Source organism: Notothenia rossii (genome assembly GCF_949606895.1).
Source record: "Notothenia rossii genome assembly, chromosome: 4".
In the NCBI taxonomy this organism is placed as follows: Eukaryota; Metazoa; Chordata; class Actinopteri; order Perciformes; family Nototheniidae; genus Notothenia; species Notothenia rossii.
In genome coordinates this window covers 39542894-39614688 of record NC_136902.1, presented here as the reverse complement: position 1 = coordinate 39614688, position 71795 = coordinate 39542894, and the positions used below count along the sequence as shown (strand labels likewise).

General features: G+C 41.6%; 6 protein-coding genes and 1 long non-coding RNA gene across 7 annotated transcripts in view; 5 read left to right on the top strand and 2 right to left on the bottom strand.

The window, feature by feature from the left end:
* Positions 1-3740, bottom strand: part of LOC307035128 (1-phosphatidylinositol 4,5-bisphosphate phosphodiesterase eta-2-like) — a 414967-nt gene extending 411227 nt beyond the window's left edge. The window contains exon 1 of the mRNA XM_079674157.1: positions 3632-3740. The gene's annotated coding sequence lies outside the window, so the exon portion shown is untranslated. The remainder of the gene's footprint in view (positions 1-3631) is intronic.
* Positions 3741-4981: 1241 nt separating this feature from the next.
* pex10 (peroxisomal biogenesis factor 10) lies at positions 4982-20983 on the top strand. The gene is made up of 6 exons (XM_079674144.1): positions 4982-5264; positions 12209-12289; positions 12617-13014; positions 14120-14286; positions 16138-16276; positions 20374-20983. The coding sequence occupies exons 1-6, from the start codon at positions 5153-5155 to the stop codon at positions 20440-20442; spliced, it is 966 nt and encodes a 321-aa protein (XP_079530270.1). The 5' UTR covers positions 4982-5152; the 3' UTR covers positions 20443-20983.
* Positions 20984-27877: 6894 nt separating this feature from the next.
* LOC307034801 (homeodomain-interacting protein kinase 1-like) lies at positions 27878-31870 on the top strand (the record flags this gene model as incomplete). Its single annotated transcript, XM_079673706.1, has 4 exons — positions 27878-28022; positions 28100-28192; positions 28283-28458; positions 31804-31870. Exons 1-4 carry the CDS (start codon positions 27891-27893, stop codon positions 31868-31870), a joined length of 468 nt encoding a protein of 155 aa, XP_079529832.1. The 5' UTR covers positions 27878-27890.
* A 6659-nt stretch (positions 31871-38529) lies between these two features.
* On the top strand, positions 38530-49303 carry renbp (renin binding protein). Its single transcript, XM_079677214.1, has 11 exons — positions 38530-38661; positions 40251-40356; positions 40460-40535; positions 40833-40908; positions 41985-42166; positions 43179-43406; positions 44795-44876; positions 44991-45166; positions 47121-47252; positions 47673-47760; positions 48295-49303. The coding sequence occupies exons 2-11, from the start codon at positions 40256-40258 to the stop codon at positions 48366-48368; spliced, it is 1215 nt and encodes a 404-aa protein (XP_079533340.1). The 5' UTR covers positions 38530-38661; positions 40251-40255; the 3' UTR covers positions 48369-49303.
* Positions 49304-57368: 8065 nt separating this feature from the next.
* On the top strand, positions 57369-59218 carry LOC307034800 (general transcription factor II-I repeat domain-containing protein 2B-like; the record flags this gene model as incomplete). Its single annotated transcript, XM_079673705.1, has 2 exons — positions 57369-58206; positions 58461-59218. The coding sequence occupies 2 exons, from the start codon at positions 57369-57371 to the stop codon at positions 59216-59218; spliced, it is 1596 nt and encodes a 531-aa protein (XP_079529831.1).
* Positions 59219-66940: 7722 nt separating this feature from the next.
* LOC307036790 lies at positions 66941-68335 on the bottom strand. Its single transcript, XR_013807455.1, has 2 exons — positions 67680-68335; positions 66941-67463 (listed from the first exon to the last, which is right to left on the bottom strand). It is a non-coding gene; the product is annotated as an uncharacterized lncRNA (long non-coding RNA).
* An 808-nt stretch (positions 68336-69143) lies between these two features.
* The window catches only part of lrif1 (ligand dependent nuclear receptor interacting factor 1), a 9727-nt gene continuing 7075 nt past the window's right edge, over positions 69144-71795 (top strand). The window contains exon 1 of the mRNA XM_079674255.1: positions 69144-69595. Coding sequence (XP_079530381.1) covers positions 69558-69595 — 38 coding nt within the window. The 5' untranslated portion in view covers positions 69144-69557. The remainder of the gene's footprint in view (positions 69596-71795) is intronic.

The following is a 71795-nucleotide window of genomic DNA, read 5'->3' as shown; positions in this document are numbered from 1 at the left end:
ACAAGTTGGCCAGGGGCGGCCCTGCGCACCAGTGCTACGGTGAAACAATACTCACTAGAACACAAACTAGATTAATCCACCACTGAAAATAGTGCCAGAGATCTGCACTATTTCCTCCTGTTAAACTAACCTGATTCAAACTATAGCAGGCAGCTATATATTTCAACTACTTGGGAGCTATTTGTGAAGATTCACCTGAGGGCTTGGAGCTCAGTGACAAAGGCAGTGCAGGGAAGAAAGTCCTCTCCTATTAAAAGTTGCTCCAGAACATAAAATATGTTAATGAGTCCCTGCAGGGAGTCAGAGTTACACTTCCATAACGTTGTGGAACTTGCCAGAGACAGATTAAAAAAGAAGCAGCAACATCTTTAACAAGTTTTATCGTGACTCAATAATGGGTTGAGCTGGACCCTAAACTTCCCACAGTGCACCTCAGAAGTGTTAGATCCTCACTGCCTGGTAAGGGTTCAAATATTTTCAAACTCCACGCCTCCTATTTGTAAAGCAGGTTTTAAAAGTTGTGGTCTCCAATTTAAATGTTGTTACAGACTGTTCACCCTATGAAGTGTAAATTGACTTTGACATGTACATTCTGAAAGGTATATGATTCAGAACAGTTTTTTAAATGCAGCATTCAGCACTTAGAGTCAGTGTGCAGAGTCCTGTCACCACCAACAAAGCCCAGTTTGTTTTACCTGATGACCTCATAAAAAGCTGAATATGTGTGTGGTAGAATGTGGTTCCTCTCAAGTCCCTCTGACAGAATGCAAGGTGAGGATATCTTGATATTATACTAGATAGATTACAACCATGCCATGTTCTAACATTTGTTAAGAATAATAAATGTGCCTGCATTCATACTCTACTACACGTACTGTGCTTCAAATTATCTACACATTTTGTCCAACCAAATCCAAAGGAAAAAATGATTTTATCTGTTACAAGTAGTTATAAAAGAAAAAATTGGTTCATGTTGCAACTAACTTATATACTGTAAAGGACCTGATCAGGGTTTAGATAGCTACTCGCTAGTTGAGGTTTGGAATCAATCGTGGTGATTGTCAAAAGAACAGCAGCAGTCACATGCTGCATCATCCCATCCATCACCCTGACCTCCTCTCTGCAGAGTCAAGCTGTAACTCACATATCTCGCAGGGCCCCTTTGTCAGTTATTATGTAAAGAAGTGACTTTCTGATGTTTTCCGAAACAGAACAATTTGTGATGGATTATATAAATAACTTTGCACACTTTCCAGGTTTCACACTTCTCTTTGCTTAATTGCAGGGAACAGTTTTAAAACACATCATTGCATTTCATATTAGAAGGTGGTGTAGCCATCACTCACCGCTTGAAGAGAACTAAACTGTCTCGTTCTTTTGGAAAGCTATGAATAATACGCTTTTTGTATCATCATTAAAAGAAAGAGTGGCTATAATTACTTGAGAATTGCCATTTTATGTTACTGCTATTACAATTTTGATTCAACAAATATTGTAATATACTAACTACTTTGCAGGTTAATATTATAAATACAAAAAATTAAAGGATATTAATTATGACGGCTTATTATTATGGATTAAGATACCTGGCAGTTTAAAATGTCATTAAAGGTATCCCCACCTTTAACAGCTGCTACATTTAAATTGTGTTTACATGAATTGATCTTTTATTAGAATCCAGCAATATAAAAAATAATCAGAAAATAGCCATTCTGCAAAATGAGTGCTTTTAGTTTTGGTACTTTAATTATATATTATTTTTATTTTCATACTTTTTTTACTAAAGTAATATTTTGAATGCAAGACCTTTACTTGTAACAAAGTAATGATATGCTGTTGTGTTGTTATATGTCACGGTTAGGATCCTCCTGCACCTGCAGTGTCCCCGCAGGTCCACAAACCCTGAACGCATCTGAGCCAGCCAACACGCAGGATACCACACGCCTGTGTCTGCCAGAGGAAACAGCTGTGTGTAGTTCACTGTGAATCACATTCTCGACATGTGTCTGATTCTACAGCCGAAACAAATGTTGCCTGAGGTAATTATGGCTAGGTGTCGCCTCCGTTTATCTGCTTCTTTCCTCTTCGTGTGTGTGTGTGTGTGTGTGTGTGTGTGTGTGTGTGTGTGTGTGTGTGTGTGTGTGTGGCCTAGCATTACGATCCTTGTGGGGACCTAAATATGTTTACACAGCCACGTGTGGGGACTCGCCTCCCTTATGGGGACATAATGGAGGTCCCCATGAGGGGAATCATTCATTTTAGGGTGAAGACTTTGTCTTGGTTAGGGTAAGGTTAAGGGTTAGGCATGTGTTAGTTATGGTTATGGTTAGGATAAGTCTACAGGAAATGCATATAAGTCAATGTAATGTCCCCTGAAGTGATGTATACATGATATAAGTGTGTGTGTGTGTGTGTGTGTGTGTGTGTGTGTGTGTGTGTGTGTGTGTGTGTGTGTGTGTGTGTGTGTGTGTGTGTGGGGGGGGGGGGGGGTCATCTAAGGATGTCTCTTTACAAACATCCTGACACCTACACACTCTACAACAGCTCCTGTGTATTGCTATGTTCAATATACTTCACTAGCACAGGTTAACCTATGAGTACTATAATATAAGCAACAGAAAATGATACTGGTCTCGGCCTCTTATAAAAATGTAGATTTGAACTGCTGTCAACTACTGATACAAGTGTGAATAGGCCTTTATTTAAAAATTCTAAATTCAGATATGCTGACTGACATATTCCCAGGTTATTTGTTTAGATTTCGTAAATGAGAAAATACCAATTTCACACGAAATACCCATATTTAGTAATATCGCAAAGAGACTCTGTGTCACTTGTGATACATTGATATGAATCGCTCATACAATATTATAAAAACATGTGAATCTGACAAAAAATGTCATACAACAAAGTCTTGCTTTCAAAATCATGTGATCAAATGAGACAATTTTACATATTAAAGACTAATTGATTTATAGACATGTTACATGTGACATTACACATCTGAATACAATAACTTAGCAACTAATATCTCCTTTAAAAACAACATTTGTATACATTCAGATTATATGTATTCTGTTCTGTTCAAATATCTCACAATGTCGGGATGTCCATAGTTTCAACACTCAAATTCCAATACTATTCTCCCAAAACCACTGCATACCACTTCAAACTATTTCAAATGGAGATTATACATTTGATTGTTCCTGTTTTCATCTCCCTGCTAACTAAAATATCTTACTTTTCCAACACTGTTCCTAACAAGACTATATACTGTGATACAGCAGCACAGCCGGTGTGTGTACATGTGATGTCATATACTTTGGTGATAACTCCACACCATGGTGATGTTTATCTTTTTCATGATCCTCACTAACTTATTTTGGCCTTTTAGATCACACCTGCTCTGCTCTAATGGTTAACTGAGATGAATCCATTAACAATAGTAGTATCAAGGAAGAGATCTCTAATCAGAATCCATTAAGGGGACTTTATAGCAACAAAAACACAACATGTGATCACTAAAGCATTACCAGCCTTCTAACTCCTCTAACACTGATGCCTATAAACCAGCTTAACCATAACATTCTATATTTTGATGTTGAACGTGACACAGTGCATGCAGTCTTACCTGTCCCGATGCCAGGCTCTCCCTGTGTGCTGGTTAGTGGTTTAGTCCAGGCAGCAAAATGCTTCCCACCCCTTACTTCTGTCTGAAACAAGCAGTTCCCAACTTAAAAGGGAGGAGGAAAAGAAAAAGGCCAGCCCCTCCCCTCACTGAGAGCAAAGTTCAGCTTCCTGGTGTGCACAATGCTGGGACACACTGCTGATACAGTGCAGATAAAAGTCACTGTAAAAGGATAGCAGTGGGATCATAATGGGATGTCCTCCGTAGTGGTTATAGTACACCTGGCTGGCTCAGGGAGCAGCAGTGAGGAGACAAAGGAACTGGTTATGCAGCTTAGAGGGCAGATAGCAGCAGACCTGCTCTAAACCACTGGATGAATGAACTTAACCCGTGCACGTTCACAGGAAGCAGAGCTTGTTGCAACCTGCACAGTGGGTCATTGCAGCTGCTCTGTAAACTCTGTGTGCGAAGCAACAATTGCAACATGCACATTTAAGAGGTGCAGTCAAGCTTTATAGCTCTATTACAATGGTTTCATCATCTTTCTGCAGTTTTCGAGGCCATTGGAGTACCTCAATATAAGATGCGATTAAATAAATAGAAGAGAAAAACAATAACAATACATTTTTTGACTTAAGTTTCTAATGTAAGACAACAGAACAATGTGACGTGAGAAAAGAAGAAACGTATAAGAAGATTTGTATAGAAAAGGATCTTATTGAAAAGCTGACTGTCATGAAGCATATTCAGGCAGTAGCCTACCCACCAACACTGAAACACATGAGCACAAAAATACAGTTTAAAAAAGCAGAAAGAAAATCTGAGCTGACAGAAAATGCTCCGTTTTAGTTTAATACACACAGTTAAGCTCACGCACTATTTTACGAACATATAGGTTCACCTGCTGAATTAAAACAGAACAAATGAATCAAAGAAAGAGAAAACCATAAAGCAGATTCGGCAGTAGGCGTATAGATTCACACTTAAAGTATTAGCCTACAGAACAGTACAGCTCACAGAGAAGAGACAACATCTGATCCTTTTTTTACAACTAACACTCTTTTTAGTTTTTACCAACACTGTAATCGTGCCAGTAATCCCCAATGTTAAATAATGTAACAGTAATCTAAATAATATTTTTTTATGTAACTGTAAGGAAATAAAGTAACTTTTTTTGTATCCTGATTATGTAATCCCGTTACATGTAATCCGTTACCCCCCAAACCTGTTGTCTTGTCAGCCAAACTCACCTCATAGCTGTGAGTGCGCGTGTAGTTCCTCCCCCGGCCAGAGAGTGGCGCTGTGAGTGATGGCTCGGGTTATCGGACTGTGTTCTGTATCTCAACTTCCGTTTTATTTCCTCTTTCAACGGTACTGACTTTAGCTCCATGAAATTGTGACACTTTTATGAAATATTAATGCATATTCCGACAATGCACAACATGGGGACCAGGCTTGTGTTTCACCGGACGGTCCGCCTGCTGTCACAACGATATTAGCTCTCTGGTCGGCTGTGAGCTCACCATGCCGCTCGCTCCGGCTAACCAGTCCCACCTGATCCGCTCCAGTCAGAAGGACGAGTACTACCAGAGCTCCCTGAGGAACACCGCCAACGAAGCCTTCCAGACTCTGGCTGGTGAGAGGGTTTAATAAAGGCTTCTCTTCACTAGGTGAACAGTTTCAAATGTGTTCAGGCTCCTGCTGTCAACCTTGTGTTTGTTGAAATAATGGGCCAACATATATATATTGTTATAAAAGCTTCTTGTTCTGGGTCGATTAAGAGTCTGAATCTGATTATATCATGCACCGAGTTTCATGCAAAAGGTAGAGTTGGAAGAAGTAAAAGTAGTAAAACCACACTTTAGAAATATGTTACAAGTAAAAGACTTTCATTAACAATGTTACTTAAATAAAATTGCACAATTATAAGCAAGTAAAATATTCTTAAGTACTGAATCAGAACGTATATTTATCATCCAAAGTGCCTTATTTTTGGAATAATATATTACATCAGTAGATCATAATAAGTGAAGCATTTATGTGTTAATTTAGCAATTTGTAAAGAATGAGATAACTTTTTATACTGCCAGATACAGTGTGGCAAAAAAGTATTTAGTCAGCCACCAATTGTGCAAGTTCTCCCACTTAAAAAGATGACAGAGGCCTGTAATTTTCATCCTAGGTATACCTCAACTATGAGAGGCAAAATGAGAAAAAGAAAATCACATTTACCCTTTTTAAAGAATTTATTTGCAACTTATGGTGGAAAATAAGTATTTGGTCAATAACAAAAGTTCATCTCAATACTTTGTTATATACCCTTTGTTGGCAATGACAGAGGTCAAACGTTTTCTGTAAGTCTTCACAAGTTTTTCACACACTGTTGCTGGTATTTTTGGCCCATTCCTCCATGCAGATCTCCTCTAGAGCAAGGGTTCCCAAACTTTTTAGCCCTCGTCCCCCAAAATAACAGTGCCAGAGACTGGCGACCCCCCACTATCACGTGGTGACTGGAAGAAGAAAAAAAACGAGTGCACAGGACGCACGCACTAATAGGCGTATCCAAACACGCGCATAACGACAACACACAATAACAGAACAGCCTGAGCAATTTAATATAAGATAACAGCAGAACTCGTAAGTCAAAGTAATCTCCATGTGAATTAGGAGTGAACATTGTTGCGGTGCAAACTTTAAAAGACATAAACTGTTGTAAACATATGAACATTGTTGCGGTGCAAACTGTAAAAATACATAAAGGTAATAAACATATGAACATTGTTGCTGTGCAAACTTTAACGACATAAAAGGTAATAATAACTAATAAACATATGAATATTGTTGCGGTGCATATTTACATTGGGGAATACGCTATTTTTCAGCGTTAATCTCACCTAATGAGACGGGTGGGCAATATGCATGGCACACAGCAAATCCATCCTGGGCTTAATTTTGGAGACGGCCACTTGGAGATCATCCTCCACGTTTAGACGAGATCTGTATTTGTTTTTTATGTATGTCAGTGCCGAGAAAGTATGTGGAGCCAAACGGCGTCAGAACGTCCATTGCGGCCTTGGAAAGCTGTGGGTATTCCCTCTCAACTGAAATCCAGAACTCAGCAAGCGTCTTCGCATTAAAAGCTGTCTTTAATGTGCGGTCACTTGACAGTTCAGTCAGTGCGTCCTCCATGTCGGATGACAGATGACTTGCGGTAAATGGCTATCTTATCCAGTCATATTTTTCCGGAGCTGCTTCCTCTGGGAAATACTTAAAGTGTTCCAGGAGGGCTTGCAGGTGGGTAGTGATAGACTTCTTCACAGAGTTAACACTAAGATCATTTCCCTCTGAATTCCTCCAGCTCAGGAAACATGTCAATCCTGCCCATTTCAACTCGCGCAGTCCAGCGATCCACTTTCCTCTTGAATGCGCAGATTTTATAATTCAAGGACATGATGCTTGTGTTTTCACCTTGCAATGACAGGTTAAGTCCTTTCAGTCTGTCAAATATGCAAGTCAAATATGCCAGCCTTGTTAACCAGTCACTTCAGGGTCAGGTGGTCAGCGAGCTGGGACCCATGCTCCGTGAGAAATAAGCGCACCTCGTCCCGCAGTTCATACAGGCGGCTGAGAACATTTCCCCTTGAAAGCCACCTGACTTCTGTGTGGAACAGCAGGCCCTGATGCTCCGATCGCAGTTCGTTGCAGAGATACAGCCTGGTATTGAGTGGACGGGATTTTATGTAGTTGACCATTTTTATCGCCGTCTCAAGAACACTTTTAAGCTCTGGGTCAAGCGTTTTACTCGCTAGAGCTTCTCTGTGGATAATACAGTCCGTCAGTTGCGGCTGGTGGAAAATATTTTTGGTGGGGCTATGGAAATGGTGACAAAACCATACTAGGGTATTTCAAATCAGGAGACTAAATACGAACTGTGTGTGTGTGTGTGTGTGTGTGTGTGTGTGTGTGTGTGTGTGTGTGTGTGTGTGTGTGTGTGTGTGTGTGTGTGTGTGTGTGTGTGTGTGTGTGTGTGTGTGTGTGTGTGTGTGTGTGTGTGTGTGTGTGTGTGTGTGTGTGTGTGTGTGTGTGTGTGTGTGTGTGTGTGTGAGATACTTGCCAACCCTCCCGATTTTCGCCGGAGAAACCCGCATTTCTCCCGATTTCTGACAAAATCAGATTTACTCACGACTGTTTCCACTCGGACTTTAATACAGGTACACCATTGTTTGGTTTCCATGGTAGCGCGTCTCTTTAGCAGCGCGCGCAACTCAAAGTCTGAGAGGGTGAGGAAGATGAAAACTGGACAATCAAACATGTGGGAAGAGGGGGGGCGGTGCCCCTAGCGCCCCCTATGGACCGGCCGCCACTGCAGTGCGTAAAGATAACGTGGGGCGCCACTTGTAAGACTCTTGCTTTTAGTCCTCTCTTTTTCCCCAGCATTGCTCCAGCACCATCTGTACACACACCGATGCACTCATACCAAGACAGTCCCTCTTCTTTTATTTTGTTGTCAAGTTTTGTGAAAATGTCCTCGCCTGTGCACTTTAGCTCCAGCGGGGTGCAAAACAGCATGTCCTCATCAAGTTTTCCATCAAAACTGTATCTGGCGAAAACAAGCAGTTGGGCAGAGTTTGACATATCTGTGGATTCGTCTAACTGCAAAGCATATTTCCCTTTCTTCAATCTGTCAATCAGCTGACACCTGATATCCTGGGCCATGTCCGTGATGCGCCGGGATATGGTCCCGTCAGACAGCGGCACTGCTTCCAGCTCCCATGCCTGTTTATCCCCATGCATTGCCCTACTCATAGCGATAGCAGCAGGTTTAATTAAGGTTTCCCCGATTGTGTGTGGCTTTTTTGCCTGTGCAATTAAATATGCCACCTCATATGATGCCTTTTGAGCCTTGGTAGGGATTGTTGCTTGTTTAGCTACAACTTTCTTTTGGCCTTGCAATTCTCTCTGCTTTCGGCGGAAAAAATCTGCTGGTTTAGTAGCAAGGCAGGGGTGCTTCGTGTTTAAATGTCTGAGCATTTTTACGGGCTTTAAGCTCTCATGTGCAAGAACCTCAGTGCACACTACACATTGGGGATGTTGTGCTTCATTGATAATGAGGCAAGTGATGTGAATCCGTACTGGATGTATTCCTCTCGATACTTGCGACACTTGGATGAAGGCTGGTCTGACTGCCTTACGGTTGTCGTCTCCTCCTCCTCCTCCTCTTCCCGCGCAAGAAGTCGACGGCCTTTGTGATGGCGGCTCTCCGCTCTCCTCCGCTGCCTTCTCCGCTGGCTCTGGCCTGTCTGCCTTCTCACTAGTTGGTATTAACCAACGTTTCATTTTGAAAAATGTATTAAAGAGCTGTTCAGAATAGATATACTAGTATAGTTGATGTGTGTTTTACGTCTCTGATATTTACTGTGGTGCTGTAAAGTGACCTTTGAGCTGCAAATGATACTGTCGTAAATCTGTCAGAATCAAAATTCCTTTATTTGTCCCGCTTACCTATTAAACAGACTTACATAATACAAAATGTCTATGCACACGTTATCATTATTAATAATAATACAAATAATAATAATTTAAAAATATATTTAAATGTTTTTTTTTTTTTTTTTTAAACACCTCAGGGGTAACATCAAGAGGATTCTGAAATCATCGGGGCGCGACCCCCACTTTGGGAGCCCCTGCTCTAGAGCAGTGATGTTTTGGGGCTGTCGCTAGGCAACGCAGACTTTCAACACCCTCCAAAGATTTTCTATGGGGTTGAGATCTGGAGACTGGCTAGGCCACTTCAGGACCTTGAAATGCTTCTTATGAAGCCACTCCTTCGTTGCCCGGGCGGTGTGTTTGGGATCATTGTCATGCTGAAAGACCCAGCCAAATTTCATCTTCAATGCCCTTGCTTATGGAAGCAGGTTGTCACTCAAAATCTCACGATACATGGCCCCATTCATTCTTTCTTTTACACGGATCAGTCGTCCTGGTCCCTTTGCAGAAAAACAGCCCCAAAGCACCCCCATGTTTCACAGTAGGTATGGTGTTCTTTGGATCCTCCAAACACGTCTAGTTGAGTTTTTACCAAAAAGTTATATTTTGGTTTCATCTGACCATATGACATTCTCCCAATCCTCTTCTGGATCATCTAAATGCTCTCTAGCAAACTTCAGACGGGCCTGGACATGTACTGGCTTAAGCAAGGGGACACGTCTGGCACTGCAGGATTTGAGTCCCTGGCGGCGTAGTGTGTTACTGATGGTAGCCTTTGTTACTTTGGTCCCAGCTCTCTGCAGGTCATTGACTAGGTCCCCCCGTGTGGTTCTGGGATTTTTGCTCACCGTTCTTGTGATCATTTTGACCCCACGGGGTGAGATCTTGCGTGGAGCCCCAGATCGAGGGAGATTATCAGTGGTCTTGTATGTCTTCCATTTTCTAATAATTGCTCCCACAGTTGATTTCTTCACATCAAGCTGCTTACCTATTGCAGATTCAGTCTTCCCAGCCTGGTGCAGGTCTACAATGTTGTTTCTGGTGTCCTTTGACAGCTCTTTGGTCTTGGCCATAGTGGAGTTTGAAGTGTGACTGTTTGAGGTTGTGGACAGGTGTCTTTTATACTGATAACGAGTTCAAACAGGTGCCATTAATACAGTTAACAAGTGGAGGACAGAGGAGGCTCTTAAAGAACAAGCTACAGGTCTGTGAGAGCCAGAAATCTTGTTTGTTTGTAGGTGACCAAATACTTATTTTCCACCATAATTTGCAAATAAATTCTTTAAAAATCAGACAATGTGATTTTCTGGATTTTTCTTTTTCTCCTTCTGTCTTTCATAGTTGAGGTATACCTAGGATGAAAATTACAGGCCTCTCTCATCTTTTTAAGTGGGAGAACTTGCACAATTGGTGGTTGACTAAATACTTTTTTGCCCCACTGTATCTCCACTCATAATAGTACATCAAATGTCATTAGTCAATTTAAATGTTCTATTCATAATATGAACCTGCAAAAGTAACAACTAACTCATCTTTTCAAATACATGTAGTCGAGAGTTTTAGCTAGTTTACTTCACTTTATCATGTAGAGAAAACTTCTGTCTCGTTCATACTAATACAATCCTAAGTGGTACACAGCCCCTCGTATATTCTATAATGCTCCGGGATAAGGTAAGGTTGAAAGTGTCACATTGGTTGAGGCTGGCAGGGCTCCTGCGGTCCACCTTGAACTTATTCATTTAAGGGTGAAGAGTAAAATCTGATATGTATTATGCGCTCTGTCTAACAGGTCAAGCACAGTAATATATAACATGTTCTGTTCAGTTTGTTTGAACATACTACATCAGTGTGTGAGAGACCTGACACTTTCTGCTTAGTCTGACGCTTATAACAAATATCAACTGGTTGAATCAAACGTGTTGATTAAGCAAGTGTTTGTTTAAATGTCTATTAGGCATGGGCGGTATCATTTTTTTCATACCGTCATACCTTGCTGACATCATACCGTGGTATACGGTATATGACGGTATCAGTCCCAATTTAAGGGGTAATTTCTCCCCCCAACATTTTTTTTACTCACTATATCAACAGCCCCACCAAAAATATTTTCCACCAGCCGCCACTGACGGTATGACTTGGGTCGACTTGAGTGAGGTGGCGTTCGGCGGCAAATAAATGTTTCGAACGGTATATTATATGTTCGGTGTAAAATGCAGCCCGAGTCGGTAGACGCTCGCAAAGTGCCGCGACGTGCGCGCAAGTGCAAAACAAGGGCTGCATACATGACACATTGTGCAAATGGCACATTTTGAGATCGGATACAGGACGCGTTTGTAGATGTCCGACGTTGTTTCCATAGTGAGCTAAGTTAACAATATATCATCATACATAAACATTTTCCGGGAGTAAATACTTGACTTATTGAATAAAGTTTGCTATATTCACTAACTAGTTTGGCAATATTACTCCGTGCATGTGTTAAAAACCTTATTTCCATTTGATTCATTGGATTACTCGCGTGAATGTTTAGCACGTAAATGCTTTCGTTTTTAAAACCGTCCGACCTCGACTACAAAACCATCAACCAGTTGCATAGGATTAAAAGATGTCAACACTCACTCACCCCGTCTTAAACATTCCCAAAGAAGTGCCTCTGTCTCTCGTTGTGCTGGATGAAGTCACTGGCGACGAGTAAACCCAAAATAGTCCCAAACAGGCGCAGAGGCATTTTTCTTTTTTACTATTTGTCCGAGTTCGGGGCCGGCAAATGCTGCCGCCATCTTGCTCAGCTCAGCTCTGTGCTGAGCTCTGAGAGCGGGAAAGACGGACTGCCCTCCCCTGCCCTCTGCTGGCGCGTGCTGTGCATTACAACCAATGTCGTCCCTGTCAAAACTCCGTGTCAGTGTAATAGAATGAAACGCATCTGTGATTTGGCGCACAGTCTGTGACGTCACGGTATTGAAAATCATACCGACGGTATTTCGAAATACCCTGGTATACCGTCATACCGCCCAAGCCTAATGTCTATCTGTGTAGCTTTACTTTCAGCACTTCAGGATGGTCTCGGGGTTAAAGTGTGTTCACTTCCTGTAGGATCCAAGCGATGGCTGGACTGGAGGAGAGAGATCGAGCTGCTGTCAGACCTGGCATACTACGGTTTAACCACATTGTCAGGTCACTAAGAAATCTCACTTTACTATGTTCAACAAATCTGTTATTGTAACTAATCTGTAATAACTGCTATCACACTGCTTTATACATGCTTCACTTATTTTAAATACTGCTACTGGTACTCGTTGTGGTCCCCCTGGATATGTATTTTTGTAAATTATTTTAATTTTAAATGTTTTCTTCTATTTTATGCATGCCTCTTAATGAATATGTTTGCAGTATTTGGCTCTTTTGCTGTAACAATGCCATTTCCCCTCTGTGGGACGATTAGAGGTTTTCTGATTCTGATAGTTAGTCTTCTTGTGATTAACTCATGTCCTTCTCCCCCAGGTTACCAGACCCTGGGCGAGGAGTATGTCCACATGGTCCAGGTGGCCCCCACTAAACACCGGGTCCCCTCCCGGGCCAGGCGGAGCCTCTTTGTCCTCCTCCACTCCTTCTTCCCTTACCTACTGGAGAAGGTGCTGGTGAACCTGGAAAACGAGCTGGAAGGCGGGGGGGCGAGGCAGCGGCAGGCCGCGTCCCGGTCGTGGAGCCTGGAGGCCTGGCTGAGGAGGGGGGTGCAGAGGGTGGTGGGGCTACTGCCGGAGCCCCAGAGGAGGGCCTGCCTCCCGGCTGTGTCTGTCCTCCGGCAGGCTCTCACCCTGCTGCAGCACCTCCATGTGGCTCTGTTCTACCTCAGCGGATCCTTCTACCACCTGTCCAAGAGGGCGGCTGCCATCAGATATGTACGTCATGTAGATTTCTTTACATGTCATTTATATCACATATTAGACCAAGTAGAAACATATTTTTTTATTTTGTAAAATTCTGATACAAGAGAAGGCTGCATTCATACTCTCACTCTCTCAACCAAACATCCAGTGCTGGAATGTAATTAAGTACATGTACTGAACGTTTTAGGTATTATACAATACTTTATACTTCTACTATATTACATTTTGGAATCAAAATTGTACTTAATACCACTACATTTATCTGACAACATGTGTTACTGCTTAGACAACATATACATCAACCAATGAATTATGATGTACTTATGTGGATTAAGATCTCCTTTAAAAAGTCACTAAAAGTAATTTAGCTCAATTCTTATTAACTGCAAAATTTAAATAATGAACACATGAATATATCACTAATTATAATCCAGTAATGTTTCCAAAAATGAGCGTTCTGCTTAGTTCTAAAACTTTTGTAAGTTTACTTAAGTAAAGTAATGAATGCAGGTCTTTTTTTCTTGTGAGTATTTCTACATTGTAGTATTATTCATTTTAATTTTGTAAAAGATCCAAGTTATTCTTCTGCCTCTGTACTAAGTAAACATTTGAGGTACTTGTACTTCAGTTGAGTATGTTTTGAATTATCCTACTTTATACCAATATTGTACTTTCTAATCCACTAATTTATCTTACAAGATCGCATATTGAGGATATTAATACACATTGTAAATCCACTAAGGTTATATCATTCTATTATATAATGTATTATCTACCCAACAGTATTTTTATTAGAATGAGCTCCACCTTTACCAGGTTCACATTGAAGTGACACATTATTGCATCAATAATTGTAATACAATAATAAAACATAATACTGAAATTGGTCATACTACATAAGAAGCTCTTTTAATCTATGCTTTGAGTATATATTTGAGTAAAAGATCTGAGTACTTCGAATATCAGAGGTCATGTTTGCTACCGCCATTATGTGTTCATTAGTAATTACGATCAACAGTCAAAAGGGGCTGGATTGTAAATGTTTTTTTGATTGTTTGGGCTTTTGAGTTAAGTGCATGATGAGGTCACCACTAAGGATGTGTTTGTGTGTGTATAGCTGCGTGTGTCGGGGCTCCAGGGCGATGACAGCACCATCAGGAGCAGCTACAGGCTCCTGGGGGCTCTGTCCCTGCTGCAGCTCCTCATCACTGTTAGTCTGCAGCTCAACAACTACAGGAAGAAGCAGAGAGCCCGGCAGGAGTGGCAGCTCCACAGGAACCTCAGGTACACACTGCCAGAGAACACACACTCTCTAAACCTGCATTCAAACTACTCATCCTTCATCTGAAGGCTCATCTTTCAGTGAGATATGTTGTTGCTTACTGAAGTCGTTAGAGTTCTTCTTCAAATCAATCAAACCTGGCCAATAGTTGTTCATATTTCCTGCAGCACAGTTCTGGCAATTGTTTCTTTTTTCTTATAAACAATATATTTATTGACTTTCCTTAATTTCTACAAACTCTGTAATGACACAACCAACACATGACCAATACATATCTGAGATTTTTCAAGGGAACTAACTCAAATATGACGTTTAAAGTGAACATATTCTGTTCAGCTTCATATTAGTATGTATGTAGTGTCTCTACTTTAAAGAGTCCTCTCCTGCTGATGTTCAGGTGTATATCAGTATGTAGTGTCTCTACTTTAAAGAGTCCTCTCCTGCTGATGTTCAGGTGTATATCAGTATGTAGTGTCTCTACTTTAAAGAGTCCTCTCCTGCTGATGTTCAGGTGTATATCAGTATGTAGTGTCTCTTCTTTAAAGAGTCCTCTCCTGCTGATGTTCAGGTGTATATCAGTATGTAGTGTCTCTACTTTAAAGAGTCCTCTCCTGCTGATGTTCAGGTGTATATCAGTATGTAGTGTCTCTACTTTAAAGAGTCCTCTCCTGCTGATGTTCAGGTGTATATCAGTATGTAGTGTCTCTACTTTAAAGAGTCCTCTCCTGCTGATGTTCAGGTTTATATCAGTATGTAGTGTCTCTACTGTGACAAGTCTCCATGCTTTAATGTTCAAAAAGCTCTTTATTTCTCTCATACTGCCTGTGCTGCAGCACCTCTTTTCACCCTCTGTCTGAAACCAGAGCCCAGTCTGCTCTGATTGGTTAGCTGGCCGGCTCTATTGTGAAAGGAAAGGGAAAGCCCCAAAGAGCATAATAGGGTAGTAATATATTACATCATATAATGTGCTGCTGTGGCTCAGTGGATGGTGTGCTGGTCTTCGGATCAGTTGAGCACTGGTTCAATCCCTGCTGCAGTCAGCATGTCGTTGTGTCCCTGGGCAAGACATTTCACCCCACTTTGCTCCTGTGGGGATTGCCCAAAGTGTGTGTAAGTCACCTGAGACTTACACACACATGTGTTGTAATGACATGTCATGTAATATCATAATTTACTAGTAGCAGTCGTTAGATTTCTACTTAGCAAACCTAAAATCAAAGACATGCCATATCTAAATGTCGGTGAAAAATGTCCCCCATTTGATCTAATATTTTAGACGAGTATTGTGCAGTTTACAGGTGATGAGTCAACCATGTCAAACTTTGGTTCTACATGGTTGACATAAAGGGGACAGTGAGGAGCTGAAACAGTGCCTGATTAGGGGATATTTGTATCCCGTCTTTTATTCTAAACTGGATTGCTTTGGATTTGGCACATATGGATATATTCTTGTCATAATTCCACATATCTTCCCATGTCAACTAATTGATAGTATGGTAACATTTAGTTGAAAGAATTTAGTTACACAATTTCTTTAGGTCTTAAGTGAACTATTAACACAATTGAGAATGCTGATTGTACTCCCTTAGAATCACCATGTGTATATCAGTGTCTCACCCAGGCAAAGACAAAACACAAAACTTTTATGGTGAACAAAATAAAGGGAAAAAAAGGCATGCCCGTGGAGGTATTGGAGAAAAACTAACTTTTTCTTCAAGAATTCATTGGATGAGTTATTGATTTATAAAAATATCTGGGGGGTGAAGTATTTCTTTTAGAATTGAACTTTATTTAGAAGTGTTGTGCTGCAGTGAAAATTGTAAAAAGTCTGATGCTGAACTTTTTGTCTGCAGTCCTCAGCACACACACAGCGGGGGGGGGGCCCAGGGGGCCAGCTGTATGCTCTGCCTGGAGGAGCGCAGACACTCCACCTCCACGCCCTGCGGACACCTCTTCTGCTGGGAGTGCATTACAGAGTGGTGCAACACCAAGGTTAGCTGCAGCTCACCCACGATACTCTCAAGCATATCTCACTCTGTATTGTCTCAAATCAGAATCAGAATAGAAGTTTATTACCAAGTAGGTTCACACACCAGAAAGTTGCTTTGCTGTAAATGATGCATACAAAGACAAAAATAGAAGAATATGGTTTATTTTTTTAAAGACAGGAGCAAAATAAAGTACTATTATAAAAGCTATTTCAAAGACTATTGTAACTATTTGAAAATGAAGGACCATATTTACACAAAATATAAATATGTAAGGAACCTCTGAGTACAGTCAAATGAAATAGGACAAATACAAAATAGAAAGCGATGCAAGTTTAAAAAGAGTTAGTGTGGAGGAGAAATGTGCAACTTGTTAAAAGGGTTGTGCAGGATTCAGTATTCAGTACTCGCAGTATGATGTTCCCATGATGTGCATTAGTGTAATGTTATTCTGGGCTGGACAGTAGTCGGTGCGGGGGGCCGGGCCTGGTTGATGAGGCCGGTAGCAGAGGGGAAGAAAGTGTTCAGGTGGAGAGAGGTTTTGGTCCTGATGGAGCGCAGCCTCCTGCCATGAATGGAAAGACAAGAGTGTTATTTAAAGAGCTTTCTCTCTTAAATATTCTGCCCCAAAAAAATGTATCACAAGGTACGCAGAGGTTTTCATGTTTCATCTTGTTATCAGAGTGCACTGACAAGTGTGAGAAGCACAAAACAAGCACATTACTTTTAAAGGGATCACATTTCAAGCTTTCTTGACGATGCATTGAACGCTAACTTTTTTTGACTCACTTCAATTAGCTGACACGTTGATCCAAAATCAATTAAGATGATCATTTTCAACATGCCTAAAAGCTAAGTGCTTCATACTGAAGTGAGATTTGTGTTTCTCGGCCAAGGTGCAGTCGAAACAGCTGGCTTTTCAGTTTGCGACGGAGGATTTGTAGACTTTCTGTTACCCTGGTAACAATGGGTAGCTCGTTCTACCATTTTGGAGTCAAGATAGTAGACAGGTGTGTTTTATAGCTGAGGGGCTCGATTGGCTGTTGCAGAGTGAAGTGCACGTGCTGGAGTGTTTGGTTTAACCATGTCCTGGATGAAGGAAGACTGGATCCCCTCACAGCACGGTAGACCAGCACCAGGGCCTTGAAGTGGGTTCAGGCAGCGGAGGAGGGGAGTAGTGTGGGAGGATTCTGGGAAGGCTTCAAACCGGTCGGGCTCCTGCATTCTGAATTAGCTGCAGAGGTGGGATGCAGGAAGTCCAGAGATGTGACAGTGAGATGGAGCCTGGACCAAAACATACAGTAGGTCTCCTTCTCAGTCAGTAGATGTATCCTCCTGATGTTGTAGAGTGGGTTGTAGCAGTGATGTTAGAAGTTAAGTTAAGCTGGTCGTCCAGGGTCACACCCAGAATCCTTTGCAGTCTGACTCTACAGAGGTGCTGATGAAAGGTCATGGATGGAAGGGTCCTTACCTGGAGGAAGAGCAGCTCTGTCTTGTTTAGGTTGGATAAGCAGAGCTTCCTATTTTATGTATTGTTGAGATTCCTTTTGTGGCTGCTAATGAAGTGAAATGAGGACACCACACTTTATCACCCTGCGTGGCCACACCCCCTCTGGTCAGGGTAACACTGAAACTGCCGGGCAGCAGCAGAAAGTTCCAAACTTCCCCCTTTAATCATTGACATTAAGTGGTCTATAAATGCCCCCGAAAGCCAGAGGCTATCAAAAGCACTTCCTCTCTTAGTTTAAAATAATAACTAAATGTAATCCAAAAACACATTAAGACAGGAAGCCTCAAACAGAAGAGCCATTAAAACCCTAACATATTTAACAGTGCTTTCTAGAAGTTAAAAGGAACATCTGTCTTTCTTCAAACCAGAGCACAGAGCCATGTTGAAAACATAACATCATTCTTATTTTCTGTCATTCTTCAGCCAACACTCGCTAAGATAAACATCACCAGCAGCACATTACCTCTGAATTAGCAAGTGGCCAAACTTTCAAATGAAATATGTCTGTTTTCTGGTTAATGTGCTCTCCACAAGATGCTGTTTGTGTTCAGCCAAATAAGAAACAATGATCTAGCCCATCGTGATATCAAAATCTTACAATACAACATGTTATGCTTCTCATAACAATGCTTTAGGTTACTGACATGTGGCACAGTCAAAATGACTCAGAGCTTCATTGCACCCTAAATCATTCTACCTTTGTTTTTCTTCAGATAATTAAAGATAAAACCTTAAGTGAAATAAATGTCAGTTTATTATACAAAATACAAATAGGGGGGGGGAAATGGCGGGTTGACTTGGCATTGATTAAAACTACACCAAATATATGAAGGTTAAAAAACTAACTTGTGATGTGTCTTGCGCAGGAAGTGGGAGTGGTGGAGGGTTGCCGGGGCTCTGGTAGGGTCATCTGATGTACTGATGGGGGTCACACCATCCACTGATTAAAGCTTTTCATTTCTAACTATCAGGCAAATGTGCTGATACTTTCTGCTCTTTATTCTAGAGCAGGGGTGGGCAAACCTTTTGGCTCGGGGGCCACTATCAGTTTTAAATTTGGCAGACGGGCCGGGCCAGTAGCAGATCGATGAAAACATATTTAGCTGTCCACTCCTCATTATGCACTTTGCACTCAATGTTGACTTTTCTTTTCTTTGGTCCACTCATTGTTGCAGGTTCAGAGGTGAATCATTGCATCATTGCATCATCGTTTGCGTCATGACGTAACCGTTTACGTGCCTTCTTATGACCCACACAGCGTTTTACGTGGCTGATTTTCTCCGCAACACCGCTCACAACAACATCAATAGAGGACTGCGTCGGGTAGTTTTTAATTATACGAAGCCAGATTAAATTAAAGAACTACTTCTCCAACCTTGTAGCTTTCTCCAGAGTGCCGTGGTGCATTGTTTATTAATGTGGTTCAGCTGCATTACTGCCCGCTGCAGTGCTGCTCGTCTACCGGAGTTTATTCTCCCGTTAACTCGCGGCAGCGGCCGCTGTAAAGTTTTCATTGTCTGACTTTCACACAAGCAGCTGATAAATATCCCCCATCCCCATAAGTGAATGTGTTTTAGTCTGAAAGCTGTTTGGCATCACAACGCTGTTATGAGCGTTTCTCTGGCATTCTACAGGTGATGTTAGCTAATCTGACTATCTTGGCTACTTGTTGCTATCATATTGTGGCATAAGCCGTTTTCTACACGCATATTTTACCGGCGTAGTTTTCATTATGATTTTACTTGTGATGGCCACATGTAGCCCATGTATTGATTCCATCCGATAGTTGCAATAATACAAAACAAAAGGAAAACGTCTGCCTCTCATAATGGTCAATAACAGTGAACGGATGGTTATTAAAGTAAGATCAAATAAACAGAATCACACTAAGCCTGGTTAGTGTTGCCTGACTTTAAGTTTTTTTTATAAGTGTGTGGTCGCCTTCTAGTCACTTTGCTCAGCGCTACTGCTTGTTACAACTTGTATTCGCCGTACTCGCCATGAACTGTTATTGCTCAGGTTAATCTCGCCCCCTCCAATGTAAGCGTGAAATATTTGGTTCTTTGATCTTGCCGGGTTGCCGAGTGGGGCCAGACTCCAGCAAAGGTAAATTGTGTCTCGAGTGCGCCATCTAGTGGGATCAACTGAAATGCCGGGTATTGCAGGAAAAAGGCAAAATGAATGCAGTCTTTACTCTAATTTGGAAAATGTTGTACCAATATTCGGCGGGCCGGATTTAAAAGCCCAACGGGCCGTATGTGGTCCGTGGGCCTTAGTTTGCCCATGCCTGTTCTAGAGACTGCCACTACCACTGTGTACACATGTTGTATCATCGTCATTAAACAGCTTCAGGTCGGCTATGTTTGCGAGCAGACAGCTGCTAATGAAGCTCTGTTTAAGGGACTACATTATGTGCAGTCATATCAATCCACAGAAAGAAGTCAATTTAACATCATCTGCGGATAACAAACATCAGTTTTCTGTCCCTCTCTACACACTGTCCCTCTCTGCACACTTTCCCTCTCTGCACACTGTCCCTCTCTGCACACTGTCCCTCTCTACACACTGAGTGTTGTTTCTCCCTCCCACAGGCGGAGTGCCCCCTGTGTCGGGAGAAGTTCCAGCCCCACAGACTGGTTTACCTGAGGAACTGCAGCTAGCACACAGACTGGTGTACCTTTGGAACTGCAGCTAGCACACAGACTGGTGTACGTGAGGAACTGCAGCTAGCACACAGACTGGTGTACTGATGCGTGTTAACCCTCTCAGGAACACGTGGAGACACAACAGAACTTTGTGCCAACATTCTGCAGTTCTTGAAGTATAAACCTTTAGCCTCTTATTATTTAAAAAAAAAATTATGAACTGTCTCTTTTGTTTATTTTCAACAGAAGTCGCTGATTGAGAATAACATTATTGATTGTATCAGTCGAAATTGTGTAAATATAACCTTTTAATTCATTAAAAACCTTTGATTGGAATAAAATATGGGTCAAATATGTTGCTATTGCTCACGAGGTTTTTAATCAGGGTAAGACGGACATGTTTTTTATTTAAGATTTATTTGCCCTACGGTTTTTATTATCTTAACATTCACAGGTGTGTTTAGTCTTCTTATTTTGCTATAAAAGCTTGACTTGTATAATACAAGCCGTGTCGAAAGATGTCACACAACTACAGATGCATAAAGATCAGAATGCAGGTCAACTGAGATGATGGCTTTTATTGTTACCAAACAAATCTGCTTAATGCTGTGGCCCATTGTATCATTTAGAAATACATATAACAAAATCTTTACCCTTTGAAATTAATTTAAAAAATACAATTATATAATGAACAAATATTGTGTGGTGCCTTAATTTTGCAGTTTAATTTATTACACTTGTAACTTGCGTATTATGAAATGTGGGCAGGAGCAGGAGCTCCAACAAGCCGTTTAGGACAGAGTGAATACACATACTATACAGAGATGCTGTATGAGAAACCAATGTGGGTTTGGAAAATTGCGCAATATAAATCTATTCTAGTAGACCTAAAAAATTGAATTATGATCAGTAGAAATGGCCATGACATGGGCCCTTTAAAAGAGGCTAAGGCGGTTTTCGATACATTCTGTACGGTAGCAGTTAAAAAAAATCTGTCTGTTTTTCAGTCATAAAACCAACAGAGCCTGGGGAGGAAAGCTGGGTTAACAAAGACTGATGATAACAACCGTTCAGGTAAGAGTTATCTGGTGAGGCTTTTGGTTTTTATCGTCAGCTAAAGGAAATAAACCCTGGCCCTGAATTTGCTTTGTAGTTCAGCATCAGGTGTCACAAAAAAGTCCAATTTTTTAAAAAGATTTGTCTTCAAATATCTCTGGAGACCGTTGCACACCTCCCTAAACTCACATTCAGCAACAACTTGTCTTGTTCTGTTGTGTTTTATAATGTCAGTGTTAGGACCTCTGTCTCTCACACTTTACATGTTCATAAGAACTCTTAGGTCATGAGATGGAAAAGAAGATAAGGTCAAAGAACTCCAACCCAACGGATGATCATCTTAAGAGTGCTAAGTCTCAATAAATGACAAGTGTTCAAACCTCTGCAGTCTTACACAGGCAGAGAGCAATTACTTCAAAAACAAGGTAAAGGCTTTGTAGTTAATACCTAATAACCCGGAGCCGGCTTCAGGTGATTCAATTGTACTTAAATGGTGCAAAATGTCCCCCAAAACATAGTTCGAGCTGCATTCAATAACTATTTTTCACTTTTTGCCACTAGAACAATCTGAAACAGCTGACATAATCTGACTCTCCACATGAAGAAATTCCAAAGATGCACCACTGTATCTGCATTTTGCTGTGCAGCCTTGTGTTACAGAATAACAATACATGATCCTTTAACACTTAAATATGTTATTGTTTCTACATTGTCCATTTGTTATAGCTATGAAATGTGATTGTATACAGTCAAATGTGTTTATGTTAAATACAGTATTGTATCTGCAGATATTAGTCTGAGATATTAGTCTGAGTTAGTAGTGTCGTGAAAAACGGTACATTTAGTAAAGAAAGAAATGTGACCACCCTGTATCGTACAAAACACAAATTCAGTATAATAATACATATACACCGTTACAGTAAAGCAGAGACAATGTAAAGAACACAGTAAAGCTGCTTTACTGTTAAACATCTTACAGTACTGCCAATGACTAACCACAAACACAATACAACCTCTAACAGTGCACAGACCAGAGGCCCAAGTATCAATCGGACCCTTGTTTGTGCTGCTCTGGTGATTTACGGTGATGTTAGGAACATTTCAGAGTCTACAATCATAGCCTTTTAAAAACGTCCCATAACACAATAGGCTGCTGTCTGTGAAGCCATGTGTCTCCAGCCTGCCCCCCCAGGCATCTGAAAACAAACCTTGTATTTGGCATGACTCTTAGACAGTGCTAAGGTAAGTGTGATATGGAGAGAATGGGATGTGTGCAGACAGGTTCAGGCTCTGTTTGTTGTGGATGCTTAGTGATAGACATAGTCATATCTAATCTCACACACAGTCTTAACTTCTCCTGCAGCGAGACGACCTGAGAGGATGCTGTCACTCAGCTGAAGTCTATTAACCTGCTGTTCTCCAGTTCATTTTTAAATGTACAATGATGCGTAAGGTTCATCATTTCATAAAGAGAGACAGGGTACATATCATTGGATTTTTTTGTGTTATATTGAGACAACATATTTATGAAGCAACATTAGAATTTGGAGTGTGTTTGAGTCCGCTTTACCAAAGTACTTGTGATGGAAATATCTGTCTTGTATCCACAAAAGTTGTGTGTGTGTGTGTGTGTGTGTGTGTGTGTGTGTGTGTGTGTGTGTGTGTGTGTGTGTGTGTGTGTGTGTGTGTGTGTGTGTGTGTGTGTGTGTGTGTGTGTGTGTGTGTGTGTGTGTGTGTGTGTGTGTGTGTGTGTGTGTGTGTGTGTGTGTGTGTGTGTGTGTGTGTGTGTGTGTGTGTGTGTGTGTGTGTGTACACAGCAAATATTATTAATATTCAGTTCATTTAGGGTTACAGGGTTAACCCTTGGTTGTGCAGCCTGGTGGCTACAGGCACAAAGGACTGTCCGGGGCGCTTAGTGCTGTGCTGAGCAGGTGCGTTTCAAAAGAACATTAGCAGCTAAACCCGACATTAATGATTTTCTGAACTTTTCCCATAGCTGAGGCTAGCTGCCAGCCCTAAAGAGTGTTAACACCCAACATCCAGGCCTCACACACCCTGGTGGCTCCTCTGTGATGACACCCAGCCAGGTCCCTCTCTCTGCTGACACCCCCCCCATGCAGAGTGTGACCGGCAGTGGGAGCAGATGCTACCTGGCCAGCTCCGATCCCTGGCTAATTACACCCTGAAACAGAACCTTCTCTCTGCTTCGCCAGTGTCTTCAGGGAGATAACAGGGGCAGGCTGTGGATAATAAATGTATAATCTGCAGGATGATCTCCACTGGAAGAGACGCTGACTGTGAGATACTGCTCCTCCATTTATGAGTTTTGCTGTTTGTAGTGGTGCAAATACAAATTAAATAATTAAGTTGGTACATCCAGTTTTACAAACTTACCAGAGAAAACAAAAGACATTATTCTGCTTTTTGGGTTTTCCCCCTCCTGTAGTGTTCTATAGGTTTCTGTGCATGTAAATGGTCTGCAAAGGCTAAAATCCCCGTGTTCCCTCCAGAGGGAGTTTCTTATAAATACCTTTTTGAATATTACGCATTTAAACATGTCACATTTGAGGCAAAAAATACAAGCATTAACCTGAACATTTGCATAATATGACCTCCTTAACTCATATTCTACACATCAACTAAAATACGATTTACACTAAAAGTAAATGACACGTACTTTGCAGAGGAATAGATCAATAGAACAAATCGAATTCACTTGATAAATGATAACGTGTTATTATAGGTTAAGCTAGTATAAGTAATTCAAATGAGCTTCACCAGATGCAACATTAAAGTGGTGAAAACATGAAGATATCAATAATTATAATACAATAGTTTAATATGATTCTGAAATTAGCAAAACTGCATAGTGTGTTTTTTAAATTTTGTAACTTTATTACAATTTATTGTAATTTTATTGTAATTATTGTAATTATTTTTGTAACCTATGGTGTCTGTTTGTGGTCATCGGGCGCCCCTTGCTGGGTTCTAGGATAAACTGCTCTGGGATGTTGCTAAGTTATAATCACAGGACAAAGAAATACTCACATCTTTTACTTACGTAAAAGTATTATTTCCACAGTGTATAAATACTCTGTTTCTTGTAATATACCACATTATTTTACTTAAAATAAAATTGCAAAGATATTATATATTACGTGACTAACGTAACGTGATTACGTTATGATTATTGACGCATTCATTTGTTAAAGACTTTAGTTGGAGCTAACTTTAATGACTCTTTATACTGCCAGGTATCTTCATACATGAATATACATAATCATTTATTAATAATGTCGAGTAAGAAATACAATATTTGCTTCGAATTGTAGTGGAGTAAAAGTCTGAAGTCATACAGTATTAAATCCTATACAATTTTACTGTATTCGTCTGAAAGCTTTAGTTACTTTACAGTTTAAGATTTATGCTAAGACAAAATATAAACCATTAATAAATCAACAGGGTCATATAATTATAGGGTTCAATATCCAGCAGCAGAATACAACATTTTATACAATGAGCTCTTTTTTCAGCTGTGATGGACACATTATAATGCATCAATAATCATAATGAACTCATTTAATATATTTGATATATGAGGGGCCATTTATAACAAGTATGTTTTGTTTTTGTACTTATAGTAGGCTACTATAGCAGTATATGGTGATGTTTAGACTGTTGTACCGTTACTGAAGTAAGATTTTGTATGTCTTGTAACTGAGTATTTCAAATGTTTGGTATAGGTACCGGTACTTTTACTTAAGTACTTCTTCCATCACTGCCTTTAAAGCCCCCCCCCCCCCCCCATTTTTTTTAAATGTCTGTTAAACTTGTTCCTTCAACATACAGTACCATCACACTGTGGTGCTGATATGATGTGTGAAAAGTCTCTCAATATTCTGCAACATCTAACAAAGTGCATGTGAACATTTTTCCCGTGCAGCAGGATTAGAAGTCTTATATTAATGTTTGAATAAAACATGTTTTTCAGCATGCAACTGTTGCTTTTTAGGTTGAGTTCTAAAAAAGGGTAGAATGGAGTAGTTTGTTATACTTTGTGAAAGATGCCTGTCCGTGGAAACCCTGAAATGAGAAGGTTTTTTGGAAAATGACACTGTGGTCGAGCTCAGATCCCTCCGGTGCATCAGGTAAGAAAGACCCAACACAAACCAAATGAAACAGGAAGCTGAATACATCTGCTTTGAGACACACTGTTTATATCAAAGTGTTTCCAGCAAACAGATCTAAAACTGAACGTTCAATGCAAAACAATTCATTAACATTGTTGAACATTTAGCATACCAGTGTCTGTTAGCTGAGGCCAATATAATTACCGTATCTCACCACTCTTAAATCCGTTTTCCTTTTAAAATAAATAAATAATTGTAAAATATGTGTGTTCACAGTAACACTGACAGCCCTGGTTACTCTGTTCTGGAGTTCATCGGTGAAGGCTGCTTTGGAAGGGTGGCCAGGTGCCGAAATCGGGCAACCCAAGAGACCGTGGCTGTGAAGATCCTAAAGAAGGACACAGATTACCTTCAGGACACTGAGAGAGAGGTAGACTTTGGGACTCCTTTTGATTATTTGAAGACAGTTTCCCTTGCTATGACTGGGTCTTCTCCAACATAGTCTATATTATGAACCCTCTTTTCTCTCCAGGTGGCCATGATGGAGGTCACCAGTGTCCTGAATCCAGACCACAGTAACATGGTGAAGTTCTTTGAGCAGTTTGAACATTTGGGACAGACCTGCCTAGCGTTTGAGATGCTCGACAAGTGTCTCTATCAGATGATGCTAGGGCGATACTGGATCCCACTGTCTCTGAACAAGATCCTCACCATCGCAGAGCAGGTACGTTCAGTTTTAATGTAGGACCAATGATGTATTGTTCTACATCCACATTGGGCATTAGTGAAGGAAACCTTACATAGTAGTCTAGTTGCCATCTGAGTCCTATTGTGAATCCGGAAAGGCTGAGAACCCCAAAGTTTAATTTTAGAAATGTATAGTTCAGGTCCCCAGCACATAGAAACTGCTTGATGCTAACTTGCATATGTTGGGCATTTTGCACAATTAGCATAATGTACGTGAATTACCATTATTTACCATTATAGCTTATGTGGAAAGTAGTTCAATGGCTTGGACGGTTTGGACCATTTTGAGGCGGTTTTGGTGGTCATTGGGTATGCTGAGTCCATTTCTGACATTTTCAGGATCAAAATTGGCAGGTTAAAGCATAAAATTCCAAATATGTGTACTCTGTGGACTGATCTTGATTAATTTTTGGATTCGATTTGGAAGATTTACGGGACTCTGGATCATTTGGATCGGACGGATTGCATATTTAACTAAGAAAGAATTGTCCACAGTAGAGATATAATTTTCATCTTGTGCTGTCTATATCCAATTGTGGCAACACTGCTCATTGTAGTGAAAATCAGCCAACAGAAAGTACAAATAATGCCACTTTCTGGTTAGATCTGCCATTTCTGATCCTAAAACAAATTCTAAAATGGACTCATTATAGCCTGGACATAGGCTATTATGCCATTCATGCTAATTAGTTTAGTTTATTGGTTTAGTTATCAGGGACCAACTACAAAAAGAACATCAATCTCAAAGAAACAAGATGCTTTGTACAAGATTATAGCAGTCTGCTAATTTCCATCTGCAGTCCCTGGGCATTAACGCAGCATATGCCCAACATATGCAACTTACCATCCGGCATTTTCTATGTGCTGGGACCCAAACTACACATTTCTATCATAAAACTTGGGTGTACTCAACATTCTGGGTGCACACTGCTGGCAACGAGACTATAGTCCAACACAGCAGCAGACTGAACACCAAACTTCTGTTTCCTGTTTGTCCGAGCAGCTGTTGGTGGCTTTGGATGCACTGAAGGGTCTTGGTGTCCTGCATACGGATATCAAACCCGACAACGTAATGTGTGTCAACCAGCTGGACCAGCCCTTTAGAGTGAAGTTAATAGACTTTGGTGAAGCTATGACATCCTCTGAAGTCCAGACTGGTATGGATCTTCAGCCAGCAGGGTACAGGTGGGTTCCTCCAACCATGTTGCTCTCTTGGTCCTCTGCACCTGCCGACAAAGATCTAATCTTTGGGCTTCCTCTTCAGATCTCCAGAGATTGCCCTGGGCCTCCCGTTCGCCGAGGCTATCGATGTGTGGGGGGTGGGCTGCATCCTGGCCTTCCTCTATCTGGCTGAAAACCTCTTCCCTGTTGACTGTGAATATCAGATGGTGGGTTGTCTAACTCAGACGAATTTCCGCAGAGACTTTGATGCAGAATGTCAGCTGTAACTCTGTCTATCTCTCTTATTCGGTAACTGCTATGCCTCCTGAATTTCCCTACGGGATCAATAAAGGTCCATTTTTGTAGCTCATGTTATCTTGTCTGCAGATGAAGTGCATGGTTGAGGTTCTGGGTCAGCCGGAGGACCACATGCTTCGCGCTGGCATACATACAAATTACTTCTTCATTGAGGAAGTTCACCATCCAACCTGGAGGCTGATGGTGGAGTACCTATGTTGGTTAAATCAGTGGATGTTAACTGTTTTAGAAAGATTCTAATGTGTATTGTGTTCCTTTAGACGCCTTGTGAATTTACAGATGTCAACAACATCCAGGCAGAAGAGCAACACAGCTTAATTGACCTCCCAGGCTCTTTGGATGATCTTGTCAATGTACGTACTCTTTGTCTGTTTTGCATAAGACTGAAACAGTACCAGTCTTGAGAGTTGGGGCTGCATCAACTGAGCTTAATCTGTTTTCAGATCCAGATCCATCCAGAAGAGGAGGCTGCTGAGATTGAGGACAGGATGGCTTTTGTGGACCTCCTCAAACGGCTTCTGCATGTTGACGGGGATCAGAGAATCTCTCCCCAGCATGCTCTGCAGCACTCCTTCATCACAAAGTGGCACCTGACCGAGCCCTTTGACAGCAGAGCCCCGTAAGTTACTGTTCACACTAGCAGGAGATAACCTCTGAGGTTGGTAGGCTGTTTACTTTATGGATTGGCTGAATGATTCACCTCCAGTCTGCACCTCCAGAACCACGACGAGCATCTGCTCAGTGGGGGCCTCAGGAGACAACACATCAGCCACTTTGATATTTGATGGAAGCAATGAGCCCTCCATACTGTCACCCAGGGGCGGACTGGGACTAAAATTCAGCCCTGGAAACTGACCCAGCCCGGCCACATGAAATGTCAAATGTTAGAAATCCGCTGTTTATTATTTAAAGTTTTACGTCCGATTCGCTCCTTTTTTCTTCTCTGTACACAGCTCCAGTGTGGGCATTGGCCTGTCATCAGATTTCATTTTTAGTTGCTGCTGTAGCGGAAGTTTAGTAACATTATTTTTGATGAAATACTCCAAATCTCCACCCTCCATGTACTTGCTTCAGTTGCTTGCTACTTTTTAATGGCGGTGATGACAGTTACAGTACAAACTGAAGTTGATGCGATTTGATTGGATTGTGAGGCATGACGTGAGCCTCATCTGATTGGTCAATCCCTAAAAAAAAATTCACCAAGGGAAGCTAATTTTGGCTAGCCTCCTCTCGCAACAGAGAGTGCAATCTACTGTTTCACCATAACATCTAGAGGGGCGCTGTTTCACTCTTTGTAAAATACTCAATGAGAATGGGGGAGAGATGGGCCGGCAGAATAATTACCGAAACTAAACGAAGTGTTTTTATTTATTTATTAAAATTATAACTACAATCCAAAAAAACAGGGCTTGGCCTCCAGGAGAAAATGCCACTGAGTTCAAGGGATAATTCTCACCCACCTCTTGCTCTTGCCCTGCATTTGTATGTGCCAGTTGAGCTGGTTCTTCCAGCAGCTCAACTCTGTCCCTCATCATGAACGCAAGCGGCTGGCTGTATATCTGAACTCGCGCCCTCATCATTCTCTTCATCATCTTGCACTTGTTCTAAGCTGCTGATAGTGCTTGTAGCAGCGCTGCTGCCAAAAAGGTCTGTCAATTTGCGACATTTATATGCTTCACCTGCGAGTGACTTCACCTTTTTTTTTCTTGCCTTCTCGTCCCCACCTTTATCTTTTCGTTTTCTTTGATTTTTATCCATGTTTTTTCATTCTCCCTGTCTGCCACGGCGTCTAATCCCTTCTCTTCGTGTGGCCGGTGTCAGTACACGATCGGCTCGGGTACACGATCGGCTCGGGTACACGATCGGCTCGGGTGCATATCCGTCGCATCCGTCATCCATCATATGACGTCATATCCAAAAAGCGACTTACAATAAGTGCATTCGACTTTTATCCAAAAGCGACTTACAATATATATTGTCTTTAACTCATTCCCCAACAATATAAATCCAATATATGATTAGTTTTTGAAAATACCCTTTGCTCGATCAAATTTAACAATGGAAGTGTCCATCGTTTTTTGTGATACAAATGTAATTTATGTTCACAAAAATACATTGTAATAAAAACTAGGTTAACATTTTGCTCATGCTTTTCTAGGAAAAATGTAAATGAAACATTTTTTCGTTAATGTTTATTATTTTTAATCTGTCATATAATAATCAAAGCCCTGAAGGAAATAAAGCAATTTAGCAGCAATTGAAACACAAGAACCACACATCCAAAAGTATTTGGCTGTGAAATATAGAGAGAATGAAACATCCATATAAATTACATAGAACAGATATAAACACAAAGCAAATAAAAAGAATTACGAGTCACTATCCATGAAATACAGTATATCCGAAAAATATATTGATGAAGTGAGGCTGCAGAACATCATGTGAGTCAACGGGCAAGTCTGTTTAGGAAACACATGATGTACAGAACTTCTTCGTGTGTATAGCACATATGTACTTGTTGCAGTTGCTGCATGTAGTCTGTGTCTTGGAGTCCTTTGAGGGTCCACAGACCTCACAGCTGGCTGTGGGGTCTTCCAAAAGCTGACTGTGGGAGTCTTCTTGCGGCTGGCTGTGGGGGTCTTCCAAGTTGCTGTCAAATTCTGAGTTTACCTCCACATTATCCTCATCTTCAGAAATGTCTACCTGTTCCACTTAACCGTGTTCTTCTAATGCATTCCACTCACTCTCATCCATTATTAGCTCCAAGGCTCTCTGAGCAGAATATCTTTTGGCCATTTTGTTGGTAGATAATTGAAGTTCTGCACTACACTGTTACTACACTGAGGTTATGTCCCTGTTTAGTCCCTCCTCCGGCGTGCAGGTGGAAGATCTGAAATGTTTATAATGTTCTAGGATAGTTTTGTGTACACAATACAAAACAAAACAGGATCAGACAGCTTCTCTATGCATATAAGAGACAGACTGCTGTGGAGCATACAGTACAAAGTGTGTGTGTGTGTGTGTGTGTGTGTGTGTGTGTGTGTGTGTGTGTGTGTGTGTGTGTGTGTGTGTGTGTGTGTGTGTGTGTGTGTGTGTGTGTGTGTGTGTGTGTGTGTGTGTGTGTGTGTGTGTGTGTGTGTGTGTGTGTGTGTGTGTGTGTGTGTGTGTGTGTGTGTGTGTGTGTGTGTGTGTGTGTGTGTGCGTGCGTGCGTGCGTGCGTGCGTGCGTGCGTGTGTGACAAACATTCAGTATTAACCTTACTGTTTTTTACTAACAGTAACCAACTAATAATTTTCATATTGCAGAGATCAAATGTTTCCTTGTCTGAAAGGAGAAACCTGATTTTAAAACAACATTTTCAGTGTGTGACTTGAAAGATAAGTTCTGATCAATAATAAAACCTAGATATGTGTATGTAGTGACCCTTTCAATGTCATTCCCTTGAACAGTGCAAATGTTGGGGAGAAAAGAAGTTAACTTTTTGCCATTTCAGAATATCATGACTTTGGAGTTGTCTGCATTTAATACTAACTTGAGTTGAGATAAATGGGATGGAAGAACATCAAAGGCAGACTTGGCGCACACCCTTTCAAATCAAATCAATCAAATCAACTGTTATTTATATAGCACATTTATAAACGATTTTTTGTTGAGCCAAAGTGCTGTCCAAATAATAAAAATACCCTACAGTAAAGACATTTTACAGCTAATACAACAGCAGTTTGTTCAGAATATCAGTCATTTCTATAGCACATTTATAAACGATTTTTGGTTGAGCCAAAGTGCTGTACAAATAATAAAAAATACCCTACAGTAAAGACATATTCAGCTGTCGCCATCTGTTGGCCGTCAGTCGGCCGTCAGCGCAACTTAAATGATGACGTTAAACTATATATATACTTTTTTAAAAGGGCCGGCCGGCCTTCAACGGCCCTTGACGACCGGCCGTTCTGTGGTTCTCCAGATTCTACAAATGGCCAGTCCGCCCGTGCTGTCACCTGATGGAGATGCAGCCACTCACTCGAACATAGATTTGGCTGGCTGGTCTTCTGAGGGAGAGATACTTCCAGGCTCCTCTAAAGAAGATCAAGATGCCTGGCTTTCTGAGGGAGAAATATCTCCATTCTCAAATGAAGAATATTCAGTTTCCTGGTTTTCCGAGGGAGAATGACCTTCATGCTCCAATGAAAAAGAACCAGACGCCTTGTCTTCTGATGGAGCAAACCCAGCCGAGCTCACCGCTGGTCAGACTCAAATAAATTATGATTAGCTTTCGCAGATTCCTCGGTCGGATCCGAGCTATCGTCTGTTGCTGCTGAATGCATTTGTATTACCTTTTTACTTTTTTAATTGTTTTGTGTTTAATACTTTGTAACAGTCTCTTTATAAAATGTATTGTCTTTTGTAACTGCAACCAAATGCCTCATGCTGCCTCATTCCTTACAAGTCAGGAAACAGTTGAATTCTTTAAACAAACACTGTTCCAACACTCTCTAATACTCAGTATAGTTTACTGTATTGATTAAAAGCACCCACTGCATGTGCTTTGTAATTTATAGTTCATTATTAAAACATGTATTGTAACCAGAGGTGGGAGAAGTACTCAGATCTTGTACTTGAGTAAAGTACAAGTACCAGATTGTAGGAATACTCTGTTACAAGTAAAAGTCATGCTTTCAAAATGTAACTTAAGTAAAAGTAGAAAAGTATTAGCATAAAATGATACTTAAAGTACCAAAAGTAAAATTAGTCATTGTGCAGATTGGACCATTTCAGAATAATATATATGATATGTTTTATAATGATTGATAATTAAAGTGTTCTCAAAGCTGGTAAAGGTGCAGCTAGTTTGAATGACTTTGTATACTGCAGGGTAGCTTGTGAATTTACTCCAGGTGGAACTAAAGTCTGATTTAACACTTGATTATATTTCACATCATTCATCCACATCTGTAAAGTAACTAAAGGTATTAAATAAATGTAGTGGAGTAAAAGTACACCATTTACCTCTCATGTGTAGTGGGGTCGAAGTAGAAAGTAGCATAACTTGGAAATACTCAAGTAAAGTACAAGTACCTCAACATTTTACTTAAGTACAGTACTTGAGTAAATGTACTTAGTTACATTATACCTCTGATTGTAACATTGTAATCATGCTGGTAATCCCATTTTTTACAAATGTAAAAGTAATCTGATTGCATATCTTTTGCATTGTTTCCTGATTACTTAATCCCTTAAAACGTAATCCGTTACTGCCAAAACCTGGTGTTTAATCATGTGCTTTATGTTCTGATGCCTTACAGAAATTAATCATAAACACATGTATTTTTTGTTAATGTGCACATTTATTTGCACATTTTCCCCGGCAGTTCCTGACCTTTAGCCCTCAAACTCTGAAAAACAGTGCAATGATTTAGGCTTTTTGGCAAATGTGCAAAAACAGCAGTTTAATAGCAACCCTTTAACAGCCAGCGCCACCATTTGGTAGAGCACATTTTGTGTCTTGATATGTTGTTGGAAAAAAGTTGAACTCCATCTGATTCAGCCAGCTCTACCCTTTGGTTGACATGTTATGCACAAAATAACCTCTAGATGTCACTGTGGTTTGAACAGAAAGCCCTTCAGCTAGCTTCCACTGAGGAAGTTGGCATGCTAAAAATTACTGCTGACGAAATCACTCTTTTTGGTCAACTTTTGTAAGGTAACCATATCCTTTTGGACATACTTTAGTGGCAGGGCACTGACTGAACATAATTAGATAACTTGACGGACAAAAAAAGTTTTAACAAGGGTGTAATTATTTTTTGAAAATATGCTCAACCAACCGGTCGAATTGGCTTTTTATGGTAAACGAGCAATATGACTTTTTCAGAGTTTCAGAGATTTTCCAATTAAATTATGATAAATAAATGGCTAGATTCATGTTGATATTACTACATCTAGTACTGCCTTATGAGTCTCAGAGTGAAAGAGTAATAATAATTTATATAGTGTAGAGCCGGTGAATGGGAGTCGGAGGCGGTGTCTTCAGTATGGAACTCCACACTTTATTAACACAAAACATTCAGACAGGTAAGACATTAGCTTGTTGCTGTATGTAAAGCTAGCATGAATGAACAACAACCCCGGTGCCCTCACTAACGGGTCCGGGTTGCAACACACACAAACACACCGTGTCCTATCACGTGGCACCAAACAAGCCCCCCCAGAATTTACATGTAAACAAAATCAGCGTGGTGGGGAGGAACGACACGCCGACCCCTACGACTCCTGCGCACGGGAGTCGGAAAAGCGGCGTCTGTCTGTGCGGCCCCCGGAAGAGTTGGGACCGGAACCGTAGGCCCTGATTCCGAGACAGGGGTCGAGGCCGGGGGGCGGCCCCGTCACGGAGGTCGAGCCAGCACCACTGGCTGGTCTAAGTCCAGGCGAGCAGCCTTCACCCGGTCCACCGAGACGTGCAGGTCGACCACAAGGTGTTTGTCCCCGTGCTCCAGAACCCGGAATGGCACATCGTAAGGGGGCTGTAGGGGTCCCTTGTGCGCGTGGTGCCGGATAAACACATGCCCCCGCTGAGCGGCGCTCCACGAGTACCGTGCCGAGCAGTGGGGATCGGAGCAAAGGCCTCAGTGGCGTCCTGCAGGAAAGCCCGCTGGGCCGTCGCTGACCAGGGAGCCGATGCATTGGGGAGGAAATCCCCCGGAACCCTCAGTGGCTGACCGTACACCAACTTTGCCGTGGAGCACTGCAAATCCTCCTTAGGCGCGGTCCTCAGGCCCAGCATCACCCAAGGCAGCTTATCGACCCAATTACCGTCCGTAAGGCCGGCCTTGAGGGCCGCCTTCATGGAGCGATGGAACCGCTCACAGAGGCCATTAGCCTGAGGGTGGTAAGCGGTAGTTCTGTGCAGCTTAACCCCCAAACCACTCGCTACGGCGTTCCAGAGCTCGGACGTGAACTGTGAGCTCCTGTCCGTGGAAATGTCTGACGGGGTGCCAAAACGACACACCCACGTCGCAATGAAAGCTTGGGCAATGTCTGCGGCTGATGTTGACACGAGAGGAACCGCCTCCGGCAAACGGGCCGTCCTGTCCACCATGGTGAGGAGGTAGGAAAAACCTTGAGAGGAGGGCAATGGACCAACCAGGTCGATGTTGACGTTGACAAACCTCCTCTCAGGCACCAGGAAAACGCTCCAAAGCGGCCTTCATGTGGCGGTGCACCTTAGCGCGCTGACAAGCCACGCACTCACCAGCCCAAGTCCTCACGTCCTTTTTCAGCCCATGCCAGACGAACTTCGCAGCCACCAAGCGCACCGAATGCTTAACGCCGGGGTGTGACAGGCCTTGCACTGCCTCGAACACAGAGCACCTCCAGCTGGCGGGAACGATTGGCCGTGACAGGCCTGTGGAAACGTCACACAGGAGGGTAACGCCCGCGTCGCGAACACCACGTCCTCCAAGCGCAGCCCCGCGCCCTCCACCTTCAGAGGCTGGACGCCGGCGTCTGTGACATGGTCCGCCGCCATGCGAGTATAGTCCAGGCCCAACTGGACGGCTCCGATGACGACTCTGGAGAGGCAATCTGCCACCAGGTTCGACTTGCCAGCCACGTGCTTAATGTCTGTGGTGAACTCTGAGATGTAGGAAAGCTGCCGCTGCTGACGTGCCGACCAAGGCTCTGCCACTTTAGACATGGCGAACTTGATCGTGCGGCTTGTGGTCGACAAACGCCGTAAACTCACGGCCTTCCAGCAAAAAACGGAAGTGCTGCACAGCCAAATAAAGTCCAAGGAGCTCTCGGTCAAAAGCGCTTTACTTACGTTCTCTGGGCGTCAGCTGGCGACTGAAAAAGGCGAGTGGCTGCCAAGCGCCCTCCAACCACTGTTGGTGCACTGCATCAACGGCGTAGTCCGATGCGTCTGTGGTAATGGAGATGGGAGCCGTGGATGATGGGTGCGCCAACGGTGCGCCAACAGGGCCGCCTGAGCCAACGCAGTCTTGACCTCCGTGAAAGCAGACTCAGCTTCTGCCGTCCAGTCGATCGCCTGGACGGGGTTCGTACCCTTCAAAGCCTCATACAGCGGCCGCATAATGTGAGCGGCCCGGGCGATGAAACGGTGGTAGAAAGTCACCATCCCCAGAAACTCACGGAGCGACCGGGCTGTGAGCGGGCGAGGAAAAGCCGCAACAGCCTCCACCTTCGCCGGCAGGGGTGCTGCACCGCCCTTGGTGACGCGGTGTCCGAGGAAGTCAATATCAAACACCCCGAACTGGCACTTTGCAGGATTGATGATCAACCCGTGTTGGCTGAGCCTGGTGAAAAGGGCTCGGAGTTGTGACAGGTGCTCTTCCACTGAAGCGCTGGCGACGAGTATGTCGTCCAGGTAGACAAACACGAACGGCAGGTCCCGCAGCACCGAATCCATCAGGCGTTGGAACGTTTGGGCGGCATTATTGAGCCCAAAAGGCATCCGCAGGAACTCGAAGAGTCCAAAAGGCATTATCACTGCTGTCTTAGGGACGTCCAGGGGATGCATGGGCACCTGGTGGTAACCACGCACCAGGTCCACTTTCAAAAACACCGACGTACCGGCCAGATGTGCCAAAAAGTCTTGAATGTGCGGCACTGGGTAACGTTTAGGTGTCGTGGCGTCGTTAAGGTGGCGGTAATCCCCACACGGGCGCCAACCGCCGTTCGGCTTGGGAACGACGTGTAGAGCCGAGGCCCAAGGATTGTCAGAACGACGGACGGTACCCAGGCGTTCCATGGTTGAAAACTCCGCCCTCGCTACTGCAAGCTTAGAAGGGTTCAACCGCCGGGGTCTGGCGTAGACTGGGGGACCTTCGGTGGTGACGTGATGCTCCACCCCATGCTTGGTGGTGAGCGCGGAGAAGGTGGGCAGCGTCATGTCCAGAAAGTCAGCCAACAGCCTGAGAAAAATGCCTGCTCCCGACGGCGAGCCAGACAGCCCGTCGTAAGCTGCCTTGCCAAGTGTACAAACAAGGGAGGAAAACGTCAAGGCATCAACTAAGCGTTTACTTTTAACGTCCACAAGGAGTCCGTGAGCACATAAAAAATCCGCCCAGAGGAGGGGAAAAGAAATGTCTGCCGTCACAAAATCCCAGTTGAAGCGTTGTCCTCCGATGCACAAACACATAGGCCTCACGCCGTATGTGCGAATGGGGCCGCCATTAGCCGTCGTCAACCGCGGTCCATGTCCCCCACGAGCGACATCTTCCCTCGAAGCAGGAACTACACTCCGTTGAGCTCCCGTGTCACACAAAAACAAACTTCCCGAGACTCTGTCGCTGACGAAGAGAAGCCTGCTCGTCCCGCCAACGCTCAGGGCCACTACCGAGCGCTGGCTCCTCCGTTTCCCGGAGGCTTGTAGCTGCAGGGTGCGACACACTTCTTCGTGCCGGTCCCGAACCGCGCGTGGTAAAAACACTCTCCTGTGTCTCCACGCCGGCTTGCTGCTGTCGTGTCCAGTCTCCCCCAAGCCTTCTTGACTGTTGTGGGGGCGCTGAGTGTCACAGCCAGCGCCTCTGCACCGGGTTGCTGGGTAGCCAAGAAAAAAAGGTTGGCTTCTTCAGCCAATGCACGGGGCTCTGTAATGGACATGTTGGCTAGCGCCGTCTGGACACGGGAAGGCAAGTGGCGTAGGAATGTCTCCATGAATAAAATCTGGGGATCTTCCCCTCCTAGCAGATTTAGCATCTTCTCCATGAGCTGAGATGGCTTGCTATCCTCTAGGCCTTGAATTTCAAGAATCTGGTGGGCCCTCTCCTTAGCAGATAAGCTAAATGTTTTAAGGAGAAGGGCCTTAATCGCCTCATATTTGCCACCAACCTGGATGACGTGGAGCTTCCCAGCGCTGCTACTACATGGTAGTATTTCAAATCCCCATCACGGACTTGTCGGCAGGCAAAGTGCGCCTCCACGTGTGCAAACCACGCCGCAGCGGCATGCTCCCAAAACTCCGGCAGCTTTACAAAAATATCGCTACTAGCCATGTTCATTGAGTCTTCGGAAACTTTCTCGAAAACGTCGGGGTCACCAGTGTAGAGCCGATGAATGGGAGTCGGAGGCGGTGTGTTCAGTATGGAACTCCACACTTTATTAACACGAAACATTCAGACAGGTAAGACATTAGCTTGTAGCTTTATGGAAAGCTAGCATGAATGAACAACAACCCCGGTGCCGTCACTAACGGGTCTGGGTTGCAACACACACAAACACACACCTTTCATGCATGGCATTCAGCCCAGTTTCTTGTCAGGCCGATTCAGAATATACAGTAAGATGAACACGTCTTTTTTTTATTATGAAAAACACTTAACATTACTTTTTTCCATTTTATTTTTTTTGCAATTATAATTTATTATGTTTTATGAATATATCTGGTTTTATATATTGCTAATTTTCCATAAAAGAAACCAATGTTTTTCAGTTTGTGTTTTATTTGAGTTTGTTGTATACAAATACAGTACTGTATATGATGATGCACTTTTACCATAAAAGGCCAGCTCGACCAGTTGGTAGAGGCTCATAAAAACAAAACTGTGTGGTCAGTCAAAAAAAAAATGTGTTTGTGGTTATTTGTGGCCCATTTGATAAAAACATGCAAACAAATAATTGTTCCATTATCTTTTTTCTTGGTCTGGCAGTTAAAGGGTTCATGTGGATTCAGCAGATTCAGCAGATCCGCTTCCTCTTCCTGGGATGGTCATATGACCGTCAGAGAACACACACACACACACACACACACACACACACTTTGTACTGTATGCTCCACAGCAGTCTGTCTCTTCACTACCCGAAGGTAAGAACTCTTGCCCGGCACACTTCGCCTCCTCTCTGCCACTGAACCCGACCGATAACCTGCATGAGAAACATCATGTGGACTGACAGCAAATGCATTGTTTTTTATTGCTTTTGACGAGGCCAAAAAACATTGAATTTCGCTCGGATTTTATAATATAAATAATGTCTAGCTTGCATTTTACCTTTGATGGAAAAAGATGTTACACATAACAAGAATACGCGCTTGAACTGCTTGGTGCGTTTCGCCTCGAGCATTAATGGAACATATCGTCTGTTTATACCATGTAGTTTTGTTGATCTTCTAATATGACTTTCATTTCGGGGAACTACTCCCCAAAAATGTAAATAAAACACGCTATCTCTTAAAGCAGGGCTGCGTGGTGTTTGATATGACAGATAATGAACAGGGAAAAAGTGAATGAGAAGCTGTATTAATCCATTAAAATGCTCTTTGATCATCATCATTAAGTATGCTTAATTATTTATTTTTTCATATTCTGGCATGCTTTTGACTTGGGAGGGTAAATGTAATTCGTTACAATGACTAGTTACCTGTCTTCAGTAACCTAATCTGAGTATCACAAAATAAGAGTAATGTAACCTGATTACTTTGCACTACTTTTGGATTAGGTCATTATTAAATGCATGATTGTATTTGTCTGAAACATGTTGCAACAATCCCTGATGTCTGTTGCAACTGTCCCAGGGTTGGTTTTGTTGCAACATCTGACTTGTTCCTTACAAATACATATTGTGAACAATCTTATATGTACAATCATCCTTAACCCCTTTGGGAAACAAGCAAACATAGGCCTATGTACATTTATTGTATAATAATGTGGTTGGTCAAGACGAAGAGTAAACTGAAAGAAAAGCAAAGAGTGTTGCATCATTCCCCAGTGAATGGACCTGAAACCAAATAGCACCTTACTTATTTACATCAGTGAGTTTGTTTGTGTTAAAGTTTGACTGGTGAATCCCATGCAACTCCTTAAAACACCAAAACAACAACAAAAACAAACATACTTATCGATACCTGTGCCAGGATGTTAGATTTTTACAAAAATCTTTGTGAGATTGCGCTTCCTGACAACCGAGTCTAACCTAACCATTCTTGTAGGCTGTTATTGCGACTTTAGCAAAAAAGGCTGTACTGGTTTCAGCCTGCGAGGGGCGGGGGAGAAACACATTGACATCCACAAACAAATTCCTCCCACTTGCCATTTATCACAAAAAACAGGCAGAAATCCAATGCAGTACCAGTTCCTCTGAATCAATGGAGGGGTTATTATGGTGAAATTGTGGTGGTCCTTCAAAATTCTTAACTTCAATAACTCCAATAGCCAAGATAATTTAGACAATTGGCTGAGGTGATGAGGAGGATGTTGCTCACAAATACTGTTAGCCCCTGGGAGTCTTAAAACATCTAAAAAAGTCAGAAGCTGACGTTCCTGCTTGGAAATAAGGAAATCTTTAGACCACTTTAACCAGAAGACTTCAAAGCCTGAATGTTTTGTTAAGTATTGTTTAGTAAGGCAGAAGAACATCATTCCTTCATCACAAACGTCTTCTTGGTTCTCTTTAAAGGAGCCATGTCTGCAGTGAAGCTGGAGGAGTTTCGAGAGCGGATTCGTAAAGAACTGGACACCACAGTGGACTTCTGGCTCCAACACTCTCACGACCCTTTGCATGGGTATTGTATCTCCACTGAAATGCTGTTCAAAGGAAAATAGTGTACGTCTGTTTGCATGCAGTGTGTCCTTGTGATGACCTTTAACCTGTGCGTTGTGTTTCAGAGGCTTCTTCACCTGTTTGGGGAGGGATGGGGAGGTTTATGATGAGCTGAAGTACGTCTGGCTGCAGGGGAGACAGGTAAGACTGTGTCATAAACAAGAAGTCCAAAGATTGGTCGATTGATCCCCAACTATTTTAATAATCTTTAAAGTTTTAGTTCCTGTGAGACTGTCAGAAAATGCCGTTGCCTCTGGAATATGGAGTTTTCCTGCTACTTTTTTTTTATTTTCTGAAATTGTTCAGAATAAATACTAATCGATTACTCTAGGAAATAATTGGCAGATTACGAAAATAATCGTTAGTAGAAACCCTAATCCACAGTATGAAATGCAGTCATTAGATAATGTTGTATGAATCTTTTGTCTTTTTTCACAGGTGTGGATGTATTGTCGTCTGTACAGAACAATGGATCGCTTCCATAGGCCTGAAATCCTCGAAGCAGCAAAAGCAGGTGTGTGTGTGTGTGTGTGTGTGTGTGTGTGTGTGTGTGTGTGTGTGTGTGTGTGTGTGTGTGTGTGTGTGTGTGTGTGTGTGTGTGTGTGTGTGTGTGTGTGTGTGTGTGTGTGTGTGTGTGTGTGTGTGTGTGTGTGTGTGTGTGTGTGTGTGTGTGTGTGTGTCCTCTAAGAATGCACCACTGAATTGTATAATAATACACAATATTATGCCATCCTTGGAGAATACAAAAAAAACACTGTTCAAAGAATAATATCTAAGAAATTAAGAAATGATGTGTTCGCAGTTCAAACTGAGTTACAGACCCCAGTATGTTTTTACTTTCCTTAATATGGGTAGGGGGACATTAAGACATTAGCTTAAGTTAAATGGGACCTCCATGTTCCACACATCTGTTCACGAGTATATCTGTGTACCAGATGGCACAGCGTGGCGTTCTTTTGTTGACCGAAGTAATTAATGACAGTCGGGATGGTGTTTTCTGTGTATTTTCTGCTAATCATAAGAAAAGCAGTGCCAATGTGACGTCACTGTTGGATGGATCTGCAAGGTGCCATCTTTATGGGAACTTGGAAACAGGAGCACTGCGTATTTGTGACACTATGAAGCTTTCAAAGAGTTTAACAGTACATTGTTATAAGTAGGAATAGCACACAATGAAGCATGGGTTCATTGAGATCAAAATATGAAATTCAGCAGCAATATATTTAGGACATTTCCACTATTTAGCACCTAAAAAGCCCAACTGTTGATTGTTTAATTTCTAGTTCAACTAGATTTGCAGCATTTTCAAAAATGTCCTGTCTAATCAAACGTTGGCAAACATTCACCTGTTAAACCTATGTCTAAATTACAACATGTTAAAGGTCAAATGTGTGAGATATGCCAGAATTGAATGATGAGAATGTTGAGATGCCAACTTTTGGACATACTGTACATTACATGAGTTTTGGAATTGAAATACTGCCCCTTATTTCTTAAGGCAGGTGGCTTGGAACTACACCTTTTATAAAGGCTATATACGTGTTGCTCATAATTATGTGTTGGATCATAAGCTCTCTGTTTGTCTCTAAGGAGGAGCATTCCTGAGGAGGTTCACTCGTGTCCCCGGCGCCGGTAGTGGCCAGTGGAAGTGTGCCTTCTCCTTAACTAGAGACGGAAAAGCAGTGAAGATTCAGAGGACTATTTTCAGCGAGTGCTTCTACATTTTGGCCATGGACGAACTGAGCAGGGTTACTGGGGACAAGGACATGCAGGTACAAAATAAATATTAAACTAAATGATATATAGATTGAAATTGCTTGATTGAATAGAATGTGGATAGAAACTTCTTTAACTGATGGTAGTGCTAGATGGAAGTCTGGAAATCATTCAAATTGTCCTCTTGGGAACATCAATGGCTGAACCAAATGTTCCACATTGTGGTGGTGACAGGTCAAAAGTAAAAGCATCACTAAAGTCCCTGCATTGATATGCTGAAAATAGATGTTGTAACTATAGAGCGGTGCAGGGATGATGTATTTCTGCAAGGCAACCCGGAGGTCAGCATATTGGGGCTCCCACTACTAATCAGATTTTTCCATTGGATATCATTATATTGCAGAAATGAGCTTTGTGGCCAACACACGTTTATGATACTTATATGCTTTGTTAAGCAGGATCGTCTCCATACATTAACACCACTGTTAGATTGCAAATTGCCAGAAGTAAAAAGCTTGGTAATGCTATAAAACAAATACTGTACGTTTAGTAGTCCTGTTCAGTTACTTGTTAGCAACGACTGTTTTTAGAACGCATAGAAGCTTCAGACATTCACCAATGGGCTGATCACTAGTGTATTTTATTTCGTAGCACAAAACATAAAAATCTCTTCAGCTTGTTTTAACCATAGACCTTGTTTCAGGTTTCTGACAACAATCATGTTCAAAATAGTTAACTTCAGGGAACCAGAGGGAACCAGAAGTGGTAAAAGTCATTTCTGGGTTTTAGGACTCATTCCTGCACCACTCTATTGCATTTATATAGATAAATGTTGCATTACTGAGTCGCCACCAGATTTGTTCGAATCCATACTTGAAGTGCCTCACAAGGGAGTCAGGAGCTGATGCATTGCTAGCTATCACTCAGTACCCTGCGTACACAGTTCACCAGAAATCAGCTGACTTTTTGTACCCTGTCACCCTGCCTGAACATGCTTATCCTTTTCTCCCGCACCTTTCCAACAACACGATTGCACCATCGCTGACGGTCTCTGTGTTGTGTTGCTAGCTGGAGGCTGAGCAGATGATGGAGCAGCTGATCAGCTGGGTGCGGGAGGACCCGGCAGGCCTGGGCCGGCCCCAGCTTCCTGGAGACGTCCCAACCAACAGTATGGCAGTTCCCATGATGCTGTTGTGTCTGGTGCAGCAGCTCACTGAAGGCGGGGGGACAGAGGTCGTTCAGAAGTACACAGAGCTGGCCAGCTGGTGTGTGCAGCAGATTCTACAACACATCCAGGTGTGGAACATGCAGCATGACTGATGCTCTGTGGTTCAAATGTCCTCAGATATAGTGAGAGTTAGTTTGTGGTGTAGCATCCAAATCAGAATACAGTATACCAACACAATGAATAGTGTGTGACTCTTGTCTCAACCACTTGGGTTTAAAGCATTTAGGGCAAAGTTAGACAAGAGAGTAGCACAGAAAAGTGCTTCTAGACTTAGTCAAGTAGTGACTACCACAGGGCTGTTGGAAAGCTACCTTAGCTGGTGAGCTAACTGCTAACAACTTTCCACGCCAACACATTTTATGTCAAAGTTCACCAGACGCTGAACTACATATTGGCACAGAAGTGCTTTGACTCTGGAGGCTAGCAGATCCAATGATTGTAATGATCAATCATGAACAAGTTTACACTTCCGGAAAAAATAAAATACTAGGGTGGTGTGCACATTAAAATACTGGGTGCAAAATGCTGTTTAACATTTGATTGCTGCTGGATGGTGGACCATAAAACATGGAAGTACTGTGGATGATATTTTTATAAACAAAAGAACATTCTCAATATATTACAGGTCAGGTTTATCAACATCAACTAAAACATAATCTCAATAAGGTTGTCAATTACTTTCATTATTTATGAATCTACATATATCAATTGCTCCCTTTTTCTCATAACATACGAACAAATCAATATGGATCCATCATAACAAATAAACAAAACAATCTTTTCATTTTAAACTTGAACATGTCATGTCAAACATTTAAGATATATACAAGTGTAAAGTCCATGTGCGTACTCACAGTGGTTTCCTTTGTTCTACCTGCAGTCTCTGGACATATGGGAATTTTAAACAAAGTTCACAGCCCCAAAAAAATACCCAGCCTACTTTCCTTTCACTTTTTCAAGTTAACTTATTCCCAAAACCCCATTGATTTGACATTACCATCGCTCAGTTTAAAATACTAGTTTGACATAGTCATAGCAATAACATATATATATAACACTGACAAAAAGTACACTGCTGTAGCTAGGCCAATTCTCCACTGTTCATCTGTATACTCATTATGTTTCGTACAATTATTAGCTCTTCTTAGATCATAAATGCCTAATATGCTACTTCAAGCACAGCTCTGTTTAGCTCTGCTAAAGGGAAACTTGAAATGCAGCTAAACAACTGTATTTTTCGCAAGGTAACAAACATTTTATCTTTTAAAATCAACAAAACAGTGATAAGCAAACATCCATGTAAGTCAAAACATACTGCTGAGTAATGTCATATTGTAGAGCTTGTTTTTTTGTTATTCTCATTCTCACTACTTACTTCACTTTGACTCTATTTTACAGGATTGCAAGTATCTGATTATTTAAACAACTATATTTGTCCTACTCCTGTAACTAACAGAGAAGTGGCACAGCTATTTTAGAGAATGTGTCTGTGGATGGAACAGAGCTACCGGGGTGCCAGGGCCGGCTGCAGAACCCAGGTGAACCACAGGCTGTATACTTCCAGCTCTGCCAGTGAAGGCGAGGGGAGCTTGGGTTGAGATCTTTTCCTGACCTCAACATTTTCTGTTTCTCTCCCCCACACCCTCGCTCAGGCCACGCCCTTGAGGCCGGCTGGTTCCTGCTCCAGGTCAGCGCCCAGCAGAAGGACGAGGCTCTCCAGAGGACGGCCATCGACAAGTTCATGGAGCTCCCCTATCAGAACGGCTGGGATAAAGAGCATGGCGGCCTCTTCTACTTCCTGGATGTTGATGGTCACTGCCCCACACAGGTGAATCACTCATCTATACCTGAAGACATTTTCCACCAGTCTATTAAACTCTGGTTTGCCACCTCAAGATGTTTGAATGAAAATAGCTTTTATAGATATTAGGGATGTAACGATACCAAGAACTCATGGTACGATAATATCGCGATAATAAGTCCACGGTACGGTATTTATCGCGATATTGAATAATAAAGGGGGAAAAAAAAAAAAAAATGTTACTCGGAAAATGTTTCTTTATTACATAATACATCTGATTTGTACAGCCTTTTAGTAGGATAGCAGTATTTTAAAGTGTCAAAAACAAAGTGACAGTAACAGACTGGAACAAGAAAACCAGTGTTTTTGTACCTACTAGAACTACAAAACAAAGCAGGCATTTTCTTTGTGCCACTGCATCTCACACATAAACAAGGACATTTAATAATCAGACCCTGCAATAAAATAAATCAAGTTTCACTTTAGTTTTTCAAGTAACTCAACTCAAACTCACTAGTCACTCACTCAGCATCATCAGACAGGTTTTTAGGAATATGAGAATGTCCACATTTCCAGGTATTTATAAGCTGGGATGTTTGGGCATTTACAATATCCCCTGCTCTGGAAAAAACTCTTTCGCTTGGTACTGATGTTGCTGGGAAAGCAGTGGTCGCGTTAACCGAATATTTTATTTAACAATGACGGAAAAATCTGAAAGCAGTCTGTCATTTTGACAGATTAGAACAAACTCGGAACAGCGCCAACGTTTCCCAGCAGCGAGGCTCTGGTGTTATGCCGTGTTATGCATGCCCTCCAAAAGGAAATGATATAGTTTCCAAACCGTACTGTGCCGTGCAGATCAATACATGTCTGGGAGGTTTTGCTTTACGCTGTGCGCGCTCCCGCGAGGTGCATACAGACACGGCATAACACCGCCCCCCCCCCCCCGTTGACAGTTCACGAGCGTGCTCTCTCATGAACTGTTCAGACCCGACGGGTAATAAGGGATTATGACGGATATTTTACGATCCTGTCAGTCAAAATGACGGACAGCGAAAAAGTCTAACGCCACCTCAGTGGGACGGAGAGATATGCTTTGGCCATGGGTGACAGCAGTGGGTCAAACTGTGCATTGTCTCTCCACCAAGAAGGTGAGGCTTATTGACAGGGCGAGATATATATTGTTGGTACTTGTCAATGTCTCTAGGTGTGTAAATGTAGCCCTGTAAATACGATGTCCTTTTATGTTATCTGTTGTTTTATGTTCATGTTGTAACCTACTTGCTGCCAACATTTTTTTTTTTTTTTAAATCGCGGTAGATTTTGTCAGTCTCACGACGGTATTGGGACGTTTATTTACCGCGATATTCGGTATATCGTTACATCCCTAATAGATATCCATCACCTCAGTCACCTCTCTAAAAACATGCCTACTGTATGCGAATCACATGTAGTATTGGGCAAATATAATGCAGTACAAGTACTAAACATTTGTTCTACATGCTGGGGTCCCTAACCAGTGTCAGAACTGCACAAACATGTGTTCCATGTAACTTAGTTGTGTCATTTTGAAGTTGTTTGTGACCTTTCTTATTTAGGATTGGTATCTTACACTTCTACCATAATGTTCTGAGCTCTTATGCACATTTTATTTAAATTATTAAATCCTATTTTTAGCAATGTATGACCAGAACACTTTGACATTACAATGCCGATCGTCATCCTAAATGAATCTTTATGTTCCCAGGTTTCCGATGATGCATGCCAGTATTATGTGGCATATAGTGTAAACCCAAAGATCCCCTGCTCCCCCATCAGAAAGACAAATACAGGACTATGGAGGTTGGGGAGTGAGAGGATAGCCAGTGAATATTGTAGTGTTTTGCTTGTAATAGTACTTATTGTTAGCATCTGGTTGATTTCTTGAGTTGAATCAAATGTATGAGAGCAGGCTGTCTGATGCTGCTGTGTTGGTTTTCAGTTGGAATGGAATATGAAGCTGTGGTGGCCCCACTGTGAGGCCCTCATCGCCTTCCTGATGGCCTACAGTCACACCAGGGAGCCCGCACTCCTGCACAGGTTCTCTGAAGTCTTTGAATACACCTTCAAGCATGTGAGTTCACACTGCAGCCAAAGTATTACACACCAGAGGTCAGAGTACTTTCGGGTTTTATCATGGTACATTAACTTATTAGAGGGCTAAAATAAAATAGTAATGAATGTCAGCTAAAGAAATGTGATTCTGTAACAGACCCAATACATCATTCTTCTTTGTTTGTGGTTCAATACTCAACGTATGCGCCTTTTCTGTGATACACACAGTACACAGTAGCAGTTGGGCAGTGTCAGTTGTGTAATTTGAAGGTTAACATTTACAGAAAAGGAATGCCAGTAATGTAAATAAATAACTTTACATCCAAAGACCATATATACTTTATTTGGAGGACTCAAGACAGATTTGCAGTGTTTTAAATAAAACCGATATATTTGTATGATCCGCTGATAAACTATATGTGTGCCTGATTCTTGACAGTTTCCTGATGCTCAGAAAGGCGAGTGGTTCGGCTATTTGACACAAGAAGGGAAAGTGGCACTGGATTTTAAAGGAGGCCCCTTTAAAGGTAAGAACATCATTTGTGTTTAAAACAGAAGTAAATACCCCTGAAAGCGTTAGGAGTCATTTTCAGACTTTTTATTTCATTATAGTGTACAGTAATCGGTGCCATTTCATTTATACTGTAATATCACAGTACACTCACTACACTTCCCGCTCCCTCCGCACATGCCCACACGGGCGAAACCAAAAAAAAATGCTCATCAATATAACTTAAACAGAGCCATGAAAATAAACATAAAACATTTTCAGACTTTAACGTTTTTAGGAATACTGCATATGTGGAGTATGAGCTCCAGATGTTATCCTGGCAGCTATTTTCTAATTAAGTCTCCATCCTTGATAGTTTGTATCATATTATCAACCTCATTCTTTGAGTTGACAAAAAAGTCAGTCTTTATTCGTCTATTTGTTATACCACATGTTAATGCACTTCCGTGATGCATACAGTATTACCACGCACATAATCACAAACTCATTTCCAGTGAACGTTTCCTGCTTTGTCTGTTAATTAAGATAATGTTTCTCCTCTCCTCTCTAGGGTTCTTCCATGTGCCTCGCTGCCTGTACATGTGTGAGCGTATTCTGGATGATATGCTGGCAAACAAGGACTGAGCATTTTGACACGATTGTTCACAAAAAAACAAACAATCAGGTTACGAAGCAAATTGTACTCATTTTCAAATATGCTTTGCTGTAAAGTTAGTTGTTGATCTCATTGAAAACATGCTGGCACAGAGCAGCTCATAGTGTTTATATTAAAGGTATAAGAAATATTACTTTATAAAACAATAGTGTTCTTTATATTATTTCTAGCCCCAATGGCAGTTTGATTTGGCATTAATGTGAGATACTTTCTGTAAGATGTTTTTGATCTTACTTTGCGCCTACATGACTCTCCCCTGCAGGGACTGAGAAGATCTCCTACCATTTGAGGGACTTACATGTCCAAATTACAGAAGACAATGGTCCACGTGGCCTTTGATGATTGGCAGGGTTTACACTCCATAGACGCATTCACACCGCAGGACTTTCCCTGGTACTTTGGTTCTTTAGTTCCGTTAGTACCAATAATGTCGCGTTCACACCGCCGGGACTACTCAGTGCCGGGAACTACTCAGTGCCGGGAACTCTTTTGGCCATTTTCAATCCCTGCTAGAGAGGTGGTACGAACCTGGTGATAAAAGAGTGCCAATTTCTATTCTATTTCTATTGGCTGGGCGAATTGCAAACCATGCCGCGTTAGACTCTGAATTTTTTTTGTTAGGCAGCCATTTTTTTTCCTCGCTACAAAACCACATCCACACCTGAGCGAGTAGTTTTTTTGTACTTTACAGCAGTTATGACCACACGTACTACAACACCGGAGCGGTGGAATGATGAGGAAGTGTCGGCGCTTCTGGCAATTTACTCTGAGGACGGGATGCAGCAGCTTCTACAGAAAGCAGTTCCCAACTCCAAATGTTTTGAGCGATGTTCGCAAAAGCTACTTGAGCGGCGTGATGCCGTTATTGTTATGTCTTGATTGTGCAATAAAACAAACAAACTGGCGAAGCTTTATTTATTGTGTCCCATCCCAAATTTGCAGAATAGAAGAATGTGAGAGCAGACAGGTGTCGGTGGTTGAATTTATCTACAATGTTGCAACCTTGCACACATAAACACAAGTAATTTATCATGTCATTTGTTTTAGATAAATAAGGGAAAAACACCAAACAACGGTTAATGTCCTTTTCCAAAATCAGTCTGAGGGGGTAATATATAATAAATACATAAAGATAAAGTCCATTGTTATAATGGGGTATTTTATTTGTAAATTACCCTTATAACCTAGCCTCATGGTGTACATGATTCTTTGCTTGGACATTTTGTTGGTTTGAGTCATTTGAGCTCGGATTCTAGTAGGGACATAAAGTAACACGTATTTTAGGAAGATATGAACTTCAGCTTGGTGAAGTTGATGCTGAATTCACTATTTAGCAGATAATCATGTGACACTTTATCTTTGCACTACGGTCTGTCTGCTGAGCCTACCTATTATATATATATATATATATATATATATATATATATATATATATACTAGCCCGGTTATGGCTAGAAAGGATCCGTCTAGTGTAAATATGACGTCACGTTCTCGTTGTAACTCTCGTTGTAATCGGAGCGGCTCGGAAACACATCTACAGCAGTAACATGATGCAACATACACATTAATGCAGCAGCAATATTAACAGAGAAACATCAGACATAATAGTAAAACACTGCAAGGGAACATTTTATTGCACCAGGAGCTATCTTGGGACTTTTACTGCGACAACGTTGACTTGCCTGTGAATGAAAAATAAACCATAGTGTTGGTGATCTACAGTGTTGTCATTCTTCTTTGAACACCAGCAAGACCGCTAACACCCTATTTCAACAACCACTGTAATTGACATAATTAATAGATAGTTTAGCTTCTCATCATCAGTTGCTGTGGCCCACTGATGTTAACGAACTGAAAGGCTGCCGGCCAAACGTAAACATTCAGCCATGTGACATTCAGCTAAACTCTCGCGAGAGTTTTACAAAAGACGGATCCTTTCTAGCCATAACCCACTAGCCCTCTGGCGGACGGCAAGTCCTGCGGTGTGAAAGCGGCTAATCACACACAGTCTGCACATTGAGAAAGAGAAACCTACAAACACTCCTGTCCTCCTTGATCATACTGTATACCAAACATGATAATCAAAAATGTGTTTATATGTCAAAATGTGTCTTACAAATGCAGCATACTAAATGTTTAAACCAGCTTTGAACACCTTTTTATGGAACTTGTATAATATATCCATTCCAGTTATTACATCTAGTTTAACAACCAAGCTAGAAATAAATGGATGGCTTATTTTATCTTAGTGAAGCATAACGTTTGTTGGAAAAATATTTAAGCTACTGTAGCTTTATGCTAATGATATGCTTCTGTAGACAGGCTAATAAATGTAACATTTTGTATCTAAATATTATAAAATAAATGTGAAATACCTGAATGAGGTCGTTGGATTCATTTGTAACCAGATAATTTAGATAGGCTATACGGCAGGTAATCAAAGAACATTTTATCGAGCCTGGAATCCTAGATAAATTACATTTTAAAGTAAGAGAGTGATCTACCATAGTAAACATAGCATGAGAGTTCTTTTTTAATCAATTTGTAAAGTTGCTAAGGCTAAATTGCGAGCTAACTGCTGTTTATTTACCAGCGATGGGAAGTAACTAAGTACATGTACTGTACTTAAAAGGTAGGGTAGGTAATTCACTTCAGAAACACTTGTCATATTCCATGGAATGCTCTTAAAATCCCGATAGCAATGAATACATTAAATGCTTTGACAAAAAATCCATTAAATAATGTAATCTGTGGAAGCCGTAGTACTGTAAAAAGCACAACCAATCATCTGAGCCGGCCTGGCTAAAATAACCGGATGGCCTACCTGCCTGTCAGCCTTCATCTGTGCGAAATTTATCTCGTGCCCTCATTGGTCATGTGCACGTTCGTGTGTGTTGGAGGAGGGGCTCTGTAAGGAAGTCTGAAGGAAGGGGCAGATTTTTTTCGGTTGTGTACTTTCAAATTCAAGCGCACTCGAGCTGCTTTCTCCATTCTTACCTATACCTTTAACTACGATTTTGAGATACTTTACTTGAGTATTTCCATTTTCTGTCATTTTTACTTATACTCCACTACAGTTCAGAGGTAAATTGTGTACTTTTACTCCATTACATGTATACCGTATGTATACCTTTAGCTACTTTACAGATGTGCATGAATGATGTGAAATCTAATCAAGGGTTAAATCAGACTTTAGTTCCACCTGGAGTAAATTCACAAGCTACCCTGCAGTATACAAAGTCGTTCAAACTAGCTGCACCTTTACCAGCTTTGAGAACACTTTAATGATCAATCATTATAAAACATATCATATATATTATTCTGAAATGGACCAATCTGCACAATGACTACTTTTACTGTCGCTACTTTAACTATATTTTGATGAGATTACTTTTCTACTTTTACTTGAGTAACATTTTTGAATTAATGCATTTTAATTGTAACAAAATATTCCTACACTTCTACTTTTCATATAGTACAAGATCTGAGTCAAGGGCGCCGGAAGCGGGGGGGGCCAGGGAGCCATTGGCCCCCCCACTTTTCAGCCCTGCCCCACATTTTCGCAGCGGCAGATGCCGCGGAACACTGTACAAATCCCGTTTCAATAATTCCCCTCTACTGTAAAGTCGCATCTAAAACGCGATCTGATCTAGCTGTGAATATTTTGTTATTTTTGATTGTTACACTGAACAAAAATATAAATGCATCACTTTTGTTTTTGCTCCCATTTTTCATGAGATAAACTCAAAGATCTAAAACATTTTCTATTTACACAAAATAACCAGTTCTCTCAAATATTGTTCACAAATCTGAAAAGATCTGTGATAGTGAGCACTTCTCCTTTGCCGAGATAATCCATCCCACCTCACAGGTGTGGCATATCAAGATGCTGATTAAACAGCATGATTATTGCACAGGTGTGCCTTAGGCTGGTCACAATAAAAGGCCACTCTGAAACGTGCAGTTTTGCTTTATTGGGGGGGTCTGGGGGGGTCCGAAAACCCTAGGGTTAAACCCTAACCCTAACATGTCACCCATCTCCTTCGCATAGAGTTGATCAGGTTGTTGATTGTGGCCTGTGGAATGTTGGTCCACTCCTCTTCAATGGCTGTGCGAAGTTGCTGGATATTGGCAGGAACTGGAACACGCTGTCGTATACGCCGATCCAGAGCATCCCAAACATGCACAATGGGTGACATGTTAGGGTTAAGGTTAGGGTTAGGGTTTAACCCTAGGGTTTTCGGACCCCCCCAGACCCCCCCGCTTCCGGCGCCCTTGCTTTGAAGCTTGTAACGACATAATTACAAGCGGAGAACGGAGTAACTTAACGTCACAACAGGCATAACAACAGCCGGGGTTTCTCGTGAGTGTTTTCCCCGGGAAAAAAACACAATACACACACGTATATACACACACACACACTCGCAGGCTACCCCCGGACCACTAATCCAAACGAAAATATCTTCCCTCCGTAGTATTTTGATCATTTGCTCCGCTAATATCAGATCGATCCAGAGAAGAGGACACTTTAAAGGCCTCTTTCTCAAAAAGATGACTCTGTAACAGTCATTATATAATGTGACATATTTTGCTTAATATTTGGAGTACAAAAACAATCCTGATATCATCAGAAAGCTAGGAATCAAAATGTGTCTTCGGGTCAATGCGACTGATTTTGATTGAGCAGGTCACTTTGCATTAGGTAAAAATAAAGCAGGCAGACATAACAGGAAGAATATGTACATTTTAACCCAATCAAATAGGACATTGTCACACCATTCAAATGTATCCATGTAAATTACAACCAATAAAAAAGCTTAGATTTGTTTATTTTTTTACGTTGTTTACTTTATTTGTTACATTTTTCTATGTCTGTCAGCCGTTAACATAGATAAAAAGAATATATACACTTGCAAACATGTCAGAAGACTAGCGCAGATAAAACTAAATACAGCCAATCTAAACTTAAATGTAACAACTGGAAGTTCACATCCCTGACATCCACATCTCCGGAGCCTGGACCTTCATCAATCATACAACAGCAAAGCCAGATGAACCCAAAAGCAGCAGCTCTGCGGCCGCAGAAACTGTCAAAACCGCCGCCGCCCCCACCGCCGTCGGTGAACCGAAACAGGCTGGTTCCGACTGCATGGAGGTTTATTGTCGGGACATTGAGGCGGGTAAAGCTGTACAGCTAACTGTCGAAAAAAAGGAGAACGCTAGATTATTTGGGCAGAGAGAAAGGTACTTCAACGCAGAATGGTACAAAAACCTGACCTTTGGGAGTACTATTGCGGTAAGCATGTTGTAACTTCCGGTTGTTGTGTTGTTGTTGTTGTTTTTGTTGTTGTCGTCATCTCCGGGTATCCCGTGTGCCTGTTCTGTTGCTGATAGCTTATTATCTTAACTTAATCGATTGTTTTAAAACTCTTGATCACGGCAACTGCCTGACGTTGTAATCACACGTTACTACAGCTTAAGCACTCACAACTCTCGTTCTCTTAGCGACTGTAACTCCACAGTTGCCTACACTCTTTTCGGGTTTGCTAACGGTAGCTACTTTAGCTTGATAGCTAGCCATGGCTCTTTCCCCACCCTCGGGTGCTATTTCCTGCTCTAACTGTCTCATGTTTGGTTACTTCCCTACCTCCTTTACTGGTACCGATACATGTGTTAAATGTAGTATAGTTGTTAGGTTGGAGGCGGGAATCATAGCCATAGAAGCCCGGCTCCGCATCTTAGAAGGTAAAGCTACAGTAAAGCCCATGTTAGCCGGTGCGGACCGGCAAAAGGTAGCTCCTCTTAGCCGTCCCCCGGCAACTCCCGAGCAGCAGGGAGACTGGGTGACTGTTCAGAAGGGGCATAACGCGAAACCCGCAGGTCCCCACCAACCCGTTCACGTATCTAAGAGATATTCCCCACTCAGCGAGACACCCGCTGAGAAGCCAACTCTGGTTATTGGTAGCTCTATTATGAGACACGTGAATTTAGAGACCGAAGCCTCCACAGTCACATGCATTCCGGGGGCCAGAGCGGGCGACGTTGAGGCGCATCTTAAACTGCTGGCTAAAAATAAACGTAAATACAGTTGGATTGCTATTCACGTCGGTGGTAATGATGTTCGTTTACGCCAATCAGAATGCACCAAACTTAATGTGGAGTCGGTGTGTAGTTATGCTAAAACAATGTCGGACACCGTAATCTTCTCTGGTCTCCTCCCCAATCTGATCAATGACGACATGTATAGCCGCATGTCATCATTTCAGTTGCTGGTTGTCTTGGTGGTGCCCAGCAAACAATGTGGGCTTCGTAAATAATTGGACAGCCTTCTGGGGAAAACCTGGTCTGATTAAGAGAGATGGCATTCATCCTACTTTGGAAGGTGCAAATCTCATTTCGGCAAACATTTCAGGGCTTTGTGGAGTTAATCCATGACAAACTGGAGTTGAGACTAGGAGGCGGTGTCGCAGTCTTAGACGCTTCTCTGCGCTCTCTCCTAGGCAGTCATCAATAGGAATCCCGAACCCAATAAAATACCCAATATTAACGGTGTGTGTGTCTGCCCAAGGACAATTTAAGGTAAAAACATAGACTGTATATATAAATGGACGTAGTGTCCGTGACGTCACCCATAGGATTCTGCAGAGTTGCCGAGAAGCCCTTAGTAGGCGGAGTCGGCCACTAACGCTTGACAGCGACGTCAGAGTCTAATCCCGCCTACTCCAAATAAGGGCAAAGAGGCGGAGCCGAGGCGGGACCTGCTGCCTCCGAACTGGAAGTAAACCAGGGCTGCCAACATTTGAGTTCAGCTTGGAGTGAGATTTTTTTGGGTGAACCGAAAAAAGAAACGTTCATGTGTACAGTGTTACAAACTAGGGTTTCCCATTAATGTACCTGGGCTACAGTGGAACACGCACATACAGTGTACCCACGACTCTTACAATGAAGGCTCGATAATCAGCTCACAGCATATAAAATGGCATATAGGTGTAAACAATTGTAAAGTGCAATTTTACAAGTGGGGGAGGGTCCTCACCTCCTCTAGGGGGGTCCGGGGGCATGCTCCCCCGGGAAGATTTTTTTTTTTTAGTATTGAAATTAAAAGCATCAATCTGGTGCACTTTGACAGCAAAATGAATTTATGGATACATCTCTCAACACCCATATGAAACAGAACTGTAAACAGATTTTCTTTTTCTTTATGGATATTTTACAAATCACTCCCCTTTTAAACTGTATTCTTGTTTTACTGCCATAGAGTATTTCACTCTATGGCAGTATTACAGTTTTTCATTTATTCTCATAAATGGTGACCAAAACGTTTGAAACCCACTGAGATAACTAGACTAAAGTTAATTAAACAGAGTCCCTTACCTCACTGAGCTGTAGTTATCTCAGTCTTACAGGGCAGAGCTCTCTCTTTCCTTGTTTTAGAAACAGCTTCTAATATCCGTTAGCGCAGCTAGCTAACCAGATGCTAACAACAACAATGCAAATAGTGAGTTTGGTAGAAATATACTGTATAATAGTAAAGTTATTTTAGAGAATGCCATATTTATTGAAGATTTACATTATAAATATTCCCCAAAATTATTCAAAAGCATATTCTTCCAAACTCTCTGCTGTAGTCCGACCACCAGGAGACTATTGATGTGTGTAGTGAGTTTGGTAGTAATAAGCTGTATAATAGTGATTGAATATTATTGTATTATCTTTTTTCGGAGTTGCACTTTGAGCACTCGTTTCTACTCCGGCTGCGGATAGAGACCAATGTAATGTGTCCGGAGGCCGGCGTGTATTGCCTTTTTTGATCAAAATGTGATTGTAGTTTGTTGTCAACCTTACCACGGTACTTAGGAGACGTCTTGTGTCTGAATAACGTTTTGTTCATGAGTTATTGATCAGTGAAATCAGAATCTCCCTATATCGTTCCAATTTTACTGAACTAAGCCTGAAGACTTGTCTCATTTCGTAGACCGCTCGGTTTGCTGTTCCTTCACTTTATTTTTATATTTATGTACATTTATTTTGGACGAAAACTTAGCGTGAGGAAAGGCAAGTGTGGCGTGAGTGCGTGAGATATGGGTTAATTGCGTGACTCTCACGCTCAATGCGTGAGTGTTGGCAGCCCTGAGTAAACAGAGCTAGCTCAGGCTAAGAAGCTAAGCTAACATGAAATACATCCATACCAAGTTACTGCTAACAGTGTAGTTCCCCTATATAAACGTTACATTCATAATCAAATGAGACAATCTGCAAGAGAATTAGCTATATTTTGTTATTCTTAATGCTTGTCATTCACACGTTAAGAAAATAAGTACCGATACATAGCAGAACAATTGTGGCGATGTTCAGCTTAATAAGCCTTGTTCAACATAATTTATTTAGCTAATACTACAGCAGGCGAACCAAGTCTGCGTTTCGCTGCATTCCTTGATCTCCAGTTATAACGACGGACTCTATCGCCCGTACCTAACGGAGCCGCAGTGGGCTAGCTTCGGGACGCCGGCTGGAGCTAGCCCCCTGCGGCTCCGTTAGCTCCGGCGGCCACCACTGGGATAATTGGGTCCCCTATTAACATTTGCTCCCGTTTAGCATTATGGGCGTCATAGCTATAGACTATAAAAGTCTTACCCAAGGCTGAATCATAAACTAAAATGTATATGTATGTATAAAGCAGCGATACTCAACCCGCGGCTCGCGAGCCGCATGCGGCTCTTTTAAGACTAACTGCGGCTCTTTTAAGTCCCACTTAAAAAATAAAAAATAAAAAAAAAATCTTTGAAAAACGAAAAACAAAGTCAGAAGAATTCATCAACATTTCATTATCACTCACAAGTCACACATCAGTCGTCGCCCCTCCCCCTCTGAATAGCCAATCAAATATTATGTCAGGTTTCGCGCTCTGATTGTTTCGCGCGAGATAATTGCTACGTCACACTGGGAAAACTATACAGCACTATGCAAAAATGGCTACGACTAAACGGAAATATGAAGAGGAATATCGAACATTTAAAGAGGACTGGGAACTGGAGTTTTTCTTCGTCTCCACCGGTTTGGGAAAATGCACCTGCCTGCTTTGTGACAACATCATTTCACAATTTAAAAGGTCCAATTTGCAGCGCCATCACGACACAAAACACCCGAAGTTTAGTACCGACTTTCCGAAAGGTGGAGAGCTGAGGGCGGAAAAGCTGGCTAGACTCAAACAGAACCGAACTGCTCAAAAAAACTTTTTCCACACTAATACGAGTGAAAGAGCGACAGAGGCATCCTACAAAATCACACATGAACTGATGAAAAAGATGAAGCCATATACTGATGGAGAAATGGTGAAGGACTGCATACTGCTGGCTTGTTCAACGTTGTTTCCTGAGAAAAAAGACCTGGAACGAGAGGCCAAAAAAATGCAACTGTCGGATTCTACTGTAGCTAGGAGGGCATCAGACATTTCAGAGAACATTGCACATACTCTTAAGGACAAACTGTCATCCGCTGAGTTTGTCAGCCTTGCAATGGACGAAAGCTTGGATGTCAATGACACGCCACAATTACTAATCTTTATCCGGGCGGTCAACAGTAAGCTTGACATTACAGAGGAACTGCTTGACATGGTTTCACTGAAAAATGGAACAACGGGCATTGAAATAAAAAACGCTGTGCTGGAAACATTACAGAAGTTTAACATTGGCCCAGAAAAAATCACAGCATTCACGACAGATGGCGCACCGGCGATGCTTGGTAAGAGGAACGGAGCCGTGGCCTTGTTGAAAGAGACGCTTAAAAACGGCGGGGTTGCTGCTGAGGGTATTTTCTCATACCATTGTATTGTGCATCAACAAGCCTTGTTTGCTAAGTTCAAATGTCTGAATGAAGTGATGGCAAATGTAATCGAAGTGGTTAATTATATCGGGCCCGTGCAAGAAACCACTTAAATGTTAAACTGCTGTGTGAGGAGTTTGACACTCACTATGGAGATTTGGTGTTACACACCGAGATCAGATGGCTGTCTAAAGGACGTATGCTTGCACATTTAATGGACTTGATTGAACCCCTGAAAGCCTTCATTGTCGGCCAAGGGGAGACTTCCCGATTTTCCTTTTTGGATGATAAAGAGTGGGTGCTGTCTGTTGCGTTCCTGTGTGACATTACGCAGCACTTGAACGAACTTAATCTCAAGATGCAGGGAAGAAACAAGACCGTGTATGAGCTCTACACGGCTGTCAAAGTATTTTCTGACAAACTGGATGTACTCGACCAAAGTGTCCGTGGTTCTGATTACCGTTTCTTCCCCACCGTGCAGAAAGTGATGGCGAGGCATGCAGACGCTCTCCTGACCGGTCAATCTCAATTCTGTGAGGTGCTAACTGAGCTCAAGCAAAACTACACATCCAGATTCCACGACTTCAAGGACCATAGCAATATTTTTCTACTTGTGAAAAACCCATTCCTGATTGAAGTCAATGAAATGAAGCAAATAAGCGACCAGCTCGGACTTGTGCAGCTTCAAATGGAGTTCGTGGAGTTAAAGAGCTCAGATGAACTTCAGCGTCAATTTCGGATTACAGATGTCGTGGACTTTTGGAAACTGGTGGGGCATCTACCAAATATCTCCAGACTGGCAAGACGCATCATCTCAATGTTTCCGTCCACATACCGGTGTGAAGCAGCATTCTCTGCGCTCACAAAAATAAAATGTCGCAACCGAAACAGATTGAGTCTGCAGCACACAACAGAGGCCCTCCGGATCGCCGTTTCCAGCGCAGAGCCCGACTTCAAATCACTTGTGCGGCAGAAGGAGTGTCAGAAATCACATTGAGTGTGAAGTAAGGTCAACATTACTCTTCTGACAACCCCTGCTGTGTATAATCTGCTGTTATATGGACTGTGATTATCAGTAAACATGCTGTCTGTTATCTGTTGTTTTGTGTGTTTTGTGGTTGCAGTGAAAATAAGAAATCACAGTTACTGCACTGTACATTATGCTTTTCATTCTTAAGTAACATATTACTATTATCCATATTCTCAAATGCATAAAGGTTTCAGGGAGGAAAGGAGCGTTTTTGGATTGTGGCTCTTGCAAAAATATTTTTTCGTCAATGTGGCTCCTGATTAGGACAAGGTTGAGTACCACTGGTATAAAGGGTTACGTCCTTAGCTGGCTAATAAGTAACAAGGTAAACTACCAAGCACACAAACACCTGCGAACGGGATTAACATGTATAATATTATCATTTTTGACTTCTTGGAAGTTCTGTTAGTACATTCAACCGCACAGCACGACATTTTAATTGTCTGGTATTTGTAACAATATTCCCTAAAAGGCACAATCACCACGAACACGGCTAAAGCTAAAGGGTCAAGTACAGTACTATGACTAACTAACGTTGTAGCCTCTATGGTTGTAGCCTAGCAGAGTGGACAAGTTGCTGTTAGCTGACAGTGAGGCATGTACATGTCCATCAAAGTGACCACGCCCTCATTTATGCAAAAACTTTAAGACCTAATATAAATAAAAGGATAGTGTTAGAAAACAATTCACTCACAGATTCATAATCATGAAGGTGGAATTTAACTATATCGATAATAATATTTATTGCATCCATGGGTAGAAACATGTTTTTTTCTGCTGTAAAGTTGGGCATTTTAACATGGGGGTCTCTGGAAATTGCTCCTTTCTGCAGTCAGTCCCTAGCGGCCCATGTATGAACTGCAGTGTGTTGCACTTCCGTATTGGCGTCCCGGCTGTTCCCCAGAGTTTGCCGCTTGGGTAAAACCTAATAGAGGTGTCATACATAATAACCTAATAAAAGTAAATGTAACAACTACTACAGTGCAACAAAACAGGAAGATTAACTGTTGTCTCTTAAACATAAGATCTCTAGCATCTAAAGCAATATTGGTAAATGATTTAATTTCAGATTATAATATTGATATATGCTGTCTCACTGAAACTTGGTTGAGACATGAAGAATATGTCAGCATAAATGAGGCCACTCCACCCAGCCATATCAATACTCATATTGCCCGAGGCACGGGCCGAGGAGGTGGAGTTGCAGCAATCTTTGACTCAAGTTTACTTATCAATAATAAACCAAAATTAAATTATACCTCCTTTGAAAGCCTCGTTTTTAGTCTTACGCATCCGACCTGGAAAACTTTGCAGCCAATCTTATTTGTCACAGTGTACCGTGCACCAGGTCCTTATTGAGAATTCTTATCAGAATTCTCTGAGTTTTTATCAGCTTTGGTACTTAAAACAGATAAAGTAATTATCGTAGATGACTTTAATATTCATGTTGACGATGATAAAAATAGCCTTACTGTTGCATTTAAATCTATATTAGATTCTGTTGGTTTCTGTCAGAGTGTAAATAAACCAACCCACTGCTATAATCACACTCTCGACCTTGTTCTGACTTATGGTATTGAAATGTAGCTAGTGTTAGTTGAACCGCATAATCCTGCTTTATCCGACCATTTCTCAGTAACTTTTGAAGTACTGTTACTAGACTACAAAGCATTAGTCAAAAGCTCCTGCAGCAGAAACCTATCTGTTAGTGCTATAGCCAAATTTAAGGAAGAGATTCCACCAATACTTAACATGATAGCATGTCTGCATGTAAGGGAGGAAACTTATACAAAATGTACACCACCCCAAATTGATCATGTTGTTGATAGTGCTACAGATGCGCTGCAAATAAAATTAGACTCTGTTGCTCCTTTGAAAAAGAAGAAAATAAGACAACATAGACTAGCTCCATGGCATAATGCCGAAACCCGCAAAATAAAGCAAAAGTCGAGACAACTTGAAAGGATATGGCGTTCCACTAAACTTGAAGAATCTCGTTTAATTTGGCATATTACTCTCAATGAATATAAAAAGCACTGAGTAAAGCGAGAGCAGCCTACTACTCTTCATTAATAGATGAGAATAAGAATAATGCAAGATTTATTTTCAGCACTGTAGCCAGGCTGACAGAGAGCCACAGCTCGTTTGAGCCTTCTATTCCCATAGCACTCAGTAGCAATGATTTTATGTGCTTTTTTAACGATAAAATTGTTCAAAAAAAATCAATGACCTTTTGCCTTTGACCAGTATAGTATTATCAACAGCTCCCAGAAACATAAGTTCTAATATTACACTAGATAGTAAACTAGAATGCTTTTCAGCCATAAACCTTGAACAATTAAATTCAATAATTCTCTCTTCTAAACCATCAACGTGTATCTTAGACCCAATTCCAACTAAGCTGTTGAAGGAAGTTTTTCCATTAATTAGCACTTCTTTATTAAATATTATGAATATGTCTTTATTATCAGGCAATGTTCCACAATCATTCAAAGTAGCAGTGATAAAACCGCTTCTTAAAAAGCACAACCTCGATCCAGAGGTTTTAGCCAACTATAGACCTATTTCTAATCTTCCGTTCCTCTCAAACATTCTTGAGAAAGCAGTCGCAAAACAGATGTGTGATTACTTGAAAAACAATGATTTATTTGAAGATTTTCAGTCTGGCTTTAGAACACATCATAGCACAGAGACAGCTCTGGTTAAAGTCACAAATGACATTCTAATAGCCGTCTCTATTCTTGTTTTGTTCGACCTCAGTGCTGCATTTGATACTATCGACCATGATATCCTATTGCAAAGACTAGAGCACTTAGTTGGCATACAGGGAACTGCTTTAGGCTGGTTTAGGTCCTACAGTATCTATCTGCACGCTCTCAGTTTGTACGTGTCAACGATGAATCTTCCACGCAAACCAAAGTTAGCCATAGAGTGCCACAGGGCTCAGTGCTTGGAACTATTTTGTTCACAGTATATATGCTTCCGTTAGACAATATTATAAGGAATCATTCTGTAAACTTTCCCTGTTATGCAGATGATACTCAACTATATTTATCAATCAAGACTGATGAAATTAATAATCTAAATAAAATTCAAGACTGCCTCAAGGACTTAAAAACGTGGATGACTTTCAATTTTTTGATGTTAAACACGACCAAAACTGAAGTTATTGTGCTTGGCCCGAAGAATCTACGAAACAAATTATCTAAAGATATACTAACTATGGATGGCATTAATTTGGCCTCCAGTGAGACTGTAAGGAATCTTGGTGTTATATTTGATCAGGATTTATCCTTTAACGCCCACATAAAATCAATTTCAAGGACCGCCTACTTCCATCTACGTAACATTGCAAAAATCAGGCATATCTTGCCTCAAAACGATGCAGAGAAACTAGTCCATGCATTTGTTACTTCAAGGCTGGATTATTGTAACTCCTTATTATCAGGGTGTACAAAGAAGTCAGTCAAGTCGCTTCAGCTGATTCAAAATGCTGCAGCTCGTGTACTAACCAGAGTTAGGAAAAGGGACCACATTACTCCCGTTCTGGCTGCCTTACACTGGCTCCCTATAGAACACAGGATAGAATTTAAAATTCTTCTTTTCGCCTACAAAGCCCTTAATGGGCAGGCGCCATCTTACCTTAAAGAACTCATTATACCCTACTGTCCTACTAGGGCATTGCGTTCCAAGAATGCAGGGTTGTTGGTTGTTCCTAGAGCCTCTAAAAGTACAATGGGAGCCAGAGCCTTTTCTTATCAAGCTCCACATTTGTGGAATCAGCTTCCAGTTTGTGTTCGGGCGGCAGACACCTTATCCGTTTTTAAGAGTGCGCTTAAGACCTCCCTTTTTGATAAAGCTTATAGTTAGGGCTGATTAGATTCAGCCCCTAGTTTTGCTGATATAGGCTTAGTTTGTCGGGGGACATCTTACTTCTTCCTTCTCTCTGTCTATACCTGTGTACTCTCATGTTCCGATTAACCCAGCTTCCCCACATTTCTTTCTTTTTGGTGTCTATATACGCCGGGATTCGAAGTCATGGATGATCCTGCGATCCTGTGTCATGGATCGCGAGTCCTGGATCTTGAGTCATGGCTGTGGTTCTGGATCATAAGTCCTGGATGGATATCCTCGTGGATTCATCTTCCTATTATACACACATGCATTTCCAAACATTTGACCTACCTATGTTGCATTATCTTTTCAATTTACACATGGCATCTATTGCACATCTGTCCGTCCTGGGAGAGGGATCCCTCCTCTGTTGCTCTCCCTGAGGTTTCTCCCATTTTTCCCTTTAAACTGTGGGTTTTCTCTGGAAGTTTTTCCTTGTACGATGTGAGGGTCTAAGGACAGAGGGTGTCGTATTGTCATACTGATATTCTGTACAAACTGTGAAGTCCACTGAGACAAATGTAACATTTGTGATATTGGGCTATATAAATAAACATTGATTGATTGACAAACAGAGAGTGGTTAATTATTTGCAAAACCACTAAACGATACTGATAAACTGCGATGTTAACAACTTAATGATAACCTCATATTTGTTTAACTTAGGATCATACCTGTGTTTAGTCTAGAAAAAGGTAGGCTAAATGTGTGCATTTTATTATAAAGTTGTAGCCTATAGACTGTTGCAAAAACTAAGAAGCTTATAAACATCAGGTTTAACTAAAAGAGCTTTACAAAAAAGTAACACAATTAAAGATGTTTGGAGTTTTATTTGAGTTATTAATTTACATTTTTTGTTCAAGAGATGCTGATTTGAAACCGTTGTTACATACAGTTACGGCATTTCCTGTTTCTGCCGGAGAGAGGGGAGGCTGTCCCAAAGCTTGCTGCTGCATTTACTCCCTCCATCTGACAAGAGGGAGCCTCATGTGTCACTCCACGGAGTTCACTCCGTCACGGAGGGGGAGTGTGTAGGGGTAAGGTGTAGGGCGTTGTTTGGGATTGGGCCATACACACGCACTTTTTTGGCCCCCCCACTTCTGAAATGAATCCGGCGCGCCTGATCGGAGTACTTCTCCCACCTTCTCTATTTACACATCCTTGTCTCTTTATATGCTCCACTACAGTATGTGCACCAGCTTCTTCTTTTTTTTTTTTTACTATTCAGTGGGTTTCTTATTTAAAAAATACTGGATATGATTATGTGACCTGCCCCAACTTATCCAGCTTTCCCAGTCGACACACCTAAGTCCCACGATTGAAGGCTGGCTTTGACGAGAGAATAACTGGAAGGATTATAATATCACACATATAACCTATAGTGATGGTTAAATAGTCAAAAAGTGATTCTTCTGGTCAACTGCTGAGGATATCCCCAAAATCACAATATCACCAGGTGTAGCTGAATTCAATGCTGCAAATCACCCATATCTGCATGCAAAAAGTGCCAAGCAAACCACATGCTCCACTCCACAGTATGGCCAGGATCATTACTGAAGAAGGATAAACACAGAGACAGTATTAGACCTTGTGGGACAGGGTGGGTCGTTACAAGGAGGGTGCTGTAGCTTTAAAGACTTAATCACTAGTGTGTACACAATACAACAAACTAGTCAATAAGCAAAACATAGAAGGCAGGCAAATTGATACTTAGGCAACAAATAGCCTGTAGCCATGGTCAAATATAGCTAAAACCTAAGATCAAGAAAAGGAAAGGCAAAACGGTAGCACAATGATCCTAAAATAAATGGAGAAAGGAGATTAGAAATTGTATAAAGACTTGAATGTCCTTCAATGTACATACAATTAATCTCCTACCTCTGATGCAAACGCACCCACTCAAATATCACCTAGGACACCTCCGCAACGGTGATTCTTTACACATTCTCTGCTGGGGCTGTCAAGAAGCCTCGTATAGGGGGAATACACGCCTATCAGCCAGACAACGATGACCGGAACAAGAACACTCGCAATAGTCACAGCTGATTTGGGTGAGGTGTCAGTGGACATTTAAAGTGTAGCGGGAGATGCTGAACTACAGCTGCAGCGTTTTCCTTATATGGAAGGGCCAGCTGACTAAAGAAATGGGGGGGGGGGGGGGGGGGCGTCTTAAAGGGGCAGTGGCGGCCCAGCCACGTGAAATAAATGATCTGACAGCTAACCCAGAAAACAGTGCATTACAACCTATGATTACAACCTTTATATATACAGTCTATGATTTCAACACAGGAAAACGGAGAACTGGAAGATGAGTGGAAAAGCGTCACATAAATGTCTAAGTGCTCACATCTCCGTGGGAATTATTATGTGCAATTCATTTCTTAAGGTTATACTATACATTTAAATCGTGTTTAATGATCTTGAACGTCACTAAAACATAGCTTTTAAGAAAGCTATTTCATAAATGGCTAGATCTTGATAAATAGAAATTGTTTTTATTGTTTTGTGTTAAAATATTCAGGAGTTCAATTATTTGAAATTCACAGTCCTGAATGTGGGTTTGTGGTGAATGTGGGGATCTACAGGACACACATTTTCAGAGTAAAGGCTTTCACATTATCATAATTATATTACCTACTTGTCAAGCCCTTTTAAGAAAGTTAATGTAAAAATTCATGTGTCGCCTAGAAGACTCGGACAATCATGTTATCTCGATTTTAATTAAACCTGTGAAGAGTTCTACTCGGTTCTCTTCCATGATTTGGAGACATTGGCGCAATAGCCTATACAGACAGTGAGCATGTGAGGCTAGCTGTGATTGGACTGATTTTATCTGTTTGTTTTTATCTGTTTTGTGTTTAGCTTTTTATCTTATTTATTGATGTGTGTCTTGTCTTTTTGCATGTGATATGGACCTTGAGTCTGAAATAAAGATTGAACAATTTGTATTGAAATGTAGATTTTACACCACAACGGAACACAAAAGCAGGACCAACCATCCTACATTGAATTACTTGACTAACAAAGAGAAAGATCCATTCATTTAAATAAATATTTAACAACAAATGGGCCGGTTCTAAGGGGTTATTCAGTTAAGCCCGATGAGAGGGGATACAGCTGGGTTATGGCTAGAAAGGATCCGTCTAATGTAAATATGACGTCACGTTCTCGTTCTAACTCTCGTTGTAATCGGAGCGGCTCGGTTGTAATCGGAGCGGCTCGGAAGCGCAGTCACGTGGCTGAATGTTTACGTTTGGGATGGCGAGAAACTAAACTATATTAAGTATGTAAATACTTGTTAGCGGTCTTGCTGTTGAAAGAAGAATGACAACACTGTAGATCAGCAACACTATGGTTTATTTTGTATTCACAGGCAAGTCAACGTTGTTGCAGTAAAAGTCCCAAGATAGCTCCTGGTGCAATAAAATGTATGTTGCATGTTACTGCTGTAGATGTGTTTACCTTTATATCCCGTTGGGTAGTTTAATCTGCAGCAATGCATCATATTCTATAATATCATCATATATGTGTAGCTTTGTCTCTGTCGTATCTTTCAAAAGTAAAGTGAAACAGCTGTTTTCAGCTTTGTGATGATGCATTTTCCAGCTGATCCAAGAGGCTTTTTAAACACCTTACTTGGCTTAAGAGGGAGGGGAATTTTCTCAACACATAAAGGAACACTTTATCCTTCAGTTTATCACAAACATTACATCAACACATTTGGAGATCCTAATTTGAATCCAGTCTGTAATTTGATATTAAGGTTTTAATAATGAAATGAGGTCATGAATCGAGTTCAAGGTTAAGATCATCTTTATTATCCTATGTACAAAAATTAACATACAACATTAATATAACAGTAACGAATCAAACAAAATAACATTATGCAACTCTGATCTTCTTGCTGATACTTTTCAAAGTTACTTTTACATTTGCTCTACTTCTCCTGCTACTGTTTGCTCTGCTTTCAACTTCTCTTTCAACTCTGCTCTTTACTCTGCTTTCCCTGTTTCCTCTGTTCTCCTCTCCTCATCTTCTCCTCAGACTATCCTCCTTTTGCTGTCTCCTCTCCTCTCCTGTTCTCCTCTCCTCATACTCTCCTCCTTTTGCTGTCTCCTCTCCTCTGTTCTCCTCATCTCCTCTCCTCCTCAGACTCTCCTCCTTTTGCTGTTAGATATTTAGACTGTAATGACAGCTTATGATATACTTTTTATAACTACATCAATCACATGCAATGGATTAAAAACGTTGTTTTACTTACCACCTCTTTACAGCTCCATTCATCTCCAAGCTTCCAACATTCACCTGGCGGTGGTGCCTTGGATGAAAACAACTTTTGATATGATACAATACAACAACAATAGTTAACACCTATCCACAGCAATAAGCACAATGAGAAGACTATGGTCTCTTTTATACCAATTTCTATTGGAGTGAAATGAACTGTGCCATGTCACATAGGATTGGAATGGATGATTGGCTGGGTTTTGTGAATATAGAGGAGATGGCAAAAGTAAATATACTTTGTTCTTACCTAAAGCATCTATCCTCCTCTTCGTACCCCTGCCTGCTCCTCCCGCATTAGACTCTGGGGACTTAGCTTTTAAAATCTTGTTCAAGCTGTCCACTCTGTAGTTGGATCTCATGACCTCAGCTTTATGACCCACCCGGCCTGAAAAAGGGTGTCTACGATGGCTGGTACTGAGAGGTGTTATGGTCCTCTTCTGCCTTTTGTGTTTGGGGGGCGTGAAGGTGAGAGGAAGACTACTGTCATGTGGGGTGTGTTGCTTTACGTCCTCCAAAAGATCATTTAGTCTTGATATCACTGTACACATGAACGTCTCATCCTGTAGGTGGTATGTGTGCTCAGTAATTTCCCGCAATAAGGTCCCACACTGCTGTCATTTCCTATCTCTTGAGGACTTTGAGTGGTTACCACTGCTCTGATTACAACGAGAGTTAGAACGACGTCTCTTCTCGATCTTCCCGCGTCCTGCCCACCCTGACCCTTTCCGATTACAGCCGAGCCGCTCCGATTACAACGAGAGTTAGAACGAGAACGTGACGTCATATTTACATTAGACGGATCCTTTCTAGCCATAACCATACAGCTGTGCACATGTCATCATTAACAGACGTCGTTTAAGAGTGACGTTTGAGTGAACGAGGACGTCCCAATTAATACCTGAGGACTCCTCTGTCCTCGCGTCTCCTCCTCGGCCCATTCCCAAACCGCCCCCTACAACCTACCCCTCCGTTTGCGCGTTCACGCGGAGGGTCCGCCATATTGAGGGCTGTTCCAAAGCAACGAGTGTGGAGGGGGAGTGGGCTATCAAGCCCTCAAACAGCGAGTCTGCAGCAGTGCTGACTTGAGACCGGTCTCTACCTGACCGGAGTCGCGCTGTGTGTGTCCGTCAGGAAACACGCTGTTTACAAGTAGTTCCAGCAAACATCCACTCATAAACTACGATGTTAACAACCTCATGATAGCCTCATATGTTTTAACTTAGGATCATAACTGTGTTTAGTCTAGAAAAAGGTAAATGTGTGCATTTGATTATAAAGTTGTGTATAGCTATTTACAGACTGTTGCAAAAACTAAGAAGCTTATAAACATCAGGTTTAAAACTAAAAGAGCTTTACAAAAAAGTAACACAATGAAATATGTTTGGAGTTTTATTTGAGTTATTAATTTACATTTTTTTGTCTAAGAGATACTGATTTGAAACCGTTGTTTCATACAGTTACGGCATTTCCTGTTTCTGCCGGAGAGAGGGGAGGCCGTCCCAAAGCTTGCCGCTGTATTTACTCCCTCCCAGCGCCCTCCATCTGACAGGAGGGAGTCTCGTTGAGCTGCTAGTGTGGCTACAGACGGAGTTCACTCCGTCACGGAGGGGTAGGGTCGAGGTAGTGGTTTCGGATTGGGCCCTCGTGTCTCCGGAGGCGGAGCTAAGACGCAAGGAAGGGACGCGAGTGAGGGAAAGGAGGAGGTGAAATAGGACGAATAAACCGGAAGTTGTGGTTGCGACTCGCCATTAAAGCAAAGAAGAAGAAGAAGAAGAAGAAACCGGAAGTTTGATGTAACGGATGCGGAAACGGAAGACCAGCTGATTAGCTGGAGGAGAAACGTCGAGTTACAAATACTAATAAAACGGTGATTTGTAAGCTATAAATGACCACTGCGGGGGTTTAAGCAGCCTCTTCGTATACTTTATGGACGGAAGTAACGACGGATATAAGTAACTTGCTTTGACGTTAGTTTCCTGTAACCCTTTTTGGCTTCCATGTAAACATACCTAACGTGACCGATAGCATACTGTTCTGTCGCGAGAGTCTGTAGCTGCTTCAGCACGCTAAATTGCTGCCTTGGAGAAACGGGCTGTGATGGGAAGTCTCACCTCCTTCATGAGTCATGAACCCCGTCATTAAAGAAATTGATCCGGTTCACAGGTACGTTATGAAAGTTAAATCCATCTGATGTCATACCGTAACAATATCATTTACTGCAAGGAAAGTTCAAAAACAAACTGAGTGATAAACCGTGCGTAACTACCACTGCCCCTTTATTGTTAGGTTCCCTGTTATCTGCGAGGGGATTCATAGTTGATGCTGATCCTAAAGGGAGGAGTTTACAATGTCACAAAGGTGTCTATCTTTTCTCTTTGCTAAGTCGCGACGGTAATTTAGTGAACCTGTATGGCTAACATTGAAACGGGTCGAAAACTGATGGACGTTCGCGGAAGACGTGCTTCCTGCCTGTTTTATGTTATATGCAAATGTATGATTGATGCTTTTACTGAACTATTGAATATTAAAGCTTTTTCGGACATTTGCCCAGGCTAGCTCTAAAATAAGCTTTATAAATCGCTGGGATACAGCATCAATTAATATTTGAGAATACAATAATAATAATAATAATAATAATTATTATTATTATTATGATTTAAGGTGTTTAATTGCATATGGAATTCAGGGACATTCTTTCAAATTTAGACTTTGTCCAAAGTGGTAACAAAAAATAATCTGACATTTTTCATTTAATGCTTGTCTTTATTTGCTGAAGTCTGTTTTACAATTCTGTTATTGCAGCCAATAGAAAACGGATTATAAAATACATTGCCTATCAATAGTCATCATAGAGGATATCCAATAAATGGTTAAGAAACAACCAGACGTGCAATCACCGCTAAATGCACTTTAACACAGGGGTATCTCCTCTTGCACTTTATGTAGCACTTTTATCTTTTCTTGCACTTTATATGTCGTAGCTGCTATATTGTACTCCCATGTGGTAAATACTCGTGTATGCTGATCTTGCTCTTTTGCACTTTTTGCGTATCATGTATTTTGTTTTTGCTATGTTTGTAAAATGTAATTGGCTTCATTTGTCTTATGCTTTGGGCTCAAAAGTGTGATCCAGTCTTCTCGAAATCATCTGTGCATGTGATGGAGGAATGCACAGTGCCTGTAGGGGGTGTGGTCTGAATAGCCATGCAGTAAGCAGTGTGCTATGGGATGGATATTCAAGTGTACTTGAATGGCATCGGTTTGTTTTAGTCAAGATTATGCTAAAATATACTTTCCCCAACTATATTTAAGTTCCCTATGAAGAGCCAACCTTCAATCTAGAAAATGCCCAGTTTATTCCCGTTAATTCCCATGGAAAGTTTCCATCTTTGAAAATTCCCGGAATTTTGCAACCCTACTTGCAATACATAAAATAAAATAAGATAAAAGTATTAGTCTTAATCCGTATATACTGTTTGTTGTAAAAGGAGGGGATTTTATTTCTGCTTTGTGAACTCTATTGTGTTGTAGGCTTATTCTTTAGGTTGGAAACTATACTCCTACTGCCTGAATTTTCTTCATGGTTTACACTTTCTTTGGTTAATTTGTTATTTTTTGATTAATTCAGTATGTGATCCCACACGTTATAAAATAGTGTTTGGGGGCTTAACTGTATTTATTCAACTAAAACAGTTTGCTTAGATGGTATTTGTGCTTGTTACACTTTAGTATGTGCTCATGTCTTTCATTGTTGAACAAAAGCCTGCATTTGCTTTAGGCAGGTTTTCCTATAAGTAAAGTCTCTGATCAGATGACACATAATGAAACTGTGATAATATGAAAAATACAATATATCATCAAATTGTTATGCCTTAAATGGGGAATTTCTGGGGGGGAAACGTATTAATGATGGAGTCAGGACAGTGTTAGGCTAGCTTAGCAGGTTATATGTTTCACCCTGCTAACAGCCTTTATTCTAAGCTAGGTTAAGGTAGACATTTTACACTGCAGACATCTTGACCTGCCGCTGAATAGTGCCACAGTGACGCGTCCTAAAACCCGGAAGTAAGCTGCGCATGGGTTCCTTCGACAAAAAAGCAATGCAATTTCTCCATAGGATTTTGGAAAATAGCTCGAAATAAGGTCTGTGGTTGACACACATTTAAGAGACGGATCACGCTTTGTTCAGTCGCATAATCTCCACATGTCTACCCATCTTTTATCATTTTCGAATCATAAATCTAATCGATAGATTTATGATCGATAGGTTTATGATTTGAAAATTAAAAAACCTCTATGGAGTTAAGTCTATTCATTTAATGCTTTACCTCTGTGTTACGTACCATGACAAGTCGAAATGTCT

What these genes read in the sequence shown, in the direction of transcription:
- pex10 (XM_079674144.1), top strand. Translation starts at nt 5,153, where the DNA reads ATGCCGCTCGCTCCGGCTAACCAGTCCCACCTGATCCGCTCCAGTCAG. An exon ending in CGGTTTAACCACATTGTCAG is followed by an intron (nt 12,290 to 12,616) that starts GTCACTAAGAAA and finishes CTTCTCCCCCAG; the next exon opens with GTTACCAGACCCTGGGCGAG. An exon ending in CAGCTCCACAGGAACCTCAG is followed by an intron (nt 14,287 to 16,137) that starts GTACACACTGCC and finishes TTTTGTCTGCAG; the next exon opens with TCCTCAGCACACACACAGCG.
- renbp (XM_079677214.1), top strand. Translation starts at nt 40,256, where the DNA reads ATGTCTGCAGTGAAGCTGGAGGAGTTTCGAGAGCGGATTCGTAAAGAA. An exon ending in AGATTCTACAACACATCCAG is followed by an intron (nt 43,407 to 44,794) that starts GTGTGGAACATG and finishes TGTAACTAACAG; the next exon opens with AGAAGTGGCACAGCTATTTT. An exon ending in TAAAGGAGGCCCCTTTAAAG is followed by an intron (nt 47,761 to 48,294) that starts GTAAGAACATCA and finishes TCTCCTCTCTAG; the next exon opens with GGTTCTTCCATGTGCCTCGC.